Genomic DNA, 72,089 nt, shown 5'->3' with positions numbered 1-72,089 from the left:
CACACTGGAAGGATTATACATTATGATCAAGTAAAATGTATTCCTGGAATGCATGGATGGCTCATCATATAAAAATCAATCAATGTAAGATACTACATTATCACATTAAAGGACAAAAAAACACATGATCATCTCAATTGATGCAGATAAAATATTTGACCAAATTCAATACCTTGTTATTATAAAAATCCTCAACAAAATAGGAATAGAATGAAATTACCTCAATCTAGAAAATTACAGAATATTTTATCTGACATCTCCAGAATATATATTTTTCCTATCAGTACATGGAACATTCTCCAGAACTGACCACATGTTAGGCAACAAATCAAGTGTCAACAAATTTTTAAAAATTGAAAATATATCAAGTAATTTTTAGAACACAACAGAATAAAAATAGTAATCAATAACAAGAGAAACTTTTGAAACTGCATAAATACATGGAAATTAGACAACATGCCCCTCAATGACCAATGGTTCAAAGAAGAAATTAAAAAGAAAATCAAAAAATTTCTTGAAACAAATGAAAACAGACACACAAGATACCAAAGCTTATGGAATACTGCAAAAGGAGTACTAAGTGGCAAGATTATAGCAATAAGTGTGTACATAAAAAATTAGAAATATTTAAATAAACTACCTAACCTCAAAGAAGTAGAAAAACAAGAATAATCTGGTCCCAAAATCAGCAGACAGAAGAAATAATAAAGAGCAGAGCAGAACTAAATGAAATAGAGACCAAAAAAAGACACAACATTTTAATGAAATGAAAAGTTGGTTTTTGAAAAGAAAAACAAAATTGGCAAACCATTAGCTAGACAAAGAAAAAAACAGAGAAGACCCAAATAAAGAAAATGAGAAATGAAAAAGGAGACATTACTACTGATACCACAGAAATACAAAGAATCATTTGAGGATATTATGAAAAACTATAGGCCAACAAATTGGAAAACCTAGAAGAAATGAATGAATTTCTGGACACATATAACCTACCAAGACTAACCCAAGAAGAAACTGGAAACCCAAACAGACTAATAAAGAGAAACAATATTGAGTCAATAATCAGCGGTTTCCCAACAAAGAAAAGCCCAGAATTGGATGGCTTCAGTGCTGATTCCTGCCAAACATTTACAGAATTAATACCAATTCTTCTCAAACTACTCCAAAACTCATTCTATGAGGCCAGCATCACTCTGATTCAAAATTAGACAAGGACACAACAAAAAAGAAAACTATAGGCCAATATCCCTGACAAATATAGATGCACAAATTCTTAACAAAATACTAGCAACTGAATTCAATAGCACATCATAAAAATTATACACCAAGATCATGTGGGATTTATCCCAGGGAAGCAAGGATGGTTAAACATATGCAAATCAATAATATGATACATCACATCAATAAAATGAAGGACAACAACAATATGGCTATCTCAGTAGATGCAGAAAAAGAATTTGATAAAATGCAACATCATTTCATAATAAAATCTTTTAACAAATTAAGTACAGAAGGAAAGTATCTCGATACAATAAAGGCTGTATATGACAAACTCACAGCAGACAATATATTGAATGAGGAAAAATTGAAAGCTTTTCCTCTAAAATCAGGAACAAGGCAAGGATGCCCACTTTTACCTGTCTTATTCACCATAGTACTGGAAATTCTAGCCAATGCATTTAGACAAAAGAAAGAAAGAAATACCATCCAAATTGGGAAAAAGGAAGTCAAATTGCCCCTGTTTGCAGATGACATGATTTTATAGAGAGAAAAACCTAAAGACTACACCAAAGAATTCTTAGAACTGACAAATTCATTAAAGTTGCAAGCTATAAAATCAATATACAAAAATAAGTAGCATCTCTATACACCAACAACAAACTAGCAAAAACAGAAATCAAGGAAGTATTTACAATAGCTACCAAAGAAATAAAATACCTGGTAATAAACTTAACCAAGGAGGTGAAAGATCTCTATAGTTAATAACTACAAAACACTGATGAAAGAAATTAAAGAGGACACTAAGAGATGGAAAAACAGCCCATGTTCATGAATTGGAAGAATTAATACTGTCAAAATGGCCATACTACCCAAAGTGATCTAGATTCAATGCATCCTCTACCAAAATACCAATGACATTTTTCAAAGAAACAGAAAAAACAATACTAAAATTAATATGGAACCACAAAGACTCTGAATAGACAAAGAAATCCTGAGTAAAAAGAATATAACCTGGAAGCATTACACTACCTGCCTTCAAAATATACTACAAAGCTATAATAACCAAAATAGCATGGTAATTGTAAAAACAGACACATGGAACAATGGAGCAGAATAAAGAACCCAGACATAATTCCACATATCTACAGCCAACTGATTTTTGACAAAGGCACCAAGAACATACGTTGGGGAAAGGACAGCCTCTTCAATAAATGGTGCTGGAAAAGCTGGATGTCCATATGCAGAAGAGAGAAACTAGACCCCTATCTCTCATCATATAAAAATTAACTAAAATGGATTAAAGACTGAAATGTAAGACCTGAATATATAAAACTGCTAGGAGAAAACATAGGGGAAATACTCCAAGATATTGTTCTGGGCAATAATTTTATGAACAAGACTTCTAAAGCACAAGCAACAAAACAAAAAAAGACAAATGAGATTACACCAAACTAAAAAAACTTCTGCACAGCAGAAGAAATAATCAACAGAGTGAAGAGGCACCTGGCAGAATGAGAAAAAATATTTCCAAACTATTCATCTAACATGGGATTGATATCCAGAATATACGAGGAACTTAAACAAGTCAACAGAAAAACAAACAAATAATCCCATTAAAAATGGGCAAATGACCTGAATAGACACTTCCCAAAAGAAGACATACAAATGGCCAACAAGCATATGAAAAAATGCTGAAAATCACTAATCATCAGGGAAATACAGATCAAACCCACAATGAGATATTGTCTTACCTCAGTTAGAATGACTATTAGCAAAAAGACAAAAAATAACAAGTGATGGTGAGGATCTGGAGAAAAGGGAACTCTTATACACCGTTGATGGGAATTGTAAATTAGTACAACCTTTAATAGAAGACAGTATGGAGATTTCTCAAAAAACTAAAAATCGAACTACCATATATCCACCAATCTCACTGCTGAGTATTTACCCAAAGGAAAAGAAATTAGCATACCGATGAGATATCCGCACCCCCATGTTTATTACAGCACTATTCACAATAGCCAAAATATGGAATCAATGTGAACAAATGAATGAATAATATAAAATGTGGTATGCATAAACAATGGAATACTACTGATCCACAAAAAAAGAATAAAATCCTGTTATTAGTGGCAACATGGATGAGCTGGGAAGAAATTATGTTAAGTGAAATAAGTCAGGTACAGACAGATTAATACCACATGTCCTCACTCATATGTGGGAGCTACAAAAAAAAAAAAAGCTGAGTTTATAGAAGTAGAGAGTAGAATTGTGGTTACTAGAGGCTGGGCAGGGGTGGAGGAAGAGGGTATATGGAGAGGTTGGTTAATGTATATAAAATCATAGCTAGACAGGAAAAATAAGTTCTGGTGGTCTACAGTAGTGCCAGGGATCTATAATAAAAAAAAATAATTGGTATGTTCCCAATTGGCTAGAAGAGAGGAACTCAAATGATCTCAACACAAATAAATGATCAGTTTTTGAGATGATGAATATAGTAATTATGCAGATTTGATTATCACACATTGTATACGTGTATCAAAATATGACCCTGTACCCCATAAATATGTACAATCAATACATGTTAAAAAAAATAAACAAAACAGATTGTGTGTGTTTGCAAGAGAAGGATACAGAAACAAGAAAGAAAGATGAGTTGTTTGTTTAAAAGCTTCTGTAGAAGACGATTTCCAACATGTGCAGTAAAAGCATTTTAAAAATAACGCAACACCTCTTTATGATTACAAACACTCAAAAAAACTAGAAATAGAAGAGAACTTTCTCAAACTGATAATGAATACCTGCTAAAATCCTAAATCTATTTGGGAATAAATTTAACAAAAAAAAGTTTAAGACATTTACACTTCAAACTGAAAAACTTTTGAACAAAATTATAGAAGTTCTAAATAAATGGAAATACCCCTCTGGATTATGAAGGTAATAATCATTGTTAAATGACAATACTCTCCAAATTGGAATAAAGATTCAATGCAATCCCTATCAAAATCTCAGCTACATTTTTTTTTTTTTTTTTTGCAGAAATTAACAATCTAATTCTAAAATTTGTGTGGAAGTGCAAGGGAACCAGTATTACCAATACTATACTGAAAAAACAATTTTCAGGATGCACAATAGTTGATTTTAAACTTGCTACAAAACAGCAGTAAAAATATGTGGTATTGGCATAAGTATAGGCAAAAAGATCAGTAGAACAGAATTGAGTCAAGATATAAATCCTCACATTCATGGTCAGTTGATTATCAGCAAGGGTGAGATACAATTCAAAGGGGAAGAAATATTGGGCTGAGATAACTGGATATTGGGCCGGCCCGTGGCTCACTCGGGAGAGTGTGGTGCTGAGATAACTGGATATTAACAGTGAAAGAAATGAGGTCAAACTCTTCCTTCATGGCACACACAAAAATTAACTCAAAATGGATCAAACACCTAACTGTAAAAAATAAGCTCCAAGACTCATAAGAAAATATGGGAATAGAGTTTTATGACCTTGTTTTGGGCAATGGTTTCTTAGACATGACACCAGAGAAATTGACTAGCAGCTTAGGCCATGTGATACCACAGTGTGCAAATGTGGACCTTGTGGTTGAAGCATTTTGTTGTATAAATATTTCAAGTTTTGTTTTTCTTCAGTCCATTTGATACTGGTGTTGGAGAATAAGTCAAACATGCACATTGACCCCAAGGTCCATGTGGATGGATTCTGAAATCATTACTTCTGTACAAGCAGTATTTTTTTTTTTATGACAGCCTCTCCATGGGATTGGACAAAAACATCCCTCAGTGGTGTCAGGCGGAGACCCTGGAGCTACAGACAGCACTCTACGACCTCAATAAATTCAGGCATAGGGGTTGTGTTAGTCTGTTTCTGTTGCTTATAACAAAATAGGTGGAACTGGGTAATTTGTAAAAAATAAATAAATAAATTTATTGCTTGCAGTTTTGAAGGCTGGGAAGTCCAGGGAATGCAGCTGTAGAGAGTTTTCTTTGGTGGTGGCTTTACAGCAATTCAGGGGACTCACATGTCAGAAAGAAAATGGTGGAGGAGGAGATAGAGATAGAGATAGAGATAGAGATAGATAGATAGAGAGAGAGAGAGACTCTCACATGCTTTCCTTTTAAAGCCCACAGAACCACATCCCTGACCACCATTATTAATCCATCACTACAGCATGGTCCTAACATTCTAATCACCCCTTCAAGGTCCTGTCTTAATCCATTTTGTGTTGCTCTAACAGAATACCTGAAACTGGGTATAAAGAACAGAGGTTTATTTGGCTTACAATTCTGGGACAGCTGCATCTGGCACGGGCCTCAGGCTGCTTCTGCCCATGGTGGAAAGTGGCAGGTATAAGCAGATCATGTGGTGAGAGGAAGAGAGGAAGAGAGGAGAGGTGCCAGGGTCTTTTAAACAACCAGCTCTTGCGGAAACTAATGGAGTGAGAACTCACTCATTACTCCCCCCACCTAGGGAGAGCATTAATCCATTCAGGAAGGATCCGCCCCCATGACTCAATTGGTTTCCAACACTGCCACACTGGGGATCAAATTTCCACATGAGTTTTGGTGGGGACAACACATCCAAACCCTATCAGGCCCCACCTTTCAATTACCATAATAGGATTTCCAATCCTCAACAGTTACATTGGGAATTAAGCTTCTGATATCTGATCTTTGGGGGACACAGTTCAATTGATCCACAGCAGGGGTCTTCACCAGTTTCTCTTCCTGTCTGCTCTGGTTCCTGACTAGGTATAAAGTCCTTTCATTGGGTCAACTTATACTAAGAGTTCAGATATTTAGGTAAGATTGTTACTACTAAGAATACTAAATGTGGGTTTTGGTCTCATTTTGCACACCGTGGTGGCCACATGGACTAAGCTGCTGGCTACAATTCCTCTGTTGAAAGACCAGGTGGCTCTGAAAAGAATATTTGAGTTCCAGCGGTAGGGGGTGCCACACTTGGAACTGGTGTCCTTGGTGCCCTTGGACATGGATGATTGGCTAGCTCCTTGGGTGGCAGTTGTTGCACAGCTGTCTACACCTCTCTGGACATGATGGTCTGGTGCTTGTTGTCGTGCCCCAGGTGGGAGGCCTCACTGGTGATGGGCTTCAAGATGTCCTTGACTAAGGAGGTCATGATGCCCAAGGCCTTAGAGTAGATGCTTATGTCATGTGCACCTGCTTCAGTACCTTGTACAGATAGGTAGGGCAGCACTCTAGGTGGCTTCCCATGCCTCCTGCCTTTCTGCTGACTCTTGGTGATGGCCTCTTGGAGCCCTTCTTGGAAACTGTGTTTCCTTGATGGTGGACTCTGTCATGGCAACTGCACGTCTGCTTCCTGGGCAGGGCTGGGTGGGCAGCACCATGGTGGCAGGTGCCTCATTGGGTGTTTGTTGGCACAGAATACTAAGGCCTCCCCAGGAGGTGATGTATGATTGGATGATGCCTGTGGGCTATACAAATGAAGCAATACTGGCAGGCATTCCAATTGGGCAGGTGGCTTCAGATGTTCAATTACAGACAAGCCCAATAGTGGCCCCCATAGTAACTGATTGGTGGATCTGCATGAATCATTTCCTTGGTGAATCATTTCCAGCAGACATGGAAACAAGGCACATGTATGACAAAGCAGGGAGTCCATCTGCTTCCAGTAGGATTTAGGTAGTGCCTGCATTTAAGGGTGGAGTGGAGCACCTGGTGTCCATGACCAGGTACCTGCCAGGATGAGGAGCTGCTAGGCCAAGCGACTGTGGCACTGGCCATGAAAGCTATTACCTCAATCCAGGGTGAGGAGGGTGACTGAGCATCCATCCAGTCATTGAAAACCAAAGGCAGTTTTCAGAGCCATCTCAGGAATTTCAAAAATTACTCCATCCCCTTCTTGTCATGTCTTGACTCCTTAAATCAGTTGTCTCTCAGCTCTAATTGCCAGGTAGATTCCTTGAAGAGGAATTCTTGGATACAAGTATAATGCCTAGGTATTTTGTGTATTCCCTTCCAAATTGATGATATCATTTTGGCTTCCCAAAAGACATGTACAAAAAGGGTACTGAGCAAACCGGCCAGCCTCTTTCTGTTGTTTTAATGTGCATTCTCATGTTTTTAAACTTTTCATACATTTTGGGCTACCTGATATTATTTGTGAACTTTTTGTTCATTGTGTTAAATAAATAAAATTGTGTTAAAGGCATCTTCAGAATGTTGCACTACTTTATTCAAACAATTTTGTCTATTTGTGTGACTTTTGGAGGCTTTTGTATTCTTTCAAAATTTCATATTCTTTGGGCCGATCCCGTGGTGCACTCGGGAGAGTGTGGTGCTGGGAGCGCAGCGATGCTCCCGCTGCGATGCTCCCGCTGCGGGTTCGGATCCTATATAGGAGTGGCCAGTGCACTCACTGGCTGAGTACCGGTCACGAAAAAGACAAAAACAAAACAAAAAAAATTTCATATTCTTTTAAAATTTATATTCTTTCAAAATTTACTTCTGGTTACATTTATTGTGGCTCCTGTAAAAGAGTCTGTGTGTGGCCATAGGTTTATATTTCTTTTGGGTACACTATCTGGGAGTGGAATTTCTGGGTCACAGTGAGTTTATATATTACATTTTGAGAACAGGAACTGCAAAATTGTTTTACAATTTGCAATTTGTGAACAAATTTACAATTGTTTTGCACTATTTTACACTCCCACCTGCAATACATAGGCTTCCATATTCTTCCCTTCTTTGCCAGCCATTGTTAGTGTCTGTGGGAGTTAATTATCTCTTTGTGATTTTGATTTGCATTTTCTTAAGGACTAATGATATTGTGCATATTTTCACACGTTTACTGACAATTTATCTATCATCTTTGTAGAAATTGTTTATTCAAATCCTTTGCACATTTAAAAATAGGTCAATTGTCTTTTTATTGTAAGAAGTCTATATATACTCTGGACAGTAGTCCTACTCAGACCCATATAATTTAAAAATTTTTCTCCCAGTCTCTGGTCTTTTCATTTTCTTCATGATGTTTGAATAACAAATGTTTTTAAATTTGAGAAAGTACAATCCATTTTTCCTCTTTTCTTAATTGTGCTTTTGATGTAATATCTAGAAAGTCATTACCTAATTCAAGATCACAAAAATTTACTCCAATATTTCTCTAAGAATTTTGTAGAATTATCTCATATTTTGGTGTATGACCCGTTTTGAGTATTTCTCTCTCTCTTTTTTTAATGATTTGAGTTAGAGGTTCCACTTTCTACTTTTGCTGGTGGATATGCAATTTCCCCAGCATCATTTGTTGAAAAAAACTGTTCTTTTCTCATTGACAGTTTTTGGAAATTTTGTCAAAACCAATTTACCATAAATGAAAGTTGTTTTTTTTTTTAACTAGATCCCCCAATCTATTCCATTGACTTACATGAATCTGTCCTTATGCTAGTACCACACACCTTTGATTAGTGACACTTTCTAGTGAGATTTATTATTGGGAAGTTTCAGTCATTCAATTCTTATTTTCAAGATTGTTTTAGGTATTTAGTTTCCTTTGCATTTTCATGTAAATTCTAGGTGAGCTTGTCAATTTCTAGAAACATAAATTTAGAAATTTGAAGGAATTTCATTGAATTTTTAGGTTAATTTGAAGAGTATTGTCATCTAAACATTATTATATCATGGAACATTGGCTGTCTTTGTATTTATTTGATTCTTCTTTGATTTGTTTTGGCATTTAAAAAAAATTATTCAGTGTAAAAGACTTGCACTTTTTGGTTAAACTTACCTTTAATGTTTCTTTCTTTTTAATGCTATTATGACAGAAATTTTATTCTTAATGTCATTTTCAGGCTACTCATTGCTAGTGCACCAAGAGTAATTCAATTTCTTATGTCGATCTTGTATATTATAAACTTGCTGAACTTATTTGTTTTAATACATTTTAGTAAATTTCTTTTTTTTTTTTTAATTTTATTTTGTCGATATACATTGTAGCTGATTAATGCTCATTTTAGTAAATTTCTTACAGATTTTTAAATACAAATTTATTTTGTCTGCAAAACACACTGTCCTACAGAATTTTGTTTATTTTTCTTATGTAATTTTTTCTGGCAATAATATCCAGTTCAATGTTGAATAAAGTGGTAATAGTATGCTTTCTTGCTTTGTTCCCAGAGTTTGAAATAAAGCACCCAGTTTTTCATTATTAAGTATAATATTAGCTGCAGATTTTTGGTAGATATCCTTTAACAGGTCTAGGAAATTCCCTTCTATTCCTAGTTTGCTATAGGTTTTACAATAAATGGATGTTGGATTTTTCAAATGTTTTTCAGTGTCTGTTGAAAGAATCTTTGTTGCTGTTGTTTATTCTGTTAATATTGTATATTACATTAATTGATTTTGGATGTTAAGTCAACACTGCATTTGTGAAATAATCCCATTTGTTTATGATGTATAATCATTTTTATTTATTTCTGGATTCAGTTTGCTAGTATTTGTTCAGGATTCCTGTGTCTGCATTTGTATTAGTCAGTTTACTGTGGCTTATAACAGAATACCTAAAACTTGGTAATTTATAAGAAAATGAAATTTATTTCTTACAGTTTTGGAGGCTGGGAAGTCCAAGGTCCAGGGAACACTTCTTGAGAAGGCCTTCTTCTTGGTGGTGGCTCTCTATTGCTATACAGGGTGTCACATGGTAAGGAGGAAAAAGAATTTTAGTGCTCTCCTTATAAAGTCACCAGTCCATAGCTGTGATAACCCATTAAACCATTACTCCAAGAATGGAATAATCCATTCATGAAGATAGTCCTCATGATCCAATCATCTCTTAAAGGCCCCACCATTAAAATATCACAGTCTAATTTTCCACCCTCTTAATACTGTTACAATGGGAGTCAAGCTCCAGTGAGTTTTGGGGGAATATCCAAACCAAGCAGTATTCATCAAGGATGTTCATCTAGGTTTTTCTTTTTATGTGATGCTTCTCTCTGGTTCTGGTATCAAGGTAATACTGGTCTCATAGAATGAACTGAGGAGTGTTCCTGCCTCTTCTATTTTTATATGTGTGTGTGTGTGTGTGTGTGTGTGTGTGTGTGTGTGTGAGAGAGAGAGAGAGAGAGAAAAAAAAGGATTTGCAAAGAATTGGTGTTAATTCTTTAATATATTTGGTACAATTTACCAGTTAAAACATTTGGTTCTAGCTTAAATTTGTAGGAAGATTTAAATTTCTTTAATGATTTTTGTCATATTATTTTTAATATATTACCCCAGTGAATGTTCTTGGGCTTATCGTGTACCGCTTAACTTATCAGAATCAGCTACAGATTTATACTAATTTAATTCCAGTTGGATGTTGTAGAGCTAGGGCTGGGTCTGGAGCTCACAGACTCCTCAAACCCATTGTTCAGACTGAGTCACAAACCCTTCACATGTGGGTCTATGAGCTAGGTAACCAGAAAAAAGGTCCTTGGAGCCCTGGTTGAAGAAAGAGTAGTCTTTGTTTTTGCACACACACATCTAGGAGCTAAGCAGTCCAAAGAGAAAGTCCAAAGTCAACTGCTACTGGCAAAGTCCAAAGAAAAAAACTGAGCAGCTGCTAGCAAAGTAAACATGCTCTATTTTTAGACGCGAGCTCTCTGCTGGCCAGCAGTTCAGGGCCGCTGCTCCACACAACTCTCTAACACACAATAGCAACAAAACTAAAAAGATACATTGGTGCACACATGCTCTAACTCCACCCCGCCACACAATTTGTTCACAAAGAATGTGCTGCACCACATCCAACTGAACCTGAGGCGAGGGGGCCTGATTAAACTATTCTATTTTCCCAACAGATATAGAAACATTACTCCTATATAGCTCTACATCCTTCTAGATATACCTTTATATCCCTACATAACTCAATACCCTTCTCTATTTACCTTTTTCAGGTATTATTCTTATGCACTTTAATCTATAAACATTAAAACTTTAATAATAATTGTTATAATTATTACATTATACAATTTCATGTCTTTTGAACAAGCTGGGAGAAGAAAGAAGAGTAAATATATATTTAATGATTTTTTTGCATTAACCTTTTAATTTATGATTATCTTCATTTGATTTATAGATTTGAGTTACTATTTGAGGTCATTTTGTCAACCCAATACAGCTTTGCTCCCACCCACCTCCTTTGCACTCTTACGGGCATATATATATTACATTTCTATATGTTACAGGAAGAACAATACATTGTAAATATAGAGTTTTATACAATTGCTTTCTAAATCAATTAAAGAAAAGTAGAAAAATGTACATTTACCCTGTCTTTTATAGTTTCATATTTACCTTTACTGGTGCCCTGTTGGTGTGCGTGTGTGTGAATTTGAATTACTGTGTGAGGTCACTTGCTTCCAGCCCGAAGAATTTTTTTTTTAATTTTTAATTTTTATTTCTTTTAAGGCAGGTCTACAAGAAACAAATTCAGTGTTGTTAATCTGGGTATGTCTGTATTGCACCTAAATTTTTGAAACATAGCTTTTTCTCTGTTATTCCCTCTTTACGATAATTGTTAGGTCAGAACATATTCATTGGGATGTTATTCTTACTATCACCAGATCCCGATAATAATAATCTCTGAGCAATTTTGGTCTCATTCTACCACTCAAGCCTACATCAACCCTGATCACTCAAGTGGGCATTTCCTTGTTTGAAGAAAAACTTCGGTAGTAGCAGGAACTCTGAGAAACCCTTGTATAGAACACCTTGCCTAGTTTGTGGCAGAAACCAGGGAAGAAAAGGCAAAGTTCAGCTCCATCATTCACACACCTCCCCCCCAAAACCAAATAGCTAAAGGTTTGATCCACAGATGGATGGACGGAACATGGGAGTTTCTGGGCAAGTATTTATCAGACACTGCAAGTGTAAATTGGCACAAGGATTAAGAAGTGCACCTACCCTATGACCCTGCTATTTTATTCCATTATATACAGAGCATCAGTTTTTCCATTTATGTAGTATAGTCCATTGAATACTCAAATTCTTTTATGGGATGAGAACAAACATCTTTAAATGGATTGAAAGAGATTCACCATATTAATTTCTCGTTTGTTAACAGATTTAAAGTAAAATAGAGAAATTATCTTTTTTCTTCCTTTAAAATGCATCTGTAAAAAATAGACGTGGCTTCTATAACAGCAATACCTATATGAGAACTAAAAAGAAGAAAAAAGCTACTTATTAATATCATAGACTAATTGGCTCACATTCAAATTTCCCCATTCCTCCCACAACGTCCCAGGTTTTCAAAGCAGGATTTAATAAAGAATAAGAATTCCACATCGCTGTTCAAGTGAACACAGACCAGTTCTGATCCTTCGGGTCCTGGTCTCCTGGTAACAGGACTCCGATGAGAAAATCAAATTTCCTCCGACTGTTCACATCGAAGGACAGGAGAGGGTAGTGGGAAATGTAGTCGCGTCCTCTAATGACGTCACCAACACAGGACTATGGGAAAGCCTCCTTCGTGTTCGTTCTGCGCATGTGTCCAGTCACTTCATCCTCTGGGAAATGTAGTTTTGCCCTCCAATGACGTGTCTAGCAGAGACTATTGAAACGGGCTTTTTGGTTTCCTACTGCGCATGAGCGGTCCCGCCCACTCCCGCCATTTTCGTTTTTGGAAATTCCGGGCAATGCGGCTACCGCTACACTGATTTTCAGATACTGGAGTTGGATTCTGCGACTCTCAAGGTTGGTGCCAGGGTGAAAGAGAAGCCTTGGGGGACTCTGGGGACCGGGATGGGTGTCCCGGCATCAGGTGGAGCAGAAAGGTCGGTGGGTCTCAGGCGGGCTGGGCCCGACGTGCAGGTGCGAGGTGGGCCGGTGCGGGGAAGGGACAACTCAGCCATGCTTTCAACGATTGCTTTGTCAGAAGAAGACGGTGCGCTGCCAGAAGGCCGGGTATGTGCTTCCAGGTGTACAAAAGCCGGTTCCAGATGTCCGCAGGGTTGTGGTCGAGTCCAAGATGGCGAATGGGTGGGGATGGGGAGTTGGGTCAGCAAACAGCATGAGCAGGACAGGTGTGCGGTGAGTTCACATTCCAGCTCTGCCACAAAGAAGCCTGTTACTAATCTGTATGACATTCAGTTTATCCATATGTAAGATGAGCATATTAACAATATTGCTGAAATGCCCCCAAATTCCCAGGGAAATAATTGTGAAGTGTGCGCAGACTGAGTGTTACTATGTGGCAGTTGCATTTGTGAGGTTTCTTGGTGTCTTTTCAAGTGAAGTATGTGTAGTCCTCTCCTGCACTGTGCAGCCTGCCTAGCACTCCTGTTTTGAGTTTACATAATTTTATAGAAGACCTAGTGTCCAGGAACAGTGACTTCTAAGGGGTAGATTGAGGTACGGGATGATGGTCCGGTTTCCTTTGGAGTAAAGGAAGTGTTACAAAGTTTGAAGGAGGGCGCCTTATGAAAAGGAATCCCACCTGAAAGAACACCCCTCTGGCCTGAACCTTCTCAGCGCGTCGGAGCAGAGGCAAGAGTCCCAGAAAGGTCAAGATCCTCGCTTTGCACAACCCAAGGAATTATTGATCCTAGTGCTTAGAACGCACAAAGAGTTGATCTGTAATACCTCATTAAATAGCTATCAGAAATTGGGTGATGTTAGAAGGTTTGGACCAACCTTCAAAAGGGAGAGGTGAGTTTGACTGAGAAGGATAGACAAGGGCCTTGGTAATTGTTACTTATTAGACTGGTCTTGGAGGTATGTATGGTCTGAGGTGGCAGAACAACCTGTTAAACCTGAGAGGATATGTCTATAGAGCTCTCTAAACACTCTCATTTCTTCAGTTTTACCTTATTATTTCAACACTGTTTGAACTCTTTCAAACCTAGCCTATCACCATATTTGGTATCTAGGAATATAATGATGCTCCTGCTATCGTGATATTTCTTGCTGGTAGTTGAGGAAGGGTTTGCCAAGGTATTTGTACTTCAGGAGGATACTTCTGAAAGTTCATGGAAAGATTTGTAAAATCTTTTTATTCTATTTTCCTGTGAACTTTTCGAATAACCTTATATAAGAAACATGGAAAAAAAATGGGTTTGAGGAGATTTGAGTTGCCCAGGGTCAAATATTTTCCAATGTTGGACATCCTGACTTTTTGGCTAGTGTTTTCCATTTTGCCACACTTAAGTCAAAACAAGTATTTGTTTAATTTTGAGATTATTTTTGTGACCAAGTCAACTTAGATCAAACATTGCTTTAACATACCTTGCCTTAAACATCCTGATTTTATTTTATTTTTTTATTTTTTTTTTTTTTTTTGTCGTTTTTTCGTGACCGGCACTCAGCCAGTGAGTGCACCGGTCAGTCCTATATAGGATCCGAACCCGCGGCGGGAGCGTCGCCGCGCTGCCAGCGCAGCACTCTACCAAGTGCGCCACGGGCTCGGCCCCTGATTTTATTTTAATCCCCAACACTTTGTGTGGATTTTGTGACCTCAGAGGGTAAATAACACAAGTTTTTCCACTTAATGCCAGTAATCTGTTCTTGAAAATCATAAATTCTGCAGGAATATAATGGGAGCCTTTTAAACATTATTTAAAATGGGCAAATTAGACTGCATCACACTTCTATTCCAGACCAGTGTCTTAAAATGTAATTAAAATACAGTGCAGTAGTCACTTTTAAATAGCAGTCCATTTTCATGTTTTATGTTTTTTAAAGTAAACAGACTTTTTTATGATGAAAAACAACAACAAAAACTTACAACATCGGTTACTGATGTGCAAAAAATTGCTTTTTATGATTTATATGGCCTCCGTTAGCACCAGTAATCTCACTGAAGTCCTTCCAGTTGTCATTCATTGTGATTTTCAAAACTTCTGCATGTGGTTGTGAAGTTATATTGATTTTATTTTACATGTAACTTTAGACTTTGTCCTCTCCACATAATTTTTGTTAATATTGAGTTCTGGGGGCTTATATGTATCAGTTAGCATTTGGTAGGTAAGGAAACCAAAACTCAGTGGCTTAAAAAAAACTAACAATCATTTTATTTGTTTCAAGTTCTCTGGATCTACATTTTGGGTTGTGCTCAGCTGGGCAGTTTCTATACTAGTGTTGCCTGAATTACAAATGAGGCTTTAGTCACCTGGTGCTTTTACTGGGGCTGGTTGGTTCAAAATGGCTTCACTCAGCTGTACTGTGGTTTGTGCAGAGTCTTGACTATGCCCTGTGTCTGCAGTAGATTAGCCTAGGGCTTCTTTACGATACAACTGTGTTTAGGATGGTAAGCACCAGTGGCAGGTACTTTTTTTCTAAAAATTGCATCACATTTTCTAATGTCCAAAGCCCTGTTCATTGTTGGAACATACTATATGAGGGCTTGAATACAGGGAGAACTGTTACTGGGAAATATTGCTGGTGTAATGGGAATGTGTCTGGGAAACACTGTAAGAGTGTACTACAAGAAATATACATTATATACTTTTCCCCCCTATATATTCATGGGTGAAAAGTGTTGGGTTGCAAGATACATACTTCCCTGATGTTTAGGTATATAAAAGCAATATGTATTTTAGCGGAAACACTCATAGGGAGTCCTGTGTGGAACCCGTGTATTCATAGGGAAATAGTTGACAGCCTAAGTATATTTTTATAACATTAGTTTTGGTGAAGACAGTGTGGTTTTTTCTTTAGTTTAAATGGGCAAATTATATATTTAGGTAAAATTAATTGTTGCTGAAGCAGGTAATGTATGTTTTCATTAATCCATAAATTGCTTGTGTAAATTCTCAGTCAGTGTACTTGTAGATGCATCTTCATTGGGGTGTTTGTTGTCCTTTTTTTTGGTCTTTTCAGCTGACATGCGGAGAGTTTTGGTCAGGAGAAACTAGGACCGTGCCATCTAGTTTTCTCCTTAATCCATTCCTTCTCTCCAAGCTATGCTGCCAGAGTGCTGTATGTGTTTCCAAAAGCAACAAAAAGTGAATGAGTCTTTGGTGAGTTGTTTGTTTATTTATTCCTTACTTTGTATTCCATTGTCTTTTATGAGCTTTACATGTAAAGCTTATATAAACCACAGTCCATGAATTAAAATGGAAAAGTGCAAATAAGTAAAACTCAGCTTGAAGGAAATGTATGTAAATAAGATCAAATTGGCACGTAGACGTAGCAGGTTATAAGACCTTAGAGTCACCTACATTGACTGCACATTTGTCTCTGGTCCTTTTGATATCATGGCAAAAAGGCAGTTGTGTTTGCTACGTGATTGGAATGGAATGCTAAATTCTCATGGGACATCAAGGCTTGCTGACACCAAAGTCTGAAAGATCATCTTTGTTGGTCACAATGATGTAATGTAAAGTTTTTCATTACCAATCTGGAAATAAACACTTTTAGTTTTCTGCATTAGAAACTGGTACCTAGTGCTAAAGTACAACTTGCTTAATAAAGTTTTTCTGGAGTCTATAAAATAGTGTGGTCTCAGGCAGGTTTTGGAAGGCCATACTTGATTCATGGTTAAAACCTGGACCATCTGGAGGTTGAGTCTAACACAGACCCTTAAATGATTCTTTGTATGTTTCTCTCAGTTCATCTGTACATGCAGGTGTGCAGCACACCACTATTCAGTTATATTTTCTGGCAAATGTTCCTACTGTTTGTTTGCCTTATTGAATCTTCTGCCATATTTGAAACAACTTTTCATGATTTTCTTCTAGAAATTCTTTTGTGTTACTTATTGTCATGACCTCACTGTTGGTTTCATATCTTTTTCTCTGAATTCTTCTGTTGAAGTCTCTGTTGAATGCTTCTTTGTGGCTATCCAAAATGTACCTCAAGCTCAATAAATGCAAACCAAAAACCACATCCTCTTTTCTTCTCTTACATATGGTATGACTGTCATCCAACCAGTGACCCAAACCACTAAAATGGGATTTTTCCTGGACTCTTCTCTCCTTGTCTCAGGTTTAATTTCATCTGGTGTCAACTCCTGCTACTTTTGTTTGTTTGTTCTTTTCATTTTATTTTAATGTCAGTACACAGTAACTTTGTTCCATTGAAAGTGTCATTTTTGCAACACCTAAAGGGTGTGTTTGCTGGGTGATGAGGTTCAATCCCTGTGAACTGTACTCTGGCCAGAACATGTGAAGCCCTTGGGAATACACATGTATAAAGCATTCAGGAGTTAGTGGGACCCATTTGAACCAGGGTCAATTAAAAGATGTGTAAAGAATTTTTAAAAAGCGCAGATTTTCATAATTTATACCTTTTGCTTTTGTAAGTATATGCCAGTGATTCTATCTGTAGTTTTTATTAATATGCAACTGTATGTTTATAGTTCAGAAAGACGTGTCATGTTTTCAAACTCTTAAAGATTGTATTTAATTCTTCTATTTCAGGTAGTTACTTAAAAATGAATATGAAAAATGGATGTGTGCATTAGTCATAATAATGCCTATGGGCTAGATCTGTAGTTAATAGTTGGTTAAGAACAAAAAGTGTCAAACTAATTAACTTAACATTTTACATTCACAATTGTGGTTTGAGCTCTCGTGTAACATGTAAAATGTGCTCCATTCATTTATCTTGAATCTAGTATTCATTCTAAACCTACACATTCCATGTTTCACGTCAAGGTACTACCTATGGTTTCTATAGCCTTTTTTAGTGTTCCTGTTATCTGCTGTATAACAAAGTACCACAAAATGTAGTGGCTTAAAACAAGAAATTCTTTTTATTATGTGTCACAATTTTGTGGGTCAGTAAATTGGACCAGGGCAGTGTGGGTTGGCTGCTGCATGAAGTCTCTGATCTGCTTCAGGGCAGTGTTGTCTGCTACAGGACATCTCTAGTCTCAGCTGGAAGGACACTAGTGGCTGGGGATGTTGAGCAGGTATCCAGCCCTCTCTTTGTGGCCGGGTTGGATTTCTTCACAGTCTGGCAGACTCAGGGGTAGTCACGTTTGTTTGGCTTCTCCCACAGCAAGTGTCCAAGAAGCCCAGGCAGAAGCTATGAGGCCTCTTATGATTTTCTCTCAGAAGTCCCAGAGCATCTCAAGCACATCACTAAGAGTAGCCTTGATTCAAGGTGAGAGTAATTAGATTTCACCTGTCAGTAAAAGCAATAGTAAGAATTCGCAGTAATGTGTAATAAACCACAGTTTGCCCTCTGGCCACAAGTTTCTACCACATGCAAAATATACTTTGCCCTCTCGAGTGCCCCCAGAATCATTCACTGTAATCAAACTAGCTGAAAGCTTAGCTTAATTGGATTTTGGTGGCCTGTCATCTGCCCCTCCACATGCAGCCAGCACACAGGAGACTGGCATGAATGTGTGGGCACTCCTCTTCAGACAGGAGTGGTGGGAAGGGGAGGTACGCTACAGGCACTAGTCTGAGCTGTTAGTTATTCCCCTTGGGCACCTGGTCCAGTTCTTTGATTAGAGCCCAGTCCTAGTCCTTGGGAAAGATGCCTCATGCCTGTTCACTCTACCTTCTGAGTTCTCGCCATTCTCGGTCAATATCCTATTTCCTTAATTGCCTGGGTTTGCGGTTGACCAATTTTCTTTGTCTATTTCTTGCTTATATTAAGTTGGAGATCCAATGGCCTTTTCTTTTTTTTTCTTCTCTGGTTTTTTGATACAAGAAATGATTCAGCGTAATCACTTTTTAAAAAGTGTGGGCTTCCTGTGTACTAAAATCCATTAAACCAAACCTACCCCCCGCACACTCTGAGACAAGCCCTTTGTTCTCTGGCCTCTCATTCTCTCCAGGTCTGCTAAGGGACAATACCCTCCTTAGAAGCCCTATTGTTTACCAGGTCCTATCTCTGTCTCACCCTAAGGTCCTTATAATGCAGAAAATACTTTTGATGTTTTATCTCTTATGTAACACTGGGTTTGATCCTTGCTACAAAGCCGTTTCTTACTTTGAAAATATTTTGTTGGGAGAAACTGGAGTTGAAAAATAGTTTTATTTCAAACCTGCAAGTCCTGACTCCTTTCTGTTTTATCTAAATTCTGTTTGAAAATTGAACATCCTTCTTAGTTCATCTCTCTCCTCTCATATTTTCTCAATGGTAGTGAGAGGAGGCCAGGTAGCACTTTCCACATTCTTCTCAGAAGTGTTTTTTGGCAGACCCCTGAGATGTGAGATACCTGTTCAGTTTTGGGGTAACGTGTGACCCACAATACTCCACTACATAACCCACATATTTTTTTCTCATTTCCAATGACATTATTCTCACTGTTCTTCAGTCCCTTACTAAGAGTCTTGACACCCTTCCAGCTGGCACAGATGGTCTCTTTGAGGCCCAGTTTCTTCTTGGTCTCACAGCCAATGCCACATGTTGTAGCTTTTTATTACCACAGTACCCCATTTCCAGGCACTAAATTCTGTTTCAGTTTTCTATTCTGATTTTAAAAAACTACCTCCAAAACCTGGGAGCTTAAAACAGTTTCTTATCGCTTCTGGTTCTTAAGGTTAGGGAGTCTATCTGGATGTCTTTATCTCCCACAGAGGTGCAGTAAGGTAGTATCTGCGATGGATCATGTGAAAGCACAACTGGGCTGGTGTCCAAGAAGGCTCCATGGTGGCTGGCAGTGGGTGCTGCTGGACATTTGTGGGAGCTATCAGTGAGCATACTTACACATGGCGTTTCAATGTGGTTTTCCACTAGGGTGATCACTGGTCCATTTTTGATAGAGGGTGTTGAAGTCTCCAGTTGCAATGGTGGGTCTATTTCTTTTTGCAGTTCTGTTAGTTTTTGCCTCACATAGTTTGACGTTCTTTTGCTAGGTACATACACATTAAGAATTGTCTTCTTAGAGAATTAATCCCTATATCAAAATGTAATGCCTGTTATCACTGATAACTTTCTGTGCTTTGAAGTCTGTTCTACCTGAAATAAACATAGCTACTCACACTTTCTTTTTGTTGGAGTTAACATTGTATATTTTTCTCCATCCATTTGCTTTGAATTCATCCATCTTTATATTTAATTTGGTTTTCTTGTAGACTATATAGTTGGGTCTTATATTTTGATACCCTCTGACAGTCTTTGTCATTTAGTTGGTTCATTTAGACCATTGATGTTCACAGTGATTGTTATAGTTGAGTTAATATCTGCATTTGTTATTGTCTTCCATTCATTACTCTTGCTCTTTGCTCTTTTGTCTTCCACTCTTTTTCTGCCTTCGTGGTGTTAATTGAGCATTTTATGATTCCATTTTCTGTTCTTTCTGAATATGTACTTTTTTTTTATAGTTACACTTATTTTTTCACTTTTTTAACTAGTTGCCCAGCATTTGAAATATAAATTTACAACTAATCCAAGTCCACGTTCAGTTAACACTCTACCACTTCACAGGCAGTGTGACTTGCTTATAATGACAAAATGATCTTAATTTCTTCCATCCTCTTGTCCCTTGTATTATTGTTGTAACTTCTTTTCACTTATATATAAGTTTACTTAACTGGGTGTATAGGTATAAATATATGAAAGCATGCATAGTTGTATACATTGTTACTGCTCTTGTTAAGAATATGAAAAATAAGAGTTTTTATTTTACCTCCACTTATTCCTTCTTTAACGTTCTTCCTTTCTTTATGTAGATCCTGGTTTCTAACCAATATCATTTAGTTCTCTCTAAAAAAAAAATCTTTTAATATTTCTTGAAAGATCGGTATATTGGCAACACATTTCCTCTATTTTTGTTTGTATGAGAAAGTATTTCGCTTTCACTTTGGAAGAATGATTTGACAGGGTACAGAACTCTAGGTTGGTGGGTTTCTTCTCTCAACACTTTGAATATTTCTCTCCACTTTCTTCTTGCTTACATGATCTCTGAGATGTTGGATGTAGTTCTTATCTTTGGTCCTCTATAGGTAAGAGGCTTTTTCCTCCCCTCTGGCTTCTTTCAGATTTTTCTTTATCTTCAGTTTTCTGTGATTTGAAAATTATATGCCTAGGTGTAGATTTTTGGCATTTATCTTGCTTGGTGTTCTCTTGGGTCTTTGGTTTGGTGTCTGACATTAATATGTGGAAGTTCTCAGACATTATTGTTCCAAGTATTTTTTCTGTTTTTTTTCCCCCTCTCTCTTCGTCTTCTGGTGTTCTTATTACTCTATGTTACACCTTTTGCAGTTGTCCCACAGTCATTGGATATTATGTTCCTTTCAATCTTTGTTCCTCTTTGCTTTTTAGTTTTTGAAGTTTCTGTTGACATATTCTCAAGCTCAGAGATTCTTTCCTCAGCTTTGTCCAGTCTACTAGTAAGACAGTCAAAGACATTCTTCATTTCTGTTACAGTATTTTTTTTTTTTTTTTAAATAAAAGATAACTGGTAAGGGGATCTTAACCCTTGTCTTGGCGTTGTCACCACCACACTCTCCCAAGTGAGCCAACCGGCCATCCCTATATAGGGATCTGAACTAGCAGCCTTGGTGTTATCAGCACCACACTCTCCCAAGTGAGCCATGGTCTGGCCCTTACAGTATTTTTGATCTGTGGTATTTCTTTTTGGTTCTTTATTAGGACTTCTCTTTTTCTGCTTACATTGCCCATCTGTTGTTGAATGCTGTCTGCTGTATCCATTTGAGCCCTTAGCATATTAATCAGTTTTTTTAATTCCCTGTCTGTTAATTTCAAGATGCTAGCTATGTCTTGTTCTGATGCTTGCTCTGTCACTTCAAATTGTTTTTGTTTTTTAAACTGCCTCATAATTTTTTTCCTTTATATCCAGACATGATATACCAGAGAAAAGTAACTACTGTAAATATTCATTTCAGTAATGTGATAAAGTGTGGAGAAGAGGAAGATGTCTTTGTCTGTTTGGGTTCATATAACAAAGTGCCTTAGAATGGGTAATGCATAAAGGACAGAAATTTATTGTTCCTAGTTCTGGAGGCTGGAAAGTCCAAGATCAAGGATGCAGGAGATTCAGTCTCTGGTGAGAGTACATTTCTCATAGATGGCACCTACTTTGTGTGCTCACATGGTGGAAGAGGCAGAAAGGCTTTCTTGGTCCTTTTCTGTTAGGGCACTCATCCCTATCATGAGAGCTCTACCCTCAAGACTTAGTCATCTCCCAAAGGCCCCACCTCTTAATTCTAGTGCATTGGGGATTAGGTTTCAAACATATGAATTTTGGGGGAACACACTGGACTGTAGCAGAAGTGTTCTGTAGCCCTCTGATTAAGTCTCATTCTCTTAGTGAACTTCTGTCTTTGGACTGTGAACTTCACAAGTGTTTTCAGTTTGTTTTTTTAATTTTCTTAGGTGGGAAATGGTGGCTGAAGTGGGCCAGAATTTGATATTTTCCTTTTTTCCATGTGGAAGGCTAGAGTTGGTTGGAATTGGGTATTTCCCTTCACTTAGGTCGTTTAGGCTCTGATAATAGCATAGCGAGTTAAGCCCTGATTAAGTAGTTTCTTTTGAGTGCAGGCTTTGTTAAGAAGAACAGAGTGCTCTGGCATATTTCAAAGTGGCTTACCTTTTCCCTCCTACAGGTGGAAGCAGGAGGGAGTTTACTATTTCTGTTGAAACCTGGTTGAGCTCTTGGAGGTTAATTTCATAGTATTGTGGTGGCCTGCCTATGACTGAGTGCCCCTGGAGTTTTTACCTTTGAGTCTTCACATTGAGCCTCTAGCAGTTTTTCAGTCACAATTCAGGTTTTCTTGTTCTGGTACTGGTTCCCATGATGGTTTCCTCTAGTAAGTCTCTGCTTCTGTAAGCCATGACTCCATATATTTGCCTGTCTGCCTCTCTAATCTGGCAGCAATTTGCCCTGGGTCCTCTTCTCTCTTACAGAGCCAAGAAGATTTGTTGATTTTTTAGTCTCTTCAGCTTTATATTTGTTTTTAGGATGTTATAATGATTTTTAAGCCTTTTACGTACAGAAATAGAAACCTGGAATGTATTTTTTTTTTTTTAAAGATGACTAGTAAGGGGATCTTAACCCTTGACTTGGTGTTGTCAGCACCATGCTCTCCCAAGTGAGCTAACTGGCTATCCCTATATAGGGATCTGAACCCGTGGCCTTGGTGTTATCAGCACTACACTGTCCCACGTGAGCCATGGGCCAGCCCAGAAACATGGAATGTATTTCTAAAAGTACCTTCTTAATATCTATGTAGATAATCAAAGGATTTTGCTTCATGGAATTATAACTATGATGAATTGTATTGGTAGACATCTTAATACTGAGCTTCCTTTATTTGTGGAATAAACACAGAAAAGTTTTTCCTGGTCTTCTCAGTCTATTTTTCTTTGTCTTTAAACGTTAGTGTTTCTGCAGATTCTGTAGTTGTTTCTTTTTACTTTTTTTTTTCTTCAGTCGTTTAGGTTCACTTGCTCTGATGGCTTTAGATACCATTGAAATTCTGATACTTTCTAAATCTATATCTTCAGCTTAGATCTTTGTCCTGAACTCTGGGATCATTTATCTAATTGCCATTTGGACACCCCCACAGGTATTTCAAATATAATGTGTTTGAGTCTTTGTCACTTGTGTCTGTTTTTTCTTCCATTTCCCAAATTTTACGTATAGTCTTGGAGTAAACTCTTGTTTTTGCCTTTTTTATAGTAAATTAGTACCAAATTTTGTCCCTGCTTTTTTCCCTCTTTTATGAGATTACTTTCTTATTTTGTGTGTTTACTGCTCTGTGTCCTGGTGTAGGGGATCATCTGTCACCCTGTTTCCTTCCCTTTTGACTTGCATTTAAGCCCTCTTGCATGCTCCTAGTCGATGACTATTAAAATGCAAATCTGTTTATGTAACTTAACTGTTTTTACATAATTTCATTATTTACACCCTGTGGTTTGGGATGTGGTAGTGTTCACCCTGGGGTGGACATGAGCAATTTTTTGCATGTTGAATGAAATTTGGGGATGCTTGTGTGCATGTTTTTAGTTTATAGTAATTAAAAATCAGTGCTAAGTGCATAAATTTTTTTCCTAGGTCAAATTGTGTTTATCTCATGACAGCCCTGGATCATTCACCTAGACGTGGTTCTGTGTGTACTTCCATTAATGTGGTGTGTGTTCTTTGTACCCTTATGACTGGCTTTTGCTGTTTCCTCATATTCATGAATACATGGTTCACGTGGAATTGCTAAACATCTTTGGCATTTCAGTGGAGTGCAAACTGAGTACGAAATAGAACTATATTTTCTCATTCTTTCCCACCCCTCTATATCAAACTTGTGTCTAAATTAGTCTGTCCAACACATTATTTTAGGTATGTATTTATACCAGATTTTAAACTGCTTGGCAGAACAGACTTTATTTATACTTTTATCCCTAGTAATAAGAATGGTTCTAGATCTATAAAGTAATCTTTGTAATAGTATTTTTTGTAGTTAAGAAGTTATTACAGTGGCAGGATATTTCTACTGTGGTTTTTCTTTTTCCTACCATATGGAGTGTAAAGAAGCTGCATCTTATGTAAGATAAATATGATACACATACAGAAGTGTGAACTCCCAGATTCCTGTTTTGTGACACAGGGCTGGTGACTTGAGTTGAGGAGAAATGTGCCATTACAGGGGTTGGTGTCCTTTGAGGATGTGGCTGTGGACTTTACCTGGGAGGAGTGGCAGGACCTTGATGATGATCAAAGGACTTTGTACAAAGATGTGATGCTGGAGACCTATAGCAACCTGGTGTCATTGGGTGAGTGTAACCACAGTAAGTCCCAGGAGCAACACTTTCTTTTTTGTTGGTCAATGTAGGAATCATTTATAAGGTTTAATGCTCTTTAGGTAAGGTTCCATTCCATGGAGAGTGTGTCATCCTTCTTCAATGAAAGTTTCAAATTGTCTCCATCATTTTACAGCTTCTGAAGCCAAGCTCTTGTCATTTTTCAAAGATCTGACTTAGCAGCTTGGCAAATTCCTACATTATCTCCCATTAACAGGGCACTGCATTACCAAACCTGAGGTGATCTTCAAGTTGGAGCAAGAAGCAGAGCCATGGACAATAGAAGAACACCCAAATCAGAGCTTACAAGGTCAGCACATACTGGGCAATAAATTCCAGGAGATGTTGGCAGTGTTCAGCTGTTTTTACCAATATTTGTCCCAGGTTTTACACCTGAGAATAGCTGGACTGCGTGCATGAAGTACTTGCATTATATAATCTTCAAAGTGGTCTCTCACACCTATACCCCCACCTTTTATTTTGTAAAGTACTTTTTTATATTTACCTCAAATCAAACCCCTACCTTTCTTTTCTAAGACCTTCGTCTTTTCTGTTCACTTTCTCAATATTCTCAGTTGCTCTCTTTTTCTCCATGCACAAGGACATTTTTCTCAGACTGTATTAGTCTGTTTTCCGTTTCTTATAGCAGAATACCTGAAACTGGGTAATTTATAAGAAAATAAAACTTATTTCTTTTACTTCTGTAGGCTGGGAAGTTTAAGGTGGAGGGCTTTCTCCGAGTGGGGGGAATCTCTGCAGAGTCTGGAAGTAGTGCAGGGCATCACATGGCAAAAGTAAAAAAAGAATGCCCACATACTTTTTTCCACTTTTTATAAAGCCACCAGTCTACTCCTTAACTCATTAAGCCATTAGCCTATTTATAAATAGATTAATCCATTCATGAGGGCATAGCCCTCACTATTCAACCATCTTTCTAAAGCTCCATCTTTAAAATACTATGGTCAGACTTCCCAACCTCTTAACACTGATACAGTGATGATCAGGCTTCAGTATGAGTTTTGGGGGATGGGGGAAGATGTGCAAAGTAGCACAGAGGTTTATTCATACATTCATTTAAGTCTTAACATATCTTAATTAAGCAGGTTTTAATCATTGGTAATTTTATACTTTTACTTATTACAGCAATGATCCAACTAATATTCTTTTTTCTTTTTTCATGGAGTTTACATTCTTATGAGAGAGAAATGAGAAAGAAATATATGTTAAGTAGTTGTATAAGAATCATGAGGAATATTTAACCAGAGTGAGATAGAAAAATGGGATGTGAGAATTTAGGAAAGATGTTTAGAGAAGGAAGTTTTAGGAAGACTATTAAGTGTTCACTTTTGCATAGCTTCAGTTCAAGTGAACTCTTTCAGTGATAGAATACATATGTGAATATAAAATCTATTTTTGATAGTGGACATCACTATTGTAGTTACAAGTTTGGAAATCACTGGGGTAAAGGTGGTATTTAAAGTCACATTAATAGGGGAGGTCACCTGGAGAGTTGGCTAAATATTTAAAGATCCAGAAATGAGCCTTGTGTACCACAAAATCAGAAGGCAGGAAGCATAGGAGGAACAAGCGTAGGTGCATGGAAAGGGGGGTCTTGGGCTTTGCAGGTGAACTAGGAGGTACTGTGTTCCAAGGTCATGTGAACCAAAGGTTTCAGTTGAGAGGTCTCAAATTTCTGTTTGTGAGTGGAGTTTGAAGTCAGCATGTCCTCTTTGTTTTGGAAATCATTCTAAAACAACAAAGAGAATGAGAAATGTGCATAAGACTTTTTCGCTTATGAAAATAAGAAACAGCTGAAAACCCCAACACATGAAACAGAAGCTTTATAAGCAGTGAATTATCAAGCAAGAGTGGATGCACTTAATATTGGGAGAATGCCAGTTGATCTCAAAGGGAGCTAGAAATATATTTTGGAACAAAAGTGGGAACAGCCTGGGTTGCAGAACCAAATGTCTTAGACCAGCAGCAAGCAGGTACCCAAGGTGGTGGACTGGAGCATTCAGAGAAGCAGAGGATGTGAGGTTAAATGAGGAACTTGTAGGAAGCTGTCTTCATCTAGTGTGGAAAAAAGGAGATTTTTTTATTTGGAAACACTCCGTATGAATATAGCTATCCCCTAGGGAAGAGTGAAAACTAGGCAAATGTATAAAATCCTGAATGTAAGCCACAATACTCTTTAAATGACAGAAAAGGGGCCTGTTCCTGAACCTGAAAGTAGCAGATCCAGAGAAACCTTACAATCTTCAAAGCAGGATAATTAGAAAAAGAGCAGCATGAGACACCCACCGTTGTTATAAGAATGAAATAGAGAAAAAGAGTAGAGTAAACAATGGCTTTATGATAGGCACTTGGTGGAAAACTACAGCTAGCCAAGAGGTGAATATTTCCTTTTGAATTAAAAAGGAAAAAGAAAAAAAGAAGCAAAGTAAAACATGATTGAATATAGAAAATATGTTAATATAATTCATTGCAATAAGTTGTATGTATGCAAAACTTACTTATAAAACCAGTGCTCATTATTGATTTTTTTACAATCTTATGCCACTAAATAGGGAAGAAACTTTTTTACTTTTACATGAGCATTCCATAGGCAATGCTTATGTGTTGTTCATGGATATGGCTATTTTTTTCTCATTTCAGGTGTCAAGGTAGTCAATGACCTAATTAAGAAAAGCCAAGAAAGTCATGGTAGACATTTGTGGGAAGTTGTAATCACCAACAGCAAAACGTCAACTGATGAGAGAGTTGAATTAGGAAAAACATTTCATCTGAGCTCAAAGCATATTTCAAATCTGATTATAAGTAATGGAAACTATTCAGGAATGAGACGTGAGGAGTTAAATGTATGGCAGAATCCACTTCTTCCTAGACAGCCTGATGAGACCCATGTTGGTGAGAAAACTGATGACCATAACATAACTGGAAAATCCTGCAGACATAACGAGCATCTTAGTCAGCATCACAAGATTCAAACTGGGCAGCAGCCTTTTGAATATAGTGGACAAGGGAAAGCCTTCAACACAGAGGCAATATTATTTACACATAAGAAGGTTCATATGGGAGAGACCTCCTGTAAATATAAGGAATATGGGAAAGTCTTTGATAAGTCATCTCTCATGGACCATGAGATAACTCAGGTAGGGAGGAAAACTGTTCAGTATGATGGATGTGGGAAAATGTGTAAAAAGCCTAAACTTACTGAACATCAGAAAATACAAACAGGAGGAAAACCTTGCAAATGTAGTGAATGTGAGAAATCCTTAATTAAGAAACCACTCCTAACCATACATCCGAGAACATCTACAGGGGAGAAGCCCAACGCTTGTAATGAATGTGAGAAATTTTTTTATCAGAAGTCAGACTTTACTAGGCAACAGATAATTCACACAGGTGAGCGACCATATGAATGTAAAGAATGCAGGAAAACTTTCAACCGGAAATCACATTTCAGTGTACATCAGCGAACTCACACAGGTGAGAAACCATATGAATGTAATGAATGTAGGAAATCTTTCTACAGTAAGTCAGCCCTCAGTAGACATGAGATGATTCACACAGGTGAAAAGCCCTATGAATGTAATGAATGTGGAAAAACATTTCACCGTAAATCATACCTCAGTGACCATAAGAGAATTCACACGGGGGAGAAACCATATGAATGTAATGAATGTAGAAAATCTTTCAAACAGAAATCAGCCCTGAATGTGCATCAGACAATTCACACAGGTGAGAAACCATATGAATGTAATGAGTGTGGAAAAACCTTTCACCAGAAAATACTCCTCAGAAGACATAAGAGAACTCACACAGGTGAGAAGCGATATGAATGTAAAGAATGTGAGAAAACTTTTTACTATAAATCACACCTAAGTGTACATCAGAGAACTCACACAGGTGAGAAGCCATATGAATGTAATGAATGTAGGAAATCTTTTTGCCGTAAGTCAGTACTCAATATACATGAGAGGATTCACACAGGGGAAAAGCCCTATGAATGTAACGAGTGTGGGAAAATCTTTCGTCGTAAATCACACCTCAGTGTTCATAAGAAAATTCACACAGGTGAGAAACCATATGAATGTAGTGAATGTGGGAAATCTTTCTACCAGAAATCAGCCCTCAGTATACATCAGAGAATTCACACAGGTGAGAAACCATATGAATGTAAAGAATGCAGCAAATGTTACTGCCAGAAGTCAGCCCTCATTGTACATCAGAGAACTCATACAGGTGAGAAACCATATCAATGTAATGAATGTAGGAAATCTTTCTACCAGAAATCAGCCCTTAGTATACATCAGAGAACTCATACAGGTGAGAAACCGTATGAATGTAATGAATGTGGAAAAAGGTTTTGCCAGAAGTCAGTCCTTACTAGCCATGAGAGAATTCACACTGGAAAAACCTTATGCATACAGTGAGTGGAAAAACATTTCACAGGAAGTCATACCTCAGGATGCATTAGAAAATGCTTCTAGAAGTGAAATCCTCGACTGTACAGTTGTTCCTCCATTTCCACGGGGGATTGGCACCAGGACTCCCTGTGGATGCCAAAATTTGCAGATGCTTAAGTCCCTCTTGCAAATAGTGTAGTATTGGTGTATAACCTATGCTCTTCCTGCTGTATACTTTATATCTTATGTAGATTACCTATAATACTGAATACATGTGTGATGTAAATACTTATACTGTCTTTTGTGTTATTTCATTGTTCTTTAATTGTTTTTTATTTTTATCAAATACTTTTCATCCATTGTCGCTTGTATCTGTGAATGTGGAACCTGAGGATATGGAAGGATAACTAACGACTGTGAAAACTTTTTTTGTCAAAACTCGCAGCTCAGCAGGCATCAAAGAACTCATGCATGGGAGAAATTCTGTATGGCAGAGAGTCTTGTGGAAACAGCCTGCATACTCAGCCTCTTGATGTTGTGTGGGACTATGTAACTGAACTCTGTTCAAGTGAATGTGGACAAAAGTGATTAACATTACTTATAGAACTGGCAACAACAAAAAATTCTCTATGCAGCTTTCTCTGATTTCTCATGCTTTCTGGAACTGAAGTGCTGATGACTCCCAGGGTGGCCTTGTGAGCCATACATAGGAGAGGGCCAACATTGTTTAAGACAGAAGGAATTGACTGGAGAGAGCAGAGGTCTTCCCACCTCTATGCCATAACCCTCCACTGGTACTTTCTTTGAGTGAGAAATAAATACTTCCTTTGTTGATTTATTGTATGTGTGATGTTTGCATTACAACACAACCAGCCTACCTTAGGTAATGCATTTTATGAACTTTCTGAGGGAAGTTGCCTGTCTTTTGTATATGAGAACATTCACAAAGTAGAGAAACTTGTTTTGCCATGTTGTATCCCCAAGTCAGTATATGGAAAAATCAAAGAAATCATGAGGAGACACAACACAACACAATGGCAACTCCTTATCAGGCAGGGATGTCTCATTGGATGCTGAGAATAAACTAAATCTTTATAAGTATCTTTAACATGTCAAGACTTTCAACATAACTTTCAAGTTTATGATATATCAGATAACATGAAGTGAAAACTGTCAACTTATGTAATGTGGATTTAAATATTCAAATAGATTAAATATAGTATCAAAACTATTATGACTACTTGACTATATGCCAATAATTAAGTGTGTAATTGTGATATTGCCTGCCACTGGACATTTGGCTATGTCTGTAGACAGTTTTGACTGTCATAACTAGAGATTAGAAGATGCTACTCCATCTAGTAGGTAGAGGCCAGGGGATGCTGCTAAACAGCCTGAAGTACTCAGAACATCCCCCTCAAATATGTAGTGCTTATGGATAAGCATTCTATATTAATATTTTTTTTTTGAGGAACCAGCATATGTGTGCGTGGAATACACATACATATTTAGTATGCTTAGCATAATAAATATTGTGACTTACATTTGGATTTTTTATGTTAAGTGCAACTCTAATCTCTTTCTGGCTAGTTAATATTAAGTCTAAAGTATTGCACTACATACTTTTTTCCTAATTTAGAGTATAGATGTTTGTATAATGGTTATTACCAAAATGTCTCTTAAGATATTTTTTTTCCCCTGAAGTTTGAGGCTAACACGAAGCCAGCCAGTCTGTCTAGTACATACATTATTTATCTAGAAATGAACAAATTAGGCATATAATTTTTGACAGCTTAGTTGTCAATTTAAACAGCCGTGGACAATATTATTTAATTCTCAGTGAAAAGCAGTCTCTAGTAGGAAAAATTGTTCTTTGATGCTATTCCTCACGTCTTTAAATGTGGGAGCAGCATAGTTATGAGTACGTATACATTTGGTACACAAGCCAAATGCTTTGTAACTGAGGGATCTCTTCCATTTTTATTGTCAGTGATGAGTTCTGTGTGTGTGCTTTGCTACTAATAAGAGCAACATGGTAAATCCCAACATCACTTTTTTCCCACGACATTGCACTGACCTCCATGGGCTTCTGTTCCTTAAAATTCAATAAGGAAATAATAGAAGCTACCTCACAGGGACATTATGAGGAGTAATTCAGATTGTTAAAGTGATTGGGATATTACCTGGCACCTGGCAAGCACTGTATAATCTGCAGCTATGATGGTTTCCAAAATTCCTCTGTAAGAAATTGGTAGGAGGTGATAATGAACTATTGTTTGGCTACCCAAAAGCCATCACACTTTTTGGTGAAGTCAATATGGGTTTAGTTGCCCATTTGTACACATGGTTATTAAGGTATTTATTTTGTTTGAGCTTTTAATGATTGCTTTTTGAGATTTTAATGATTTGCTCAGGCTAATTTTAATGCTTTGCTCATGCTAATGATTTTTTTAGTGACCTTTTTGGGGTGAGCATGTGATGATGCTCTGTGCAGTGACACACTAGGAGGATTCTTTAGCATGCCTGAGAAGTCTCCTCAAAAAGAAAAGGACATGGAAAGGGTGATTTTTCTGCAGCAGGACATTGATGTTTGTGGACATATCCCCTCGTTGGATTTTATGGCCCTTAGGCAGGGCAAAAGGCTGTAGAGCTAATGTGAATGATGATGTGAAGGATCACTGAAATAGCCAACCAAGGAGCTGATCTGTTTTGTAACATTTTTGCAGAGCACTAGGTTTCTATTGCTGTATAACAAATAGCCACCAGTTTGTTGGCTGAAACAGCATACATTTATTAAGTCAAATTTCTGTGGATCAGAAATCTGGGCATGGCTTAGCCAGACTGTGTTGAGAATCTCAGAAGGCTGTAATCAAAGTGTCGGCAGGGTTATATTCTTATTTGGAAGTTCGTTTCCAAGCTCATTCAGGTTTAGTCAGAATTTTCCTTAATGACATATTACTGAGGGTCCAGTTTCTTACTGGGTGCTGACTAGAGGTCACCCTCATTTCCATGCCTTTGTATAGGCAGGACACACAGAGCTTCTTTTATGTTAGCAAGGGAGGGTTTTACTCCCATCTGCTAGGATATTCTTAATAATAACAGGAAACACATCTCTGCACCTTTGCTATACTCTGTTAGAGTCAAGCCACAAGTCCCATCCACACTCCACTGTAGAATATTACATGAGGGTGTGACTCAGTTCTTATAATAGGATCTGTCTACCACATGTAGAATATAAATTAAGGGGCAGGGGTAAGTGGGGAAACTAAAGTTATGGATTTTGTTTGTTCAAACAAAAGGTATCTTAGATGACAGAAGTTGAATTTATAACATTTCTTTACTTCAGCAATGTTGCATACTGCAATTTTCGGATTAAATTATAACTTAGAAATTGCCTGAAGGTTGGCTGTTACTGAATCTTGGGTATCTCCAAGCACAGCAGGTATAGTTATCAGTTATTCTGTTGTTTGAAGGAAATGTGTTTTTATGTGAATAAGCTGTCATATAAGTAGAACTTTTCTTTTTGGAACACAGCATGGTGTCAGGTCTTTCTATCTTTTAAACTGTTAAAAGCAAATATTATGTGTGTTTTTAATATTTTAACATTTATTTTTATACATAAAATACATGCACATACCGCACAATTATTCATGTATGAAAGATAGCATAGTTTTGTACCCAGTAATCCACAAAATTTTTTCCCCACACCTCCCTGACATCCAGCCTCTGGTAACCTTTATTCTACTCTCTACTTCTATGAGAACCACTTTTGTTTTGTTTGTTTAGATTCCACATATGCATAATATTATGCAGTATTTATCTTTCTGTGCCTCACTTGTTGCTTTTCCATTTCTAGCTGTGTTGCTGCAAATTATAAGATGTCATTTTAAAAAATATGTGCATAGTATTCCATTGTGTATATATACCAGTTTTTTTTATCCATTCATCCATTGACAGACATTTAGATTGATTCCATTTCTTGGCTATTGTGAATAGTGCTGTGATGCACATGGGAGTGCAGGTGTCTTTTTGATCAAATTGTTTTCATTTCCTTTGAGTATATACCTAGTAGTGAGATAGCTTGGTTGAAGGGCATATCTACTTTTAGTTCTGTGAGGAAACTCCATATTGCTTTCCACAGTGGCTATACCAGTTTACACTTCCACCAGCAGTATGGTGACTTAATTTTTCTCCAAGTACTTGTCAGCCTTTGTTACTTTTTGTCTTGATAGTAGCAATTCGAATTGGAGTGAGGTGATATCACATTGTGATTTTTAATGTGCATTTCCCTGATAATTAATGATTCTTATCATTTTTTGATGAGCCTGTTGGCCATTTGTATGACTTCTTTTGAGAAATGTCTGTTCAGGTCATTTGCCCGTTTTTTAAATCGAGTTATTTGATTTTGTGCTTTTAAGTTTTTTATATATATATATGTATGATATTAGCCTCTCATCTGATGTGTAATTTGCAAATACTTTCCAATTTTGTAGGTTGTCTGTTTACTTCATTGACTGCCCCTCTGTGTGGAAGCTTTTTAGTTTGATGTAGTCCCATTTACGTATTTTTGCTTTGGTTGCCTGTGCCTTCATAGTCTCACTCAAAAAATTGCTGCCCACTCATTTTGTGTAGTATTTCTCCTATGTTTCCTTTTTTTTTTCCTAGAAATTCTATTTTTTTTGGGGGGGGGCACAAAAAAATCTTAAAACATTTGAAAAGACTAAGATCATAGAAAATATGTTCTCTGACCACAGTAATGAGGAAATTCAGAAAATTCACATGTGATTGGAAATTAACACTTTTAAGTAAACAGGGGTAAAAGAAAAAATCAGGGAAATTAGAGAGTACTTTGAGGTAAAAATCAAAGCTCAGTGTATCAAAATTTACAGGATGCAGGGCTCATGCAATGCTTAGAGGAAAATTTATACTTGTAAATAAATATACTAAACATAAGAAAAATCTCAAACAATACTGTAAACTTCTACCTTAAGATAATAGAAAAAGAAGAGCAAACTAAACCAGAAGCAAGTATAAATAGGCAATAGCAAAGCTTATAAAAGAAATATATGAAATAGGGAATTTTAAAAAACCAGAAAATCAACAAAGCCAAAAGTTGATGATTCTTTAAGAAGATCAAGATTTACAAACCCTTACCTAGACTCAGAAAAAAGGAGTGAAGAGCAAAATTACTAAAATTAGAAATAAAGCAGGGATATTATGACATTGTCATTATGGTCTTTTTATGGTGGAAAGATTTAGTTTCTTTCTCTTTCTCATTTGCCTCTCTGCTCTGCCAGTGGGTTGTGTGCTTTCTTCATGGTAGTGACTATCATTTTTTTGGTTCCAGATGTAGGATATACCTGAGGATTTTCTGTAGGGCCAGCTGTATGGTGGTGAACTGAAGTTTTTGCTTGTCCGGAAAATACACTGTTTTTGCCTCATTTCTGAAGGATAGTCTTGCTGGGTGTACTATTCTTGGCTGGCAGTTTTTTCTTTTAGTATTTTGAGTATATCATCAAATTCTCTTATGGCCTGTAGAGTTTCTTTTGAGAAGTCTGCTGTTCATCTGATAGAGGCTCCCTTATAGGTGACTTGATGCTTTTCTCTCTCTTCTTTTACAATTCTCTGTCTTTGAGCCTTGCCAGCTTGACTATAATATGTCTTGGAGATGATATTTTTGGATTGAATCTGTCTGGGGATCTTTGAGCCTCCAGAACCTGAAGGTCTGTGTCTGTTGCTATACCTGGGAAGTTTTCCACAATTATTTCAGTGAATAGGTTTTCCATGCCTTTTCCTTTTTCCTCCCCTTCCAGAACAGCCATGATTTGAATGTTCGTACACTTAAGGTTGTCTGCTAGTTCTCTTAGATTTTCTTCATTTTTAAACTTTTTTCCTTTTTTGTCCACATGGGTTATTTCAAAAAGACTATCTTCAAGATCAGAAATTCTTCCTCTACCTGGTCTAGCCTGCCACTTATGCTATTGGTTGTGGTTTTTATTTTGTTAAGGGAATGCTTCACTTCCATGAGTTCTGTTGTATCCTTTTTTTAAGGTATTAATCTCTTTGCAAGTTTCCTCCTTCATATCCAGGATTTTTCCCCTCATTTTATTATGTTGTATATTTTGTAATTCAGTGAGTTTCCTTAAGATTGTTGCTCAGAATTCCTTTTCAGTCATTTCAAGGGTTTCCTGCTCTATATGGTCTGGTATTTGAGAATTATAGTATTCTTTTGGTGACATTGTATTTTCTTAGGTTTTCATATTTCTAGTATTTCTACATTGATGTCTGGTCATCTGGTAGAACAGTTACCTCTTCTATTATTTGAGTGAGCTTTGAGAAGAGAGGTGTCCTCTTATTTTTCTGATTTCTACTGGTGACTTTTTGTGGTAATGCAGTTGAGTGTCTGGTGGGCCACCTGTATGGTGGCTGTGGCTTCCGCTGTGATGTTGAGCCACTGCTTTCGCAACAGCTATGGCAGTGATAGTGGCTGTGGTGGGCCACTCATGTGGAAGTGGTGGTTTTGGTGTGCTCTCTTGCCTGCTTCTGGATGGTGTGTGCTGTGCTTGGTTCCTGCCTAGGAACCTGGGTGTGCTCTTTTGCCTAATTCCAGATGGAGGGAGTTGCCCTTGGCTCCCGACTTGGATCCTGGGCATATTCTCTTGCATTCTTCCAGGCAGAGGGGTTTCCCTCGACTCCTGTCTAGAATGCTGGGTGTGCTCTCTTGCCTGCTCCCAGGCAGAGGGGTTTACATATATAAATTTTTAAAGTTTCAGGTCTTAATTTTAGGTCTTTGATCCATTTTGAGTTGATTTTTGTGTATGATGAGAGATGAGGGTGTAGTTTCAGTCTTTTGCATATAGATATCTAGTTTTCCCAGAGCCATTTGTTGAATGGGCTGTCCTTTCCCCATTTTATAGTTTGTGCACCTTTGTTGCAAATCAGTTGGCTGTAAATGTGTGGGTTTTTTTTCAGGACTCTTCTATTCCACTGATCCATTGGTCTGTTTAATGCCAGTGCCATGCTGTTTTCATTACTATAGCTTTATAGTATATTTTGAAGTGAGGAAATGTGATGCCACGAATTTAGTTTTTTTCATTCAGGATTGCTTGAGCTACATGGGGTCTTAAATGATTTCATACAAATTTTAAGATTTTTTTTTATTCCTGTGATGAATGTCATGGGTATCTTGATAGGGATTGAATTGAATGTAGATTGCTTTGCATAATATGGACATTTTATGGTGGTAATTCTGACCTATGAACATGGGGTATCTTTTCCTTTTTGTATTTTTTTTTCAACAATGTTTTATAGTTTTCATTGTAGAGGTATTTTGCCTCCTTGGTTAAATTTACTCCTATGTATTTCATTTTTTTTTGGATAGCTGCTATTATGAATGGGATTAATTTCTTGATTTCTTCTTTGGCTATTTCATTATTGGCATATAGGAAAGCTATGGATTTTTGTGTGTTGATTTTGTGTCCTGCCACTATACTGAATTTATTTGTTCTCTTTGTGTGTGTGTGTGTGTGTGTGTGTGTGTTTGTGTGTGGAGTGTTTAGTATTTTCTGTGTAGAGTATCATGTCATCTGCAAATAGGGATAGTTTGACGTCCTCCTTTTTTTTTTTATTTTTAAAAAAATTTTTAATTTTATTATTTTTTTGAATTTATTTTATTTATTGAATCAAAATTGTACACATTTTGGGGGTTGAACATTGAGATATGTTGATTAAATCAATTTTACTAGCATATATATTGTTACAAATCATAATTATTCTTTATGCCCCTTGTCCAATCTCTCCCCTTCCCCCATTCCCTCCCCCTCCCCCCTCTAATTGCCCTAGATTTCTTCTCTCCTTCTGCAAGAATAATGGTTACTCTGTTAATTTGTTGCCTAGATGATCTGTCCAATGCTGAGAGATGTGATCAGGTCCCCCAATATTATCATAGAGCAGATACTTCTGTCTCTCTGAAATGGGTTTTGTGGAGAGAGACATCCTCTTCTTTTCTTTGTCTCTGCTGGTAACTCTCCTTGTGTCGATGCACTCCAGTGGTTGGTGGACCATCTGTGTGGTGGTTGTGGTGTCTAGCTGCTTTTGCAGCAGCCATAGTTATCGTGGTGGCTGTGTTGGGCCACCCACATGGAGGTGCTGTTTTTGGTATGCTCCTTGGCACTGGCGGTATGCCTGGTGGTGGGGTGTGTTTGGTTCCCTTCTCCATGCCTCTGGTTCCTGGGCAGGCCCCAAGGGGCTGGCGCCATGTGCCTGGTTGTGGGAGAGGGGTCCGGTCCTCTTCTCCATGTCCTGGGTCCCTGGGTGGGTCCCGAGGTGCTGGTGTGGTGTGTCTGGTTGAGGGAGGGTGGTCTGGTCCCCTTCTTCATGTCCCGGGTCTCTGGGCAGGCCCCAAGGCACTGGCGTCATGTATCTCGTTGTGGGAGAAGGGTCCAGTCCCCTTCTCCATGCCTCAGGTACCCAGGTAGGCCCCGATGTGCTGGCATTTTGTGCCTGATTTGGGAGGAGTGTCCAGTCCCTGGCTCCATACCTCAGGTCACTAGGCAGGAGCGGAGGCACTGGCATGGTGTGCCTGGTTGTGGGAGAGAGATCTGGTCCCCTTCTCCATGCCTCAGGTCCCCAGGAGGGCCCCGAGGTGCAGGCGCGGTGTGCCTGGTTGTGGGAGAGAGTTCCAGTCCCCATCTTGCCTCAGGTCCTCAGGTGGGCCCCAAGCTGCTGGTGCAGTGTGCCTGGTTGTGGGAGAGAGGTCCAGTCCCCTTCTCCATGCCTCAGGTCCCCTGGCGGGCCTGAGGTGCAGGTGTGGTGTGCCTGGTTGTGGGAGAGAGGTCCAGTCCCCTTCTCCATGCCTTAGGTCCCTGGGCAGGCCCTGAGGCACTGGTGCAGTGTGCCCAGTTGTTGGAGAGAAGTCCAGGTCCCTTCTCTATGCCCTCGGTCCCTGGATGGGCTCCGAGGTGCTGGCATGTTGTGCCTGGTTGTGGGAGGGTGGTCCATTCCTCGAATCCATACCCTGGGTCCCTGGGTGGGCCTGAAGGCAATGGCTCAGTGTGCCCTGGTTGTGGGAGGGTGGTCTTGTCCCCTTCTCCATGCCCCAGGTTTGTGGGCAGGTCCTGAGGTGTTGGCTTGGTGTGCCTGGTTATGAAATAGAGGTCCAGTCCTCTTCTCCATGCTTCAGGTCCCCAGGCGGGCTCTGAGGCACTGGTGTGGTATGCCTGGTTTTGAGAGAGAGGTCCAGTCCCCTTCTTCATGTCCTGGGTTCCTGGGTTGGCTCTGACGTGCTGGCATGTTGTGCCTGGTTGTGGGAGGGTGGTCTGGTCCCTGACTCCATACCATGGGTCCCTGGGTGCGCCCCAAGGCACTGGCTCATTGTGCCTGGTTGTGGGAGGTCCATTCCCCTTCTCCTTGTATCAGGTCCATGAGCAGGCCCCAAGGTGCTGGCATGGTGTGCCTGTTTGTGGGTGGAGGGTCCAGTCCCCTTATCTGTGCCTTGGGTCCCCAGGCTGGCCCCGAGGCACTGGTGCTGTTTGCCTGGAAGTGGGGGTGGGGTCTGGTCCCCGGATCCAAGCCTCCAGTTCCCAGGCAGCCACAAGGTGCTGGTGGTGTGCCTGGGCCGGAACTAATTTTTTGTCCTTTGCTTGTAACATGGGGGAACTTCCTGTGGGAACCAGTACTTGAGCTGTGTGGTTGTTTAAATTGCTGCTTTGCTGCTGTTTCTCTAGGGAAGGCTTTTTGTGCAGCTTAGGGTTTAATGGTTGATCTTATAGGTATTTCCAGCTCTCCAGAGACCTGATGGATCTGTGTTCTGTAGAATTTCTGATCTGGGCCTGAGTTTTTTATTAAACTGCACCCCATGTGATTCTGCATTCCTGACCAGTTTCCTCTGCATGGTCCTGAGCTGATTGGGGGCAGATCAGCTGTCCTTGCTTTGTCCCAGTGTTCTCACAGTGGGCCCGTCTCCCCTTCCCCCCATGTTCCAAACACTTCCCATGGGATGGGCCCTGTGCTGGTCCCTTGCAATGACTCACTGGCCTCCGAATTGCTACCTCTTTTCAGTTGTTCTGGTTCCTCGCTCCTGTGTGAGTCCACGGGAACCCTATTAGTGGTCTTGCTTCCTGAGGGTTGCCAAGGCCCTCTTCTCCCCTGCCATCTCCAAGTAACTCCATCTGAAGGGCACAGCTGCAGCTTCTGCTGGCTCCTGCTCCATGTGCTCATCAGCTCAAGCCTTAAAGCAGCCACGGCCAGAAATGCTCAGAGCAGCTTTTTCTTTCTCTCATCGTAGTTTCTCCTGCCTTCATGAACTCCGTAGGTCTCTCCTCCTCTTCCCCTGAGCTCCATTGGCCCCTGGTTGGCTGATGTTACATTTTTATAGTTGTAAATTTGGTTGATTTGTGGGAGGGAGTGACGTGGACTGTCTATTCCACCATCTTGATCCTGACCACCTTGACGTCCTCTTTTCTGATTTGAATGCCCCTTTTTGCTTTCTCTTGCCTTACTGAACTGCCTAGAATTTTTACTACTGTGTTGAATACAAATGGGGAAACTGGGCATCCTTGTTTTTTTTTCCAGTTCTTAAACAAAAAGCCTATAATTTTTGTCCATTTAGTGTGATATTAGCTGTGGGTTTGTCATATGTGGCCTTTATTGTTTTTAAGTACATTCCTTCTATACCTAATTTGTTGAGTGCTTTTATCATGTAGTGTTGTATTTTATCAAATGCTTTTTGTGTGTCTGTTGAAATGATCATATTTTTTTTTCCTTCAGTCTGTCTATGTGATGTATCATGTTTGTAGATTTGCTTATGTTGAACCATCCTTGCATCCCTGGGATGAATTCTACTTGATCATGGTGTATGATCTTTTCAGTATGTTGCTGGATTCTGTTTGCTACTATTTTGTTGAAGATCTTTTCATCTATGTTTGTTAGGGATACTGGTCTGTAGTTTTCTTTCTTTGTCATCTCCTTTTCCAGAAGGAGTTTGGAAGTATTCCCTCCTGTTCAATTTTTTGGAAGATTTTGAGCAGTATTAGTGTTCTTTAAACGTTTGGTAGAATTTAGCAGTGAAGCCATCTCGTCCTCAGGTTTACTTTGTTGGAAGACTTTATTACTACTTCAATGTTATTACTCCTTATTGGTCTGTTTAGGTTTCCTAGTTCTTCATGACCCAGCTTTAGTAAGTTGTATGTGTCCAGGAAGTTTTCCGTTTCTTAGAGGTTTTCCTGTTTATTCACATATAGTTGTTCATGGTAGTCTTATATGATCCTTTGTATTTCTGTGGTATCAGTTGTAATATCTACTTTTTATTTCTGATTTATTTATTTGAGTCTTTTCTCTTTTTGTCTCCATTAGTCTGGCTAAAGGTTTATTGATTTCATTTATCTTTTCACAAAACCAACTTTTTGTTTCATTGATCTTTTTTTTTTTTTTTTTTTAATTTCTAGTTCACTTATTTCTGCTCTGATATTTGGTATTTCTCTCCTACTGAGTTTGAGTTTGGTTATTGTTTCTCCAGATCCTTGAAGTGTAACATTAGGTTGTTTATTTGGAAACAATCTTCCTTTCTTTTTTTTCTTTTTCTTTTTTTTTTTTTTTTTTAGAGGTAGGCATTTATTGCTATAAACTTCCCTTGTAGAATTGCTTCCACTGTATGCTGTAGTTTCTGGTATGTTGTGTTTTCATTTTCATTTGTCTCCTGGAATTTTTTAATTTCCTTTTTAATATCTTCTTTGACCCATTTGTGTTTAGGAGCATATTATTTATTTTCCATGTATTCATATGGTTTCTAGTGTCCCTTTTATTGTTGATTTCTAGTTTTATTCTATTCTGGTCCGAAAGGGTAGTTGATATGCTTTTGATTTGTTTAAATTTGTTGAAACTTGTTTTGTGTCCTAAAATCTGGTCTTTTGTAGAGATTAGTCCATGTGCTGCTGAGAAGTTTTGTATTCTGCAGTTATTGGATGTAATGTTTTTTGAATGTCTGTTAGGTGAAGTCACCCTGTAGCAGAAATTAATTCTGATGTTTCCTGGTAAATTTTGTGTCTGGATGATCTGTCCTTTACTTAAAGTGTGGTATTAAAGTCCCCAATTGTTATTGTGTTGGAGTCTGTTATCTGTCATTAGATTCAGTAATATTCAATGTATATAACTGGGTGCTCTGGACTTGGGTGCATATATATTCATAATTGTTGTATACTCTTATTGAATTGATCCCTTTATCATTATATAATGACCTTCCTTATCCTTTTTTACTTTCCTTGGCCTGAAGTCTATTTTATCTAAGAATAGCTATTCCTGCTCTTTTTTCGTTTCCTTTTGCATGAAATGTCTTCTTCAATTTCTTCACTTTCAGATGGTGTGTGTCTTTATCAGTTTAGTGGTTTCTTGTAGGGGCAGCATATTATTAGTTCTTGTTTTATAATCCATGGAACCACTCTGTGTCTTTTAATTGGAGCACTTAATCCGTTTAGATTTAGGGTTATTGATATATAGGGAGTTGTGTTGCTATTTTTCTTTTTTTTTTTTCCTGGTTGTTTTGTACATTACTTTTTCTTTTTTCTGGTATTACTGCCTTTCTTTGTGGTTGAGTGATTTCCCTAGTTTTATGTTTTGATTTCTCGCTATTTTATTAAGTCTCTTCTACATTTTTGTGTTATGGTTACCATGAGGCTTAGGAAAAAACATGTTATAGTTATAACGATTTATTTCTGACTAATAGCAACTTAACTTTGATATCTAAGGAAAAAAAAAAGCCAATTCTGTGCTTTGGTGTCATTTCTTCCCACTTTTTGACCATTTGTTTTTTCAAGTTAGATATTTTAATGTTGCCTATGTCTTATAAGGTTGTTGTATATGTTAATGTCTTGTTAGGTTTGTTATTCAGTCTTCATACTAAGGATGTAAGCAGTTTATTCACCACCCTTATGTCATTGTTGTATGCCGAGGTTGTCTATGAACTTATTTTACTAATGATTTATGTACCTTCAAAAGTTTTCTTCTTACTCCTTAGCACTATCTTCTTTCAGATTGAAGGATTCCCTTTAGCGTTTTTTTTAAAGACATGTGTAGTGTTGATGAATTCCCTTAGCTTTTTTTGTTATTTTTTCCTTCATATTCAAAGTTTAGTTTTGCTGGATACAGAATTTTTGGCTGAGTCTTTCTCCTTCAGCACTCTGAATATATCATTCCATTCTTTTTTGGTCTATAGGGTTTCTACTGGGAAATCCACTATGAGACATATTGGGACTCTGTTCAATGTTATGCATTTCTTTTCTCCTGCTACTTTCAGTATTCTTTGTCTTTGGTTTTTGATAATTTTATCATATGCCTTGAGGTGTTCTTCCTTTGATAGAATTTGGTTGGTGACATCTGAACTTCCTGGTCCTGGATTCTGTCATCTTTATCCATCCTTGGGAAGTTTTCAGTCATTATTAACTTGAATATGCTTTCTAGGTCTCTTCCGTTTTCTTCTCCTTTGGGTATGCCAATTATGTGGAGATTATTTCACTTGAGGGAGTTCCATATTTGCTATATTTCTGTTTCATTTTTTCTTTTTCTTTTTCCTATTTACTTGTCTGATTGGATACTTTTGCGTGTTTTATCTTAAGATCATTAATTCTTTCCTCTAAGTCTGATGTTGGAGCTTTCTGTCAAGTTTTTCAATTCAGATAATTGCATTCTTTATTTCTAGAGGTTTTATTTGTTTTTTTATAATTGATTCTATTTTGTCATTTCTCATTCTGCTCCTGAATTTTTTTTCCTTCAGATGTCATTTAAATTTCTGTCTGTATTTTCTTGTGACTCCCTGCACATCCTTAAAAGGGTAATTCTGAGTTTTCTGACTGATAGTTCAGAGATTTGCTGTTCCTCTGAGTCCATTGCTGGTGCTTTGTTTTCTATGGTGGTGGTATATTTCTCTGTTCTTTCTTGATCTTTGTGTCTTTACATTGATGCCTGGGCATCTGAGGAAACTCCTACTACTTCTAGGTTTTTAAGGTATTTTTTTATGCTCTTTGGTGTGTTTGATCTTTACTGGTTAATATTAGAGCTTTGTGTCTTTTCTGTGTGTGCATGTGTGTTTGGTTCTGTGGTGGAATAAAAATTACCACCAGCAATTAGACTGCATTGGAACTAATGTGCTGTCCTGTAGTTAGTTCCTGAGTTCACAGAACTTCCTGTGAGGACCACAACTTGAGATCTGTAGTTGAGCTAAATTGCTGCTTTGTTGCTGATTCTCTGGGGAAGATTTTTGGTACAGAGCATTAATAACTTTTAGGTCTGGTCTGTGTGGGAATCCCAGCCCAGGACTGACTCTTTACTGCAGGTTGTGCCCCTTACAGTTCTATTGCCCTGACCCGTTTCTACTGAGACCAGCTGCCCATGTTATGCCTAATGTTCCCCTGGTGGACTAGCTTTTCTCCTACACCCCACCCACTTCCCATGGGACAGGCTAAGTATACCTTATGATAACTCACTGGCCTTTGGGTGGCTCCTTTCTTCATTCAGTTGGCTTCATCCGCTTGCTCCTATGTGGACACAAGGGAATCCTGTCAGTGGTCTTTATGGCCTGTGGGCTAGTATGGTGTACTCCGAAACCCCCCTCTCCCCTGCAGACTCCAAACAGGTTTCACAAAGGGTGCCATTGCTGCTATCCCCAGCTTCAGTCTGAGTGCAGTATTTCATGTCTGCATATCAGGATGGCTTAGAGGCAGGCAGGACTCAGAACAATAGATGCCATTTCTATGCCCTCTCACCATGGCTTCTCATGCCTTTATGAATTCTGCAGGGCTCTCCTCTTCCCTCAGCTCCAGTGGTCCTAGGATGGCAGTCTTTGTTTTTTAATAGTTGTAAATTGGTTACTTCTGGGGAAGAGCAATGCTGGGAATTGTCTATTGTACCATGTTGATGATACCAGTCTCAGCAAATATTGACATTGAATTGTCTATTGATACCACCCCCTTGTATTGCATGACTACATTTGGTGTGGTAGGGATCTAATTTTACCTTCTGTCACTTTCTTATGTTATGACATATGACTAATTCACTCCTAACCCATACTTTTAGTGTGCTCAGGCTGCCATATCAAAACACCACTGTCTGGATGACTAAACAACAGACATTTATTTTCTCACACTAATGGAGGCTTAAAGTTCAAGATCAAGTGATGGCAGGTTTGTTTCTGGTAGGGCTTTTCTTCCCAGCTTGCAGATAGCCATCTTTTCGCTGTTTCCTCACATGGCCTTTCTACTGTGCTTCGGGGCAAGAAAGAGAAAGACCTGGTGTCCCTTTCTTTTGTGAGTACAGCAGTCTTTAAGGATTCAGAACCTGCCCAGTGACCCTATTTAGCCATAAATACATTCTTAAAGTCCCTTACTTTAAGTACAGTTGCATTTGGTGTTAAGGCTTTAATGTATGAATTTTGGGAAGTCACAGACATTCAGTCCATAACACAGACTTAGTTGAAATACGATCTTCATTGTTGCTAAATTATGATTTGGAGTGGCTGTTGAGTTTGTCTGCCCAACACTTCTTTTCTTTATCATCCTAATAACAGGCCAGCTTAGTGATCATGAGTGTCACATGACCCAGATATGCTATAGCTATATAGTGTTTCATGTCCAGCCCTACATGGTGAGTGTTTTATGCAGGGTGGGGATTGAGTCCCCTGTGTTCTCTGTAATCATGATAATGACAGACCTGTTTGTGTGTGGGCCTAGAGCTGAACAGGATTCTGTGTTTATTGGGTGGAGAGGGGCTGTTAACAGAGTGTTCTGCTCTCCTAAAGTCCAGGCAGATTGGACACTGCTGAGGTCCTTCACCACATGCCTCTTCCTTCGATTGCTATTCTACTGGTGTATTTTTTCCTTTATTAGTTTCTTTGTTTTTCTTACACTCTGTTGAGGAGGGTTACTCCTGTTTGTAATTGAGTTCTAACTTGACCGAATTTATCTGCCCTGTGTTTGACCTTTTTTTAAATTTCACTGAATTACTTGCAGATAGTTGTGCATATATATGATGGCATCTAAAGTTATAATGTGTTTCTACTTTTAATGTATTGTAGTTTAAGCCTTTTAAAATTTCTTTTAGCACCTTTTACTGTGGTTCTTAGTTTTTAAAAACATCTGTGTTCCTTTTCACATCCACAAAGCCCTTTTAAAATTCTAATTGGATTTGCATTCACTTTGATATTAATGGGTATCCGCTTGGGATGGGACAACTCATCTAGGTGGTGAGGGATATTTCTAGCAGAATAGGCTGGAAATACAGTGATTGGGTATATCATGATGTATTGATGTATGTATACATTGTGGAAGGATCAAAGCCTTCTAATGAGCATATCTATAACCTCACATGCTTATCATTTATGTATGGTGAGAACATTTAGAATAAATTCTGGTAGCAACTTTGAAATATTCAGTATATTGCTATTAATGATATTAACTTTGCTATACAATGGATTACCAGAACTGCCTAACTGAAACAGTACCTTTTGACCAACATGCCCATATCCCCATTTACCTTTTTCCTCTGCCTGTGGTAACCTCCATTCTACTCTCTACTTCTATGGTTATTTGATGATCTTCTTTTGAGAAATGTCTTTTTAGTCCCTTTGCCCATTTTTTAATAAGGTTTGTTTTACTGTTATCGAGTAGTTTGAATCCCTTATAGATATTAGTCCCTTTCAAATATATGGTTTGCAAATATTTTCTGCCAATCTCTGGGTTGTCTTTTCACTCCATAGATTGTTTCCTTTGTTGTGCAGAAGCTTTTTAGATGTATGCAGTTTCATTGGATTGTTTTTGCTTTTGTTTCCTGTTCTGGATTTATATCCAAGAAATTATTGCTTAAGACCAATGTCACGGACTCTTCCCGTGTTTTCTTTTAGTGGTTTTACAGTTTTAGATCTTATGTTTAAGTCTTAAATTTATTTTCAGTTGATTCTTGTACAAGGGTTGAGATGAGTCCAATTTTTTTTTCTTCTACATATAGATAGCCAGCTTCCCCAGTGTCATTTATTAAAGATACTGCTTTTTTTCCCATTGCATGTTCTTGGCACCTTCATTGAAAATCAGTTGACTGTAGATATGTGGGTATATTTATGGGCTCTTCTTCCTATACCATTGAATAATGGGCTATTTTTCTTATTTTATTTTAAACTGCATATTTTGATGTCTTTTTATTTATTGAATCATAGTTGATTATATACATATTTTTGGGATTCAGTGTTGACATATGTTGATCAAATCAATATTACTAGTATATATGTTGTTACAAATTGTACTTACTCTTTATGCCTCTTGTCCAATCACTCCCTATTTCCCTCTCTCTCCCCGCTCCCACCACTGATAACCCTAGATTTCTTCTCTCCTTCTGTAATGGTTACTCTGTTGATTTGTTGCCTCAATCATCTGTCCATTGCTGAGAGGTGTGTTTGGGTCTCCCAGTAATATCATAGAGCAGATGCTTCTTCTGTCATTCTGGAATGGGCTTTGTGGAGAGACATCCTCTTCTTTTCTTTGGTCTCTGCTGGTGACTTTCCTTGTGTCAATGCACTCCAGTGGCTGGTGGACCATCTGATGGTTGTGATGTCTAACCACTTTTGTGGCAGCTGTGGTTACTGTGGTGGCTGTGGTGGGCCGCCCACATAGAGGTGATGTTTTTGGCATGCTCCTTGGTGCTGGTGGTGTGCCTGGTTGTAGGTAGGGGGTTCAGTCCCTGGCTTCATGCCCTGGGACACTTGTGGTGTACCTGGTTTTGGGTGGGGGGGGTCTGATCCCTCAGATCCATGTCCCGGGTCCCCAGGCAGGGCCCTGAGGCATTGGCAGTGTGCCTGTTTTTTCTTTTTTTTTTTTTTTAATGTAGCACAATGCTGTTATGATTACTACAGCTTTGCAATATATTTTGAAATTAGGTAGTGCAACATCTCTAGCTTTGTTCTTTTCTCTCACAATTGCTTTTAGCTATTTGTGATCTTTTGTGATTCTCTTCAGATTTTAAGATTTTTCTCCCGTTTCTGTAAATAATGTCATTGCAACTTTGTTTGGAATTGCATTGAATCTGTAGATCACTTTGGATAGAATGGACATTTTAACAATATTGATTATTCAGTTCTTGAACGTGAAATATCTTTCCATTATTTGTGTCAGCTACAATTTCTCCCATCAGTGCCTTATAATTTTTGGTGTACAGATCGTTCACCTCTTTGGTTAAGTTTATGTACTCCTAAGTTTTTTAATGCTATTCTAAGTGGAGGAGTTGTTTTCTTAATTTCTTTTTCAGATAGTTTGTTGTCTGTGCTTAGAGATGACACTGGCTTTTGTGTGTTGATTTTGTATTTTGTATCTTCACTGAATTTGTTTTTGAGTTTTAAGAGGTTTTTGTTTGTTTGTTTGTTTGTTTTTTGCTGGAGTCCTTAGGGTTTTCTATATATAAGATTATGATATCAGCAAACAGAGACAATTTCACTTCTTCCTGTGCTATTTAGTTGACCTTCCTACCTTTTTTCTTTCTTTCTTTCTTTCTTTCTTTCTTTCTTTCTTTCTTTCTTTCTTTCTTTCTTTCTTTCTCTCTCTCTCTCTCTCTCTCTCTCTCTCTCTCTCTCTCTCTCTCTCTCTCTCTCTCTCTCTCTTTCTTTTCTTTTCTTTTCTTTCTTTGCCCAATTTCTCTGGCTAGAAATTTTGTTACTATGATTAATAAACATTGGGAGAATGGACATTCTTATTTTGTTCTTGATCTTAGAGGAAAAGCTTTCAAGCTATCAACTTTTCACCAGTCAGGATGGTGTTAGTTGTGTGCTTGTCATTTATTGTGTTAAGGTACATTTCTTCTGTTAACCTCAGAAACAAAAAAAAAAAAAAATAGAGAAAAATGTCTACAAATATGTTGTTTCTTCAAGAACAAAAAATAGGATTATAATATGGAATTCATACCATGGCAAGCCATGAATGCATTCAGTGAGGCAAGGGTAAAAAAAAGCTTTTATTGGCAAAAAGATTCTAGCTGGCTGATTGGCTCATTTGGTTAGAGCATGGTGCTGATAACACTAAGGCCCAAGGTTGACCCCTCTAATGGCCAGCAGCAAGAGAGAGAGAGAAAGAGAGATAGGAGAGATTTACATAAGCTACTTGGAAACAGAATTCATTGGTTTTGAGTCTCAAATGCAGATGTGTTGTTTGTTCATTTGTTGAGATACCGTTCCTGAGCAGTTTCTTCTTGGAGCAACTTATCTGAGGTACTGCAGCTTTAAATAATGTCTAATAATAATTGTCACAGAAATGTGTGCATATGTGCAGAGGAGATGTGTCAAGGACGTGAAAAACATGAAGGGATTTCTGATGGGCTCTTAGAACGTCCTTGGAGACATTTCTTATCTCAGACAAGCAAGTATGAGTTCCCATCTTTCATTCCTTTCCTGGCTCTATTTTTCCTGGGTCTGACAGAAAGTGATTTCATCAGCTTTCACATTTCCTCTTTTTGATCAAGATCTTTCACTAAAAGCACCACTTATCAATTAGTCTTTTGTTGAGTTTTGTGACCATTGATGCCTGGGTAAACATATTCTGGTTTTTTGGCCTAGTCCCACATTTAGGGAGTTGGCAAATAGCTGGAAGTCAGTGTCAAGACACTGTTAGCCACATTTGAGCCACAAGGAGGAGCTCTCAGGCCTGGGTGTCTGAATTTCATTGTTAAGTTTATCTGTTCTGTAGGTGTTGGTTATCATCTCAAAGCACTGGGCCAACATTATTTTGTCAGGAGTTGCATTTCTGATGAGATTTGATAGACAACAAATATATAGTTTGGAAAGAAAAATACAAAGCAAAGATAACAGGAATAACACAGGTATTGATATTCAACATTGTACCCCAAAGATGTGTACAATCAATTATGCCTCAATTAAAGAAAAAGAGATAATAGCAATTTGACAATTCCAATTTGTATGATGGTTTTAAGCTATGCACATAGACTTAAAGGCAGCCAATAGATAAAATGACCATGAAGAACTGGGTGAGACTTGTTGTAACTATGTGTCTTGTTCTCTTATGCAACAGTCCCAAATTCTCCAGAGGAGTTTATCCAAGTACAGCATGTAGTATTAGCAGTAGCATGGTCACCAGCTTCTGTTCAAATAGGTAATCAAGAACAATTCTGTTATTTAAGACTATTCCGGCAATAGAAGTCAGTGAGTGCTGTTGTGCAGCAGTAGCCTTTGCAGTGGAGTCTACAAGAATTCCTAGGGTAGTAGATAAGCTTCTTAGTATTCTTCATTAGTGGTTACACCATCCCATTGCACAGAATCCCATAATTCACCAGGTAATTCATACTTGACCCTTTATGTAGTGAGAGGAGGCTAGTCCAATGATTATTCCAGTGATCAGTTTCAGATCTATTATGTATTCATAACAGTGCAGCCAAATATCACAATCCGCATTGGCCTCCTGTTGTTCAGGTGTCTAAACGTCTGGAGGCCCAAATTGAGGTATCTACCCACAAAAGTAGTTGTACCTGATAGTAACATGGATAGTTCTTCCATGTGTGAATTTTCTATATATAATAAAATCAAACCAGAGGTCAGTTATATTACTACATATTTCTCATAGCTCTTCCTTTTATAACCAGTCCCAATAACTTTTTTTTTTACATATGTTATAGAGACCTAAGGAATGTTTTAAGAGGGCTAGCCCATTACACATTTCTCGGGTCGAGCTACAAGATAACTGTTTTCAGTAGATAAGACAGGGGATGGGAGTTGAAGGTGAATGAGAAAGTTTAACCCAATAGGAGGGTCCAAGGATAGAATCTGTACATGTGGTTGGACTTGGGATGTGGGTGAAGTTTGTTACAGGTTGCACTAGGGGGTCACTCAGAGTCATGAACAGATTGGGGTTTCTGATGACACATTGAACAACCAGTAAGGTTTTCCCCAGTGTTGACAGACTGGGTAATGCGGATAAAGGTATTATCTTTCCAGGAAAAAGAGGTAGAAAATAAAGTAAAAATTAAGAGTAAGGATAGTGGATACAGGCTTGGTCTGGACATCATGGGGAAAAAGAAGTATACTCAGGTGATGTCTGCTTCAAATCCAGGAAGTTTTTGTTTTCAATTCATCATCAGGAGTGCAGACCCACTCAGGAACTGATTTTTTTTTAAGGAGATACATGTTTCCATAAATCAATTCCTTATGTTTGACAGTGCAGGGTTTGGTCAGTAGGACTTGGTTTGGGCCTTTCCAGTGAGGTTGGAGGGAGTCCTCTTTCAAATGTCTTTTGTAACAGACAATATCCTAGTTATAGGTTATGGTGCTGTAGGTCTTTGTCTCTGCAGAGCGCACTGTGGAAAAGTTGTTCTGCCAGGTATAATTTTTATTCATAACCTTGATTATAAACTACAATGTTGAAGCATTTGACATTTTAATAATTTTTGGTCCAAAGAATTTGGAGCCAAATGCATGGGTCATGCGGTAATTCTCTCAAAAAGTGAGAGCTTACGTAATCCAAAGGCAGTAGCTCTTAAGAAGGTAGGGCTTTGGCTATGGCAATTGTAGTTTCCATAAACTTTGCTGACTGGGTCTTAAGAATACTGTTAGTGTGATCAACCAGTCTAGAAGATTGGGGATGATAAATGCATGGAAATGCTGTAAGACTGGCCATAAAGCATGCACTTGATTATAATCTGGCCAGTAAAATGGGTTCCTCAGTTGCTATGGAGCTGAAGGGGAGTGCCCTAAGTAGGGATTATTTTCTCTAATACTACTTTAGCCACTGCTGATGGTGGGAGGTCATCTGCAGGGGATTTCTTCAACTTAAGATTAAGATTAAAACATATTTGTATCCATATGAGGGAGCTGTATAAAATCCATCTGCCAACCCTTGAGTAGCTTGTTAGGGAGGTTAAAATCACCAGGGTCTATGTGCAGTGGCCTTTCAGGATTTAATTTAGGACAGGTGGGCAGGCTAAATAAACATTTTTGGCTGTTTTATTGATGTTACTTCACCAGTATTGCTTCATAAAAATAGTCTTTTCTGTAGCCCAATGACTTACTTCATGTATGGTAGTCAATAATGAAAAAATTTATAGAGTCTGGCAGGGCAGGTTTTTTACTTGGCCCAAAGCAGAATTTCTCTTTATCATTGATCCAGCAGCCATTATTTTTTTTCCAGATTTGTTTTTCAGCTCCTTGTGCTCAATTTTGTGCATCTTTAATAATAGTCTTAAGATCATCTTTTGGGAATGTTTCTAGCTGAGCCATGTCAGAGATTTAGTCAGTAGGACCTTTATGGGCAGCATTCTTTGCTGCATTATTAGCAAGGTGATTATCTCTTGCTGCCCTAGGGTCAATTTTGAATGGCCAGAGAGTTTGATAATAGCTAGAGCAGCAGGTAACTATATTACATCTAATAATTCTTTTACATAAGTCCCATTTTTCATCTTTTCTCCATTGGAAGTGAGAAAACCTCTCTGCTTCCACCACATTCCCAAATCAAGAGCATTTCCAAAAGCATACCCACTGTCTATACAGTTGTGAACATTCTTGTCCTTATCAAGGAGACAGGCTTGAGCAGTGGCAAATATCTGTGCTTGCTGGGCTGAAGTTGCTAAAGGCAAAGAGCTGTTTCTACAACCTCAAAGGAAGTAGTGATTGTGTAGCCTTCACCATACTTGCCCATGTCTATTTTAAAATATAAGCCATGCATAAACCAGGACAACTCAGCATTGTTTGGGAAGTATCTTGCAGATTCTCCTGAGGAGTTAAAAGGTGATCTATCAGTGTTAGGCAGTCGTATGGTGCCTTGTCAGAGGAGAGGGCAGGTGGATTGCAGGATTAAGGTTATTGCGGCTTGAGAGCGATAAGAGGGGCAGCAAATGGGAGAAGGTCATAGGAAGTAAGTCTCTGACAGAAAGATGCTGATTGTGATGTGTGCTTAAGAGAGCTTTCACAGCATGAGGCACACTGACGGGGATTTCATGACCATTTCCTTAGCTGCCTTTTCTAACAAGGATGTAGCAGTGACTGCTCCTAGGCAAAGAAGGATACTATGGATAAGAGAATCCAGTTGTTGACTATATTATCCTACAAGATGGCATTGACCTCCATGTCTTTGAGCTAAAACCTCTAAGGTGTTTTTTTTTTCTATATATTCAAAGAGGAAAAAGGGAAGTTTATAATTAGGATGACCTAGAGCTTGAGAATTTACAATTTCTCCTTTAGTTTGTTAAAAACTTGCTTTTCAGATTCTCTCCAAATAATGGGGTCAGGTTTAGTAACCTTAAGTAAAGTGTACAACGTTGGACCAAAAGAATAAAGTTGGGGATCCAGTTATGACAGTAAACAGCAAGTCCAAAAAACCCATGGAGTTGGCATTTGATTTCTGGCCGAGGAAATTGCAAAATACCTTGAATCCAGACTGGGTCTAAATGTAATCCATTTTCTGAGTTAAATGGACTAAATATTTCACCTGAGTTTTTACTAGTCGCAGTTTTTCTTCAGAAAAAGGTCACTTTACTAGTCAGTTGTTTTAACAGGTATATTACTTTCACAGAGTGCCTGTGAATGAGAGCAAAGGAGATTATCTACATATTGTAGTAAAGTGGAGCCTTGGGAATACCACATTCTTCAAATCTACATTTAATATTTGAGAAGAATATGAAAGGCTTTCAATAACACCCTGGGGCATTACTGTCTAGGTGAATTGTTGGACTTCCCAGGAAAATGCAAAAATATACTGGCTGGCTTGATTCAATGGAATACTGAAAGCTGCAGTACATAGATCAATTATTGTAAAAAAACTGCTACTAATGGGTATTAGTTTAAGAAGTTATGTGGATTTGGGACCACTGGATGACATAGAACAACAATATTTATTGCTTTGAGGTCTTTAACAAATCTCACCCCATGGTGATTTGTTTTTTAATAGGTAGAATTGGGGTATCACAAGGATTAGCACATGAAAGAGTAAGGCCATGTTTTTTACATTCCTCTGTATTAGGTTTAATACTTTGAAATGTCATCTGGCTTAGTGGGTATTGTTTAATGTTAGGCAGGGGTTTTGATGGATTGATTTGCATTTCAGTAGGAAGTGCAGTATAAATTTTACCAATAACAGTAGATGAATCTGCCCATAAGAAGACAGATATTTAATTTCATGGTGAAAAGGTAGCAATGTTTTTGTTCTCTAAAGAGGGAATGACATAACAAATGAAGGAATTCAGGGGGTCAGAGGAATCCCAGGTTGAGTCAATACAGTTTGGTTTGTCAAATTCTAAAATTATTTCCCTTTTTCAGAAAAAAAGAAGTTCCAGTATGGTATTTATTTAAAAAATCATGTCTGAGGAGATAGACAGGGACAGAATTAACAAGCTAAAAGTGTTGCTTATCTTGGAGAAGCCAATGCAGGAAAGGATGGGCTGTGACAGAAAAGCAGTTAACCTTTTATTTAAATCTCCCACGATTTGTATAATTTTGTTATTCTGAGGTAAGGGCTGATTGAGGTTGTTGGGTTTCAGGAGTGGTAGGGTTGCCCTGTTATCTATGAGCACTGTTAACAACTCATTCCCAATTTGAAAAGTCATTTCACCCAGATGATTAAGTAGAAGAATTGGGAAAAGCCCCTGTTGGTCCTTAAAGCCCTTTAATTGGGACTGGTCACCAGGTAGGGGAAGAGGAAAAAAAGTTGAGAAAGAGAATTCCTCTTTTGAGGCAATTTCTTTTCCAGTGACTTAGTTTTTTAAAGTAGTGGCACAGTACAGTAAGCTTCTAAGTTTCTCTTTTGATATATGCCTGGGAACCTCCATCTGTTATATTTGGAGATTAAAAATTATAGTCTGTTTTTAAGTGGTGTCCTCAAGAGTGCAGGCAAACTGATTTGCCAAGTTAAGTCGATCATAAGTAGACATAGTTTCTCATTCCATGCATACTCTTCAAAATCTGGGACAATTGTTAATAAAGACATTCACAAACAGAATTAAAAGTTACTCCAGTAGAATCAACATCTATAGGTAGGTAACCTAGAATTCTCTTTAAATGCAATCTGGAGCTGACTGTAATAGTTGTGAACAGGCTCATTAGGTACAGGCCTGGGTTTTATTGCAGTCTAATGTTATAGAAAAAGCCTCAAGAATAGCCTGATGGATGCTTTTTGCCATACTTCAGACTTTCTCATAGTCTTTAGGGGAGGTTTTTTGAAATCCAGCTCAGGATTAGGCCAATAAAATTTATCCATTCAGTGTTGGATATGGCCTTCACCAAGTATGTTAATCAACTGATATAAGTCAGAAACTCTGGCTGATAATTCTGAATTACTGTGTTGAATTTATCAGCAAATCAGTGAGAGTATTCATTGACTTTTGGGAATTCCTTGGCAATGGCTTGGAGTTCAGCCTTGCTCCAAAATCAAAGGAAATTTGGGGCTTAGAGGAACCATCAGTGCTATTAATTTTGAAGGGTCAGGCTTTAACAGGTTTAGGGGTATTGGAAGCTGAGGAATCCATAGGGAAGGGTAATTTAGATAAAGAAGGATAGATAGGAAAAGAGGAAAGAGAAGTCTCCTCTGAAGGGGAAAGAGTCTGGTCCCCTAAGGCCTTGTTTTTTAACTGTTTCTTCATCTCAGTTAATTGAGATAGTATCTGGGAGGGAGGCAATTTTGGAATCCTGCATGCATAAAACTTCTGAGGGACAAGTTGAGAGGTACCCATTCAGGTTGATTAACTTAGAAACTCAGTTTTTCAGTTTACTTGTAAGAAAAACAAGTTTGGGGAGCTCAAAAGACCCTCCAGAATGGCCATTGAAGATATAAATTAGTTTTGGTGTACTTTGTCCATTGATTTAAAAATGAGCACAAAAGAGGGCCATAAGTTTTAAATATGTAGCTAGCTGGGGTCCCAGAAGGACAATTATTGCATGCTTTGGAATTTTGGAATTTTATCCAGTTTCTAAGTAATCTGTCTATAGCAAAAAACTTATAAATCCTGTCAGGGAATGTTAGGGGTTCAGACTAGTGTTTTGCTTTACAATGTCCTGGTTGCACAGAATTTTTGTTGAGACTGGCAGGCCCGCTAGTGATAATCTTGCCTGTTTGTGTATTAGTTATCCTTTCATGGGGAACATTTTGATTTGGAGACTGATGTCTCTCACAAAAAGGTGGTAGCCACTTTAATGGCCTTTAAAGTCTTGTCTCATTCCCACCATTTTCAGAAAGTAATTTGCTCTCAAGAGATGTTCAGAAACAGAGAACAAAAGAAATGACAAGAGTATAAGTGTATGCAACCCTTTTAGTAAAAAACTTGTGAGAAGTGCACATACCAAAGACTTACCAAGTCTTATACCAGAAAGGATTTTCCCAGAAGAGAAGAAAAGTCCTTTATAGACTCAAAGGGGATGTAAAATCCTTTATTTGGGTGCTGTAGCCCAACGAGATCCTGAAGAAATCAGAAAGGAACTGCTTCCAAAGGGAGGGTGCTCTACCTGAGAGAGGATTTCCATGGGCAGAAAGAAGCAAATAGTGGAAACAGGGAGCTCAAATAGTTCCGTGTGTACCTCACTTGATTTCAAGATTTGCCAATCTGTTTCCAAGGCAATTCTGTTTCAGGACACTTCTGGCACCAAATGTGTTAACCTAGAAAAAACATTAGAGAAAAATTTCTCCAAATATGTTGATTTTATTCTAGAGTAAGATGGGATTATTATCTGAAATGCTTACCATGGAAAACCATGAATGCGTTGAGGAAAGGCTTTAATTGGCAAAAAGGGAGAGGTTCACATAAGGTGCTTGGAAACAGAGTTCATTGGTTTTGAGGCTCAAAGGCAGATTTGTCATTAGTTCATTGGTTGAGATGCCATTAGTGGGCAGTTTCTTCTTGGAGCATCTTACCTGAATTGCTGCAGTTCTAAATAATGTCTCAATAAACCTTGTCACAGAAACATGCATATGTGCAAAGTAGATGTGTCCAGGATTTAAAAGAAATGAAAAGATTTTTGGTGGGTTTTTAGAAGGTTCTTGGAAATAATAGTTATTTCAGACAAACAAGCATTTTCATGCTTTTTACAGCTCTATTTTGTCTGGTTCGAACAAAAGGTGATTTTATCGCCTTTTACAGGTGGAATCTACTCCTGGTGAAAATGCTATGAACTTCATTGAAGTGAAAACAAAAAATATATTACATGGACTTAGTTGATAAAGCAGTGGCAGGATTTGAGTCCCTTAACTCCAATTTTAAAAGAGGTCCTTCTGTGAGTAAAGTGCTGTCAAATGACATTACACACTACTGAGAAATATTTCATGAGTCAATTGAAGTGACAAACTTCATTGTTGTCTTATTTTATGAAATTGCCTCAGCCAGCCCAACCTTCAGCAGCCACCACCCTGATCAATCAGCAGCCATCAGGAACTGTGATATTGAGGCAAGATTTTCCACCAGCAAAAATTCCACCGGCTGAAGGCTCAGGTGATTGTTAGAATTTTTTAGCCATAGAGTATTTTTAACTAATGTATGCATATTGTTTTTTTAGACACAATGCTATTGCACACTTAATAGACTACAGTATGGAATAAACGTAATGTTTATATGCACTGGGAAAAAAATGTGTGACTAGTATTATTGCAACATTTGCTTTATTGCAGTGGTCTGGCACCAAACCCACAATATCTCTGAGGTATGCTTGTAATTTTGTGCTTTGTTGACCAAGAAATCATCCACAGTCTCTCCCATATAAATGTTAAGGATATACTCCCACAAAACACAACAGGAATATAAAAAGGGAGAGTGTATTAGTCCATTTCTGTTGCTTATAACAGAAATACCTGAAACTGGGTAATTTGTAAGAAAAAAAAATGTATTGCTTACAGTTTCAGAGGCTGTGAAGTCCAAAGTTCAGAGAACACATCTGGTGAGGACCTTTTCTTGGTAGTGCCTCATACAGTGAGGCAGGGCAAAGAATGGCAGAGCAGAGAGAGAGAGAGAGAGAGGAAGCGGCAGGGTCTTTTAAACAACTAGCTCTCATGGGAACTGATAGAGTGAGAACTCACTAACTGAACCCCCATGGAGGCCATTAATCTATTCATGAGGGGTCCATCCTCATGACCCAAGCAGTCCCCATCACTACCAAGTTGGAGACAGATTTTGACATGAGCTTTGGGAGGACAACATATTCAAACTCTATCATTCCACCCCTGGCATTCCAAAACTCAAGTTCCTCTCACACACAAAATGCAGTCTTTCCATCCCAATAGTCTCAAGAGTCTTAGCTTGTTCCAGCACCAACTTAGACGTCCAAATCCAAAGTCTCATCTGAGACTGAAGGAAATACTCCTTCCAGCTGTGAACCAGTAAAAATCAGAAACAAAAAATTATCTACTTCCAAGATTCAATGGTGGAACCGACATTGGTTACACATTCCCATTCCGAAAGGGAGGAATAGGTCAGAAGAAAAGAGAGAGGCCCCAAACTAGTCCAAAACCCAGCAAGGCAGACATTAAATCTTAAAGCTCCAAAATAATCTTTGACTCCAAGTCCTGCATCCTGGGCACAAGGGGGGATTTGGGTGTCCAAAGCCTCAGGCATCCCTGCCCTCATGGCTCTGCTGGGAGCAGCCCACTGGGCTTCCCTGGTGTCTGCAGCTTTTCCAGGCAGGTGTTGCACATTGTCAATGACTACAGATCTGGGGTCCTGGTGGTGGTCTTGCTCCTGGGCCCTACTAGACATTGCCATGGTGTGGGCTCTCGGGGAGGGCTGTGACTCCACATTTTTGCTCAGCATTGCTCTAGTAGATGCCCTCTGCAGTGGTTCTGCCCCTGCAGCAGGTCTCTGCATGGGCCTCCAGGCTTTTCCATACATCCTCTTAAATTTGGGTGGTTGCCATGCCTCCATTGTTGCATTCTGTTGGCCTGCAGACTTAACATGACATGGACATCACCAAGGTTTCTGGCTTGTGCTCTCCGGTGCTGCAGCATGAACCACACTTGGGGCCTCTTGAGGCAAGGTTTCTCCAGCCAGAGATTCTAGGACGTGGGAAGGAATGTCCTGAGGCAGTGCAGGGCAGAAGTGACACCTGTCTGTCCCCTGGAACAATTCAGTCCTTGTAGGCTTCAGGGCCTAAGATGGGAGTGGTAGCACTGGAGACTTCTGAAATGCCTTCAAAGCCTTTCTGTCATTGTCTTTACTATTAGCACCTGGATGTCTCGTAGCCATGCTAATATATTTAGCAAGCAGTCTGTTTAACCCTTGGATTCTTCTGAAAATGCTCTCTCATTCTCTACCACATGGCCAAACTGCAAATCTTTCAAATCTTTGCACTGCTTCCCTTTTAATTACAAATTCCAGCTATATGTTATGCCTTTTTCCACCATAACTGCATGTAGGCTGTTGCAGGTAGCCATGCAACTATCTGAATGGCTTGCTACTTAGAAATTTCTTCTGCCAAATGTTCTGGTTCACAATTCTTAAGTCCCACCTTCCACAAAAACTCAGGGCATGACCGCAATGCAGCCAAGTTTCTGGCTATGGTGTAGCAAGGATAATCTTTCATCCAATTTCCAATAAGTTTCCCATTTCTACCTGAGACCTCATCAGCATGGTCTTTATTGTCTACAGTTCTATCAGCATTCTGGTCATAACCATTTAACCAATCTCTAAGAAGTTCCAAACTTGACCTTGTCATTTTGTCTTCTGAGTCCTCCAAATTCCTCCAACCTTTGCCTATTACCTATTTGCCTATTACCCAGTTCCAAAACCACTCCCACATTTTCAGGTATCTGTATAGGAACACCCCACTCCTCAGTTCCAATTTTCTGTATTAGTCCATTTCTGTTGCTTATAACAGAAATACCAGAAACTGGGTAATTTGTAAGAAAACATAATTTATTGCTCACAGTTGTGGAGGCTGGGAAGTCCAGAGTCCAGGGAGCACATCTGGTGAAGACCTTGTTGGTGATGACAGTGACACAGGGGTCTCACATGGCAGAATGTGGAGCAGAGAGATACAGGAAGGGGCGGTGCCAGAGACCTTTAAACATCCAGCCCTTACGGGAACAAATAGAGCAATAAATCACTATCCCCCCCTCCCAGGATGGTATTAATTTAATCTTGAGGAATCCACCCCTCTGTGATGCAAACAGCTCACAACATTTCTACATTGGGTATCAGATTTTGACATGAGCTTTGGGGGAACACCGTGTCCAAACTCTATTGGTCGTGGGGGGGGGGGGCACAGAGAAAGTGTGCCCATGTGTCTGCTCCCTCCCTCCTTGTCCACTGCAGAGTCCTTTCCTGTGGAGACAAACTGAAGTTGTCATATCAACTAAGTAGATTTCATCCACAAAACCAATAAAGTATCTACTACTCCCTTGGCACAGCAACTCTGCAGGAGAGTAGACATTTCAATTTTCATTTTAAAGATGAAGAAATGGCACTCAGAGCATTTGAATAACTTGCACAGATTGCAAATGTTAATGAGCATAGGTGAGGCTCAACCTGCTCATGTGACACCATCTCACACTCTCCCATCCTACATCACAACTACACACCTGCATGCTTACTGTGCCCTCTCTCACCCTCAAATGGCCAGCTAAATTGACTTACTTGAGAAAAGTAAGTAAAACAGAAAAAAAAAACAAAAAACAGGTGGATTTGAATGAATGTGGGCACAATGCCAGTGAGCTGGGGCAGAGCTGTGATGGGTGATGGTGATTTTGGTGTCTGGAGTTGGTGCTTATCATATCACATGCTCCAGTCACTCAGGAAAGCCTGTCTGTAAAATAAAATGGATAAATCTGAGGCCCGATTTACTGGTGGTCTGACTGAAGACATACATATCCTGTGAGGGACTTATCCATGATTGGGAATCTCCCTTACTGCAGAAAATGTTCTTCACAGAACATTTGGTGTCCTTGTGGCATGATGATACAGTGGGAGCCCAAAGGTAGTGAGAACTCAGATCCCCACTCTTCCCTCGGCTGGGGAACAAGGCGAAGTTGAGCTGAGCCACACACCCACTTCTTAACTCATGAATAGAATTTAGAGGTGAAACGTTGTTCTCTCCTTCCAGCCCCATGAGTCTGGTCATTATCCTGTTGCAGCTCCCCTTCCTTGTGGACGTTGTACTGTAGAATCAAGCCAAGATGTAAGATGCAAATTTCCAGGGCTGCAGAGGACTTGGAGTGCATGTCTGGGAGAAGATGGCAGAGTACATGGGACTCTTTCTTCCACTTGTGTCATTGTTCTCATCTCACTTTCTTCTAAATTAATTCGAAGTTGAAAAACTAATTTATTAAGCCTTTCACAAAGATTTTTGAGTATCAGGGGCCACACAGTGTTTTAGGGCCATGGACAAAAGAGGGAACAGCCAGAACCTTGTCTTTGTGCATTCTAGTGTGAAAGAAAAACCATCTCACCCCACAGAAAATTGTAATAAAGTATATAGAACATGTTGGAGAGTACCCCTGCTCATCAGAAACCTAGAGTGAGGAGGGTGGAAGGCTGGGTGACTTTTCAGCTGCTCTGGATTAGATGGCCAAGGAGGTTCTCCTGGGAAGGTGACAGACTGAAAGGAGAGGATGAAGGGCAGGTGGATGTCTGTGGGAAGATTCATTCCTGCAGAGGGACTAGCATAGACCTAAGACAGGTAGGTTCCTTGGGATTAGAAGCCAGTGAGGAAGGAGGCTGGTGGCTCATGTGGACTGAGTGAGGACTGAAGGAGCAGAAGCAGCACAGGGTGGGCACGTTCCACAATTCCTGAGGCCGGTATGATGCATCGTCTTGTAGGTATGGTGGTGGACCTGGGAAAAATGGGTCTAGAGGCTTCATGGAGCTCTCTTCTGTCCTATTGGAAAACTTTCCCACAGTTCTCCATTGTTTCTTCCTGACTCTGACCTGTTGAGTGGTAGCTTTCACAACACCGTAGTAAAGTAGGGACAAGACAGCAAGTTTGATTACACAGAAGTTCAGAAATTGTAGACCTCAAAGAAAAGTAAAAAAATAAAAAATTCCCGTTGCCATATTCACCCATAGGAGGATATGCTCCTAGGTGTTTTATGGGGATTTTCAAGCTTAAGCAAAAGTGGAGAGTATTGTACAAGGAACTTCTGCATACCCACCCATCATTCAGCTTGTCAACTCTCTGCCCTTGGCTCACTGTTCCCTCTCCTTAAAATGTTACAGTCATCACAAGTGTCAGTCACTTTCTGCAGACTTTCCTACATTAATACAGACTTGGTATACAGCAAGTCCTCCATAAAAGCTTTTAAAAATGAAAGCTTGAATACTGGAATGAACTTAGCACAGAAAGCTTGCTTTGGGCAGGGTGTGGCATGCAGTGATGGCTCTCAGCTAAGAATAAAGAGAAAGCAAAGAAGACAGATGTATATGTATTCCTAATATCAAGCATCTGCTGTGACCAGCACTGTGCCAAGGAAGCCAATCAGTTTCAAGTTTTTCAAATTAGCTAGTATATTCAAATGAAGATTCAATCAATTTCACCACCAGTGGATAAATAGGATAATGTGGGGAAGAAATGTTGGGCAGAAAAACATAACAGCCACTGCAAATCATAATGTAGTAAACAATGAAGATCATATTTCAATTGAGTATTATGGACTGAATATTTGTGTCTTCACAAATGCAACTGTATTTGGATACAGGGATTTTAAGAATGTACTTAAAGTTAGGTGACATCACTGGACAAGACCTAAATCCTTAAAGACTGTTGTCTTTATAAGAAAGACACCAGGGTTCTCTCTCTTCCCAGAAGCACAGTGGAAAGGCCATGTGAGGACAAAGAGAGAAGGGGTCTATTTGCAACCTGGGGGAAAAAAGGCCTTTCCAGAAACAAACTGGTTGTTATTTTAATCTTAAACTTTCAGCCTCCAGCAGTTTGAGAAAATAAATGTATGTAGTTTAAGTCATTCAGACTGTTGTATTTTGTTATGGCAGCCTGGGTACACTAACAGAATGTGTTAGGAGTGTATTAGTGATGTCATAGTTTAAGGAAGTGACATTAGAAGTAGGTAAAATTAGATCCCTACCACACACCAAGTCAAGTCATGCAACACAAGGGAAAGGTATCAATAAACAATTCAATGTCAACAATATTTGCTTTCAACACTTTAAAAGATAGAAAAACCTGACACCATGCTATGATCTAAGATAAATGTTCTATTCATATGACAGCTTATCAACACACAAACAAATTTCCTTCAAACAGTGGAATATTCAATAGCTTTATTTCTAATGCTTGGAGTTATTCAGGGTGCAGTAATAGTCAACCATGAATCAATTTTAGATAACTAATAGTTCAACCTCATAATTACAGTATGTAATATTTCTGAAGTGAATAAGTGTTATAATGTTAACCTCTGAAGTTTAAGATACCTTCTGCTTGAACAAACAAAATCCCATAATTTTACTGTCCCCCATACCAACGAATTTATATTTTACACGTGGCAGAGAGATCCTAATGTGGTCACTGACTCACATCCTCATGTAATCTTCTGCCCTGGAGTGTGGATGGTACGTGTGGCTTGGCTATAATGAACAATGTGGCAAAGGTGCACTGATGTCACTCCTGTGATTATTGTTATTGAGGACTATCATAGCAGACTGGAATAAAATCCTCCCTTCCTAGCATTACAAAACAAGAAGCTCTATGTACCTTGTCTATGGAGAGTCATGGATATGTGGGCAGCCTCCAATCATTAGCCAGCAAGAAAGTGGGCCTTCTGCCATATGTCCTCAAGGAAACAAATGCTGCCCAAACCTGAATGAGCTTGAAAGCACAGTGATGCCCACCGGAACCAATGAATAAGAATGCAGCCCCAGCAACACTCTGCTTTCAAGCTCATTCAGAATCTTAAATTATAACAATGGAAACCTAATGATCCACATAAATGTCACAAAACAGAGCAGCTCCTGGTTTGGCTATTTTAGTGGCCCTTCACATCATTATTAAAACTGGTTCTACAGTCTTCTGTCCTACCACTCTCAGGCCCTACACCAGAGGGCCATAAAAATGCAACCAGGGGACATGTCCACAAACACCAATGTCCTGCTGCAGCAGAATCATCCTTTCCATATCTTTTTTTCAGTTTGAGGAGACTTTCCAGACATGCTAGAGAATTCTCCTAGTATGCTACTGCACAGAAACATCACATGCACACACCCAAAAGACTACTAAAGGAAAGATTAGCCTAGGCTAATCATAAAGAGCTCAACCAAGATAAATGCTTATATAACTTTGTGTAGAGTTGGGCGACAAACTCAAATCAAAACTTCGCCAAAAAGTGAGAAATGGCAGTTGGGTAGTCAGACAGCTTGTTTGTGATGAAAAGAATCTGCTCCACGATGAGCACATCCTCTTAGAAGTAATCCTCTTGCTTGTGCCCTAGCCTGCTGCCACCACTGCTGCCATTGTCACTGCCATTTTTCAGTCCCAGAACTGCCAACCATCTTGCTGCACAGCCTCCACTCCTCCCATTCCATGGCTGCCACTCTTGCTGCTGCCACCATAGCCACTCCCACCACATGGCTCCCACTGCTGCTCAACCACCATACTGCTCCTGCTGCCACTGCTACTGTAGCAGGGCTCCTGCTGCAGCCCCTCCCACTGTGTGACTTCTGGCACAGCAATTTCTTCCACTTTGTGCCACTGCCACTGCTGCTCCCAACACCCAACAAATATGCCACCAGTTCCACCTCACCCAGATCCAGAGGTTCCTGTGTTTTACCAGGCAGGAGGATAGAGAAAAAAGGGGAGTGAGCAGAGCTCCATGCACCTGGGGGTAGGAACTACTTCTGCACCCCATATGATTGCCTTGACCCAGGGAAAGACAGATATGGAACCACTAGTAAATGCAGAAATGCAGGATAGCCAAATAGGGTATGGGAGAAAAAAAAAAAAACCCACCCAGCCACCACCAACCCATCCCCCATTGGGAGAAACAAGGACCCAGAAGAAGCCTCTGTCTGCAGGAAAGAGGAAAAAGAAACCGCACCCAGGTTCACCTGTTCTAGCTGAGGAGCTTCAGCATACCCCAGTGCACCTGTCAGGGTCAAGGACACTAGCCAGAGTGCCAACAAGTCCACCCAGGGATATACACCTCAGCCAAGGAGTGACAGGGCACCTAAGTGCTTCTCTCGAGAACAGAAGATCTCACCCACATCCTCAGTGACCCAACAAAGCCACTAACTTCACCAAGGAGCCACTGAAGCACTCCCAGAGAAGTCCAATGTTGAATATGGTCTAAGTAATCACATGGAAACTATACTACTGCATCTACCCAGAACAAAAACTAAAGCACTACCCAATGGCCAATATAAAACACATCTGCAAAGGGGGTCTCCTCAAAAGTCACCACAGAGTAATAGAAGAAATAGCTGCTCCAGCAGGTGACCAGCCATCAATGCAGGGATACTAGAAATATGAAAAAACATGAAAATGATACAACTAAAGGAATACAATAATTCTCAATTACCAGATCCTAAACAGCAGGAAGCTTTTAAAATATGTGAATGGGAATTCAGAGCAACAATCTTAAGGAGATTCAATAAAATAAAAGAAGACTCAGATAAATGACATCATGAAATGATAAAAACAATCCAGGATATGAAGGAGGAAATTTACAAAGAGATGGGTGTCTCTAAAAAGAATGTAGCCAAACTTGTGTAACTGAAGGATTTATTCAACAAAATAAGAACACAATTGAGAGCTTAAGCAGTAGGCTAGATCAAGGGAAGAAAATTTCTGATTTCAAAGACAGTCTTTTTGAAATCACCCAGATGAACAAAAGAAAAAAATTAAAGAAAATCTGCAAGAGATATCAGACAACCTTAAGCCCACAAACATCCAAATCAAGGGTGTTCCAGAAGGAAAGGAGAAGGAAAAAGGCATTGAAAACCTGTTCAACAAAATAATAGTGGAAAGCTTACCAGGTATGGAGAGAGGTATGGACTTCCAGAATCATGGTGCTCCAAAGCCCCAAACAGATTCAACCCCCAATAGGTCCTCTCTGAGACACATTTAGTCAGATTTTCAAAATCCAAGACAAAGAGAGGATCCTAGAAACAGCAAGAAAAAAGCATCCCATCACCTATTAGGGAGTCCCCATCAGACTAATAGCAGAATTGTCAGCAGAAACCTTACAAGCCAGAAGAGAATGGGATGATATATTCAAAGTACTAACAGTAAAAAACCTGCCAGCCAAGAACACTATTCTCAGAAAGGTTATCCTTCATAAATAAAAAATAGAAATATTGTATTTAGCACATTAACAAAAATTGCAGGAGTTTACTACCACACGATCAGCCCTATTCAGAAATATTCAAGGGAGTCCTAATCTGAAATCTAAAAAACAATAATCACCAACAAGAATTCATGAGAAAGAACAAAACACACCAGTAGATTAGATATGCAATGGGAAAGAGAAACAATATCTTACCGCCTCAAAAAACCAATGAACACTGAAGGCAAACAATAAAAAGGAAAGAAAGGAACAAAAGATATTTAAAACAACTGTATAAAAATAAGTAAAATGCCAGGAGTAAGACATTACCTTTCTATAACAACCTAAATGTAAATGGATTGAATTCCCCACTGAAAAGACATAGACTGACTGAATGGATTAAAAAACTAGAACCTACTACATGCTGCCTATAAGAAACTCACCTCACCTGTAAAGACTCACACAGACTAATAGAGAATGGATGGAAAAAATTATATCATGCAAATGGAAAGCAAAAACAACCAGGAGTAGCTAGCTATTCTTATATCAAATAAAATAAACTTTAAGTCAAAAACTATAAACTGAGACAAAGGTTATATATAGTGATAAAAGGATCTATCCAGCATGAAGATATAACAATTATAAGCATATATGCACCCAACATTGGAGCACGCAGTATACAAACACTTTTAGACATAAAAAGAGAGACCCCAAATACAACAATACTCGAGGACCTGAACACCCCTCTCTCAACATTAGACAGCTCATCCAGGCAACAAGTCAACAGAGGAACGCAGGATTTAAACTATACTTTAGAGTGATTGGATTTGGCAGACATATACCGAACATTTTTTCTAACAACTGCAGAATATACATTTTTCTTATAAGCACAGGGAACATTCTCCAGGATGGACCACATGTTAGGTCACAAATCAAGTCTCAGCAAATTTTAAAAAACAAGTCATGCCAAGTATCTTCTCAAATCACAATGGAATAAAACTTGAAATCAATAACAAGCACAATGTTGGAAAAGATACAAATTTATGGAAATAAAACAACATGTTCCAGAAGGACCTACAGGTCAAAGAAGAAATTAAAAAGAAATCAAAAAAATTCTTGAAACTAATGAAAAGAAATACACATTAGCTAAAACTTATGTGATATTGCAAAAGTGGTACTAAGAGGGAAGTTTATTGCAATAAATGCTTACAACAAATAAGAGGAGTTCAAATAAATATAATCTTACACTTCAAAGAACTAGAAAATCAAGAACAATCCAATCCCAAAATTAGTTGATGGAAAGAAATAATTAAGATCAGAGCACCCAAGATAATGATACAAAAAGTCAATGAAATTAAAAGGTTTTCTTTGAGTAGACAGACAAAAAAGACAAGCCGTGGGCCAAACTAACTAAAAAAGAAGAGAGAAGACCCAAATAACAAAAATCAGAAATGAAAAAGGAGACACTACAACCAATACAGAAATACAATCATTAGAGACTATTATAAACAACTATAATCCAAAAAATTTAAAAACCTGGAGGAAATGGATAAATTTCTGGATACATTTAAACTACCATGACTGAACCAAGAAGAAATGAAAGACCTGAACAGTTCAATAATGACCAACAAGATTGAAGCAGTAAGCAGAAGACTTCCAGCAAAGGAAAGCCCAGTACTGGATGGCTTCAGTGCTGAATTCCACCAAACCTTTAAAGAGCATTAATAACAATGCTTTTGAAACTGTTCAAAAAAATTGAAAAAGAGACCATTCTTCTGAACTCATTCTGTGAGGCCAGCATCACCCAAATAGAAAAAGAAAAGAAAGGGCAATTAAAGAAAACTACAGGCCAATTTCCTTGATACAAAAATCCTCAAAAAAGTATTAGAACACAGAAGACAGAAGCACATCAAAATGACTATACATCTTGATCAAGTGGGAGACATCCAGGAAAGCAAGGATGATTTACCCTACAATAGTCAATTAATGTGATATACCATATCAGCAAAATCAAGGACAAAAACCATATGATTATCACAGTAGATGCAGAAAAAGCATTTGATGAAATTCAGCATCCTTTATGATAAAGGCTCATCAAATTAGACTTAGAAGGAAAATATCTCGGGCCGGCCCGTGGCTCACTCGGGAGAGTGCGGTGCTGAGAACACCAAGGCCCCGGGTTCGGATCCCATATACGGATGGCCGGTTCGCTCACTGGCTGAGCGTGGTGCTCACAACACCAAGTCAAGGGTTAAGATCCCCTTACCGGTCATCTTTTAAAAAAAAAAAAAAAGAAGGAAAATATCTCAACACAATAAAAGCCATACATGACCAGCCCACCATCAACATTATTTTGAATAGGGAAAAGTTGAAAGCTTTTCCTATAAGAACAGGAACAAGACAAGGATGCCCACTCTCAACACTCCTATTTTACATAGAATTGGAAGTACTAGCCAGAGCAATCAGACAAGGAAAGGTAATAAACAGCATCCAAATTGGAAAAGAAGATGTCAAATTATTTGACACACCTGTTTGCAGATGACATGATCCTATATATAGAAAAACCTAAAGATTTTACCAAAAAAAACCCCAAAACCTCTTAAAACTCATAAAAGAATTTAGTAAAGTTGCAGGATACAAAATCAATATGCAAAAATTAGTAGCATTTTTATGTTATAACAACAAACTAGCAGAAAAATAAATCAAGAAAGAAGCAAATTTACAATAGCAAGAAAAACAAACAAAAAAATCCCAGCAATAAATGTAACCAAGGAGGAAGGAGATCTTTGCAACAAGAACTACAAATTACTGCTGAAAAAATTGAAGAGGACACCGAAAGATGGAAATAGACTTTAAGCCCATGGATTGGGATAATTAACATTGTGAAAATGTCCATACTACCCAATGCAATCTACATATTCAATGGAATCTCCTTCAAAATACCAAACTTTATGTAGTACTCACATTGTATTCAGTATTATAAGTAATATAACAAGTTATAAAGTGTATGGCAGAAGATGCATGGGTTATATGAAAATTCTACACCATTTTGTAGAAGGGACTAAAGCACTTGCAAATTTTGGTATTCATGGGGAGTCCTGGAACCAGTCCTCTATGGATACAGAGGGACAATGGTACATTCACAGGGTTTCTCTTTTGTGTGTTTCCTCTTGCATTGTGAATTGTGGTGGAAGGTTTTCCAATACACTACAGTCACAGTTTTTTGTTTTTTAATTTTTTTCCCTGTGTGAATTTTCTCATGTCTAGTGAGCACTGACTTCTGGGAAATTTCTTTTTCACGTTGATTATATTTATAGGGTATCTCTTTTGTGGGATGTTGCTGATGTGAGGCTTGACTAACTGAAGTGAGGTTTAACTTCTGTCTGAGAGAATTCCTACATTCTTTTTGTTCATAATTATTCACACAGGTTTCTTACCTGTGTGGATTCTTTTCTCACCTGTGTGAATTCCCTCATGCTTGCTGAGGTCTGAGATGTAGGAAAGGGTTTGTCCACATTTATTACATTCTTAGGGATTCTCACCTGTGTGAGTTCTCTGAACAGTGAGGTTTGAATCACTGTAGAAATATTTCCTATGTTATTTCTGTTCATATGGTTTATAACCTGTATGAGTTCTCTGATGTACAAGTAAGGTCTGATTTATGGTAAAAAGTGTTTCTGCATGTTTTATGTTTATGTGGTTTCTCACCTGTGTAAATTCTGTCACGATTGCTTATATCTGACTTACAGTAAAAGGTTTTACCACATTCATTAAATTCATAGTGTTTTCCCTTTGTGCAAGTGCCCTGATGCATCTTAAGGTACAACTTTGGGCTAAGGTTTTCGTACATTCATTATATTTATATTGGTTCCCACCTGTGTGAGTTCTCTACTATACACTGAGATGTGATTTATGTTTTAAAAATTTCCTGCATTTTTTACATTTATATGGTTTCTCACCTGTGTAAATTCTCTGATGCCTGCTGAGACGTGATTTCCAGTGAAAGGTTTTTCCACACTCATTATAGTCATAGTGCATTACTGTTCTCCTTTGGTGGTATCATATCTTTTTGTTTGTTTGTAGTTGTCATATTTTTTCATTGATATTTGGTCATCTGGTAGAGGACTTGCTTCTATTATTCTGGGGTTGGTTATGAGGATAAAGATTTCCTATTTGCAGGCCCTGTTGGTGACTCTTATCAATATAGTCAAGCATGTGTCAGGTTGCCTGTAGAGTGGCCCTGGCTGCTACTGTGGTGGTGAGCTGTCCTTGTGGTGACAGTAGATGTGGCATTGGCTATGGTACACCACTTGGCTCCTGTTCCAGCAGTGAGCAGGATTTTTAGGGGCTGGATTCTGGGTCCCTGAAGGTGCACAAGGCTTGCCTTACTTTGGCATCTGCTGGAGCTGTGGGTGGTTCCCTCCAGAGCTGGAATTTGTGTCCCTGGTGCCATGTGGGACTTGGCTCACCTCGGTGCCTGCTTCGGCTTGTCTGTGTGTGTCTTTACAGGTGAGGTGAGTCTCCTGAAGACAGCATATAGCTGCATCTAGTTTTTAACCCAATCCTCGAGTCTGTCTTTTGAGTGGGAAATTTAATCCATTTACATTTAGGGTTGTTATTGAAAGGTATTGTCTTACTCCTGGCATTTTGTCAATTTTTCCTTGGATGTTTTAAATATCTTTTGTTCCTTTCTTCCCCTTTTTATTGTCTTCAATGTTCGTTGCCTTTTGAGGTGGTAAGATTTAGTTTTTCTTTCTTCCTCATTTATATTTTCATTTTACCAGTGCATTTTGTTCTTTCTTTTGTATTTGTGGTACTGATTGTAGTTTTTTAGATTCCAAATGCAGGACTTCTCTGAATATTTCTTTCAGGCCTGGTAGTGTATTGGTGAACTTCTATAGTTTTTGTTTATCTGAGGAATATACTATTTCTTCATTTCTGAAGGATAACTTTGCTCAGTGTAGTATTCTTGGCTGGAAGTTTTTTCTTTTAGTATTTTAAGTGTATCATCCCATTTTTTTCTGACCTATAGAGTTTCTCTTGAGAAATCTTCTGTTAGTCTGATGGGGACTCTTTTATAGGTGGCTTGACACTTTTTCTGTTTTTAAGGCTCTCTCTTTGTCTTTGAGTTTTGTCAGTTTTATTATAGTGTGTCTTGGAGACAATCTTTTTGGATTGAATCTGTTTGGGGATCTTTGAGACTCCTGGAACTGAAGGTTCATGTCTCTCCCTGTACCTGGAAAGTGTTCTGCTATTATTTTATACTTTTCAGTTCCTTTTTATTTTCCCTCCTCTTCTGAAACATCCATGATTTGGATGTTTGTGTGGTTAAGGTTCTCTGCTAGCCCTCTTAGATTTTCTTTATTTTATTTGTTTGTTTGTTTGTTTAATTTATTGACTGCTTGGGTTATTTTGAAAATAACATCTTCCAAATCTGAAATTTTTTTTCTGCTTACTTTAAGTTGCTGCTTAAGCTCTTGGTTTTGTTTTTTATTTTGTTTAATGAATCCTTCAGTTCCGGGAGTTCTAGTACATTTTTTATTAAGGTGTTAATCTCTCTGTAAACTTCTTCCTTCATATCCTGGAAACTTTTTTTCATTTCATTGTGTTGTCTAATTGAGTCTTCTTGTAATTCATTGAGATTCTTCTTGTAACTCCTTAAGATTATTGCTTGAATTCTTGTTCAGTCATTTCAAGGGTTTTCTGCTCCATGGGGTCTGGTACTTGAGGATTACTGTATTCTTTTTGTGGTTTCATGTTTTCTTTATTTTTTGTTTGATTTTGTATTTTTAGTATCTCTACATTGATATCTGATCATCTTATATGTAGAGCAATTGCATCTTCTATTACTCTGGGGTGGGATTTGAGGAGAGAGACTTCCTCCTCTTTTTCTGGTCTCTGCTGGTGACTTTCCTTGTGTCAACGCTTTTGAGTGGTCAGTGGTCTGCCTGTATGGTGGCTGTGGCTGCTACTGTGGTTTTGAGCTGCCCTTGTGGTGGTAGTGCTTGTGGTTGTAGAGCACCCACGTAGAAGCAGTATTTGTGGCAATGGTGGGGGCTGCAATCCCTATGTGCACTCCTGCTTTCTGTCAGTAGGGGTCTGCCTGCAGCTTCTAGTGTTGTCCCCAGGTGTGCTCCTCCCTTCTGTTGTGTGGGGGGCTGCCCATGACTTCTGATGAGGTCCCTGGGCATGCCCCTGCTTTCTGTCAGGTGGGGAGCTGCCTCCAGCTCCTGGTGTGTTCCCTGGACATGGTTTTCTAAAATGATATCTATCTCTTTGTTGAATTTCTCATTCAACTCATGAATTATTCTTTTGATTTTGTTGAACCCTTTGTCTGCATTCTCTCGTATTACAGTGTGTTTCCCTAAGATCATTAATTTTAATTCCTTTTCCAGGAAGTTGGCAATTTCTGATTCTTTGGGATTAGTTACTGGAGCATTATTTTGTTTTTTTGATGGTGTCATGTTACCTAGTTTTTTCATATTTCTTGTTTCCCTGCATTGATATCTGTTTATTTGGTGGATTAGTCACCTTTTTGAGTTTTCTAGAGTGGCTC

The 72,089-nt window shown here is 38.6% G+C and overlaps 1 protein-coding gene across 7 annotated transcripts; it reads left to right on the top strand.

Moving 5' to 3' along the window:
* The first annotated feature begins 12,873 nt into the window (after positions 1–12,873).
* Positions 12,874–30,130, top strand: LOC134375821 (zinc finger protein 717-like). Of its 7 annotated transcripts, none has more exons than XM_063094556.1 (6): positions 12,874–12,954; positions 16,078–16,217; positions 24,765–24,891; positions 25,136–25,228; positions 27,577–28,746; positions 29,776–30,130. In XM_063094556.1, the coding sequence occupies exons 2-6, from the start codon at positions 16,161–16,163 to the stop codon at positions 29,916–29,918; spliced, it is 1,590 nt and encodes a 529-aa protein (XP_062950626.1). In that variant the 5' UTR covers positions 12,874–12,954; positions 16,078–16,160; the 3' UTR covers positions 29,919–30,130. The 7 variants fall into 7 exon arrangements, with proteins under 7 accessions (XP_062950626.1, XP_062950620.1, XP_062950624.1 ...); XM_063094554.1 differs by adding an exon at positions 13,136–13,164 and having other exon boundaries at positions 12,901–12,954; positions 27,577–29,858; XM_063094552.1 differs by lacking the exon at positions 12,874–12,954 and adding exons at positions 23,629–23,690; positions 24,179–24,254 and having other exon boundaries at positions 16,138–16,217; positions 27,577–29,858.
* The last annotated feature ends 41,959 nt before the right edge of the window (positions 30,131–72,089 follow it).

This window comes from Cynocephalus volans, chromosome 4 (assembly GCF_027409185.1).
Source record: "Cynocephalus volans isolate mCynVol1 chromosome 4, mCynVol1.pri, whole genome shotgun sequence".
Lineage (NCBI taxonomy): Eukaryota > Metazoa > Chordata > Mammalia > Dermoptera > Cynocephalidae > Cynocephalus > Cynocephalus volans.
This window is presented reverse-complemented; position numbering and strand designations above follow the sequence as displayed.

Coding starts and splice junctions, on each gene's coding strand:
- LOC134375821 (XM_063094550.1), top strand. CDS start 16,161: ATGCTGCCAGAGTGCTGTATGTGTTTCCAAAAGCAACAAAAAGTGAAT. Junction 16,218..24,764: donor AAAAAGTGAATGAGTCTTTG/GTGAGTTGTTTG, acceptor GTGCCATTACAG/GGGTTGGTGTCCTTTGAGGA. Junction 25,229..27,576: donor CCCAAATCAGAGCTTACAAG/GTCAGCACATAC, acceptor TTCTCATTTCAG/GTGTCAAGGTAGTCAATGAC.